This window comes from Lissotriton helveticus, chromosome 10, assembly GCF_964261635.1.
Source record: "Lissotriton helveticus chromosome 10, aLisHel1.1, whole genome shotgun sequence".
Taxonomy (NCBI): Eukaryota; Metazoa; Chordata; class Amphibia; order Caudata; family Salamandridae; genus Lissotriton; species Lissotriton helveticus.
In genome coordinates, this window is record NC_136071.1 from 153,512,996 (window position 1) to 153,585,084 (window position 72,089).

Sequence of the window (72,089 nt, forward strand, 5' to 3'; positions counted from 1 at the left end):
CACGCCACATAATTACACTGCGCTCAATGCAACACACACTCCAAATACCACTCAGTGCCACATAATTACACGCCACATAATTACACTGCGCTCAATGCAGCATACACTCCTAATACCACTCATTGCCACATAATTACACTCCACATAATTACACAACACTCAATACAACATACACTCCAAATACTACTCAGTGCCAAATAATTACACGCCACATAATTACACTGCACTCAATGCAACACACTCCAAATACAACTCAGTGCCACATAATTACATGCCACATAATTACACGCCACATAATTACACTGCCCTCAATGCAACATACAGTCCAAATACCACTCAGTGCCACATAATTACCTGCCACATAATTACAATGACCGCAATACAACATACACTCCAAACACCAGTCATTGCCACATAATTACACTCCACATATTTACACTGCACTCAATACAACGTACACTCCAAATACCACTCAGTGCCACATAATTACATGCCACATATTTACACTGCACTCAATGCAACATACACTCCAAATACCACTCAGTGCCACATAATTACACGCCACATAATTATACTGCATTCGATGCAACATACACTCCCAATACCACTCAGTGCCTCATAATTAGCCGCCACATAATTACACGGCACTCAATGCAACATACACTCCAAACACCACTCATTGCCACATAATTAAACCCCACATAATTACACTGCACTCAATACAACATGCACTCCAAATACCACTCAGTGCCATATAACTACACACCACATAATTACACTGTGCTCAACGCAACATACACTCCAATTACCACTCATTGCCACATAATTACACGCCACATAATTACACGCCACATAATTACAATGCGCTCAATGCAACATACACTCCAAATACCACCAATTGCCACATAATTACACTCCACTTTATTACACTGCACTCAATACAACATACACTCCAAATACCACTCAGTGCCATATAACTACACACCACATAATTACACTGTGCTCAACGCAACATACACTCCAATTACCACTCAGTGCCACATAATTACACGCCACATAATTACACTGCAGTCAATGCAACATACACTCCAAATACCACTCAGAGCCACATAATTAAACACCACATAATTACACTGCACTCGATGCAACATACACTCCAAATACCACTCAGTGTCACATAATTACATGCCACATAATTACACTGCACTCAATGCAACATCCACTCCAAATACCAATCAGTGCAACATAATTACACGCCACATAATCACATGCCACATAAGTACACTGCACTCAATGCAACATACACTCCAAATACCACTCAGTGCCACATAATTACCTGCCACATAATTACACTGCACACAATGCAACATACACTCCAAATACCACTTAGTGCCACATAATTAGACGTCACATAATTACAATGCGCTCAATGCAACATACACTCCAAATACCACCAATTGCCACATAATTACACTCCACATTATTACACTGCACTCAATACAACATACACTCCAAATACCACTCAGTGCCATATAACTACACGCCACATAATTACACTGCGCTCAATGCAACATACACTCCAATTACCACTCACTGCCACATAATTACACGCCACATAATTACACTGCAGTCAATGCAACATACACTCCAAATACCACTCAGAGCCACATAATTAAACACCACATAATTATACTGCACTCAATGCAACGTACACTCCAAATACCACTGCCACATAATTACATGCCACATAATTACACTGCACTCAATGCAACATACACTTCAAATACCACTCAGTGCCACATAATTACCCTTCACATAATTACACTGCACTCAATGCAACATAGACTCCAAATATCACTCAGTGGCACATAATTACATGCCACATATTTACACTGCACTCAATGCAACATACACTCCAAATACCACTCAGTGCCACATAGATACACGCCATATAATTACACTGCACTCAATGCAACATACACTCCAAATACCACTCAGTGCCACATAATTACACGCCACATAATTATACTGCATTCAATGCAACATACACTTCCAATACCACTCATTGCCACGTAATTACATTGCACTCAATGCAACACACACTCCAAATACTACTCAGTGCCGCAAAATTAGACGCCACATAATTACACTGCACTCAATGCAACATACACTTCAAATAGCACTCAGTGTCACATAATTACACGCCACATAATTGCACTGCGCTCAATGCAACACACACTCCAAATACCACTCAGTGCCACATAATTACACGCCACATAATTACACTGCACTCAATGCAACATACACTTCAAATACCACTCAGTGTCACATAATTACACACCACATAATTACACTGCGCTCAATGCAACACACACTCAAAATACCACTCAGTGCCAGATAATTACACACCACATAATTACACTGCGCTCAATGCAACATACACTCCAAATACCACTCATTGCCACATAATTACACTCCACATAATTACACAGCACTCAATACAACATACTCTCCAAATACTACTCAGTGCCACATAATTACATGCCACATAATTACACTGCACGCAATGCAACATACACTTCAAATACCACTCAGTGCCACATAAGTATATGCTACATATTTACACTGCGCTCAACACAACATACACTCCAAATACCACTCAGAGCGACATAATTACATGCCACATAATTACACTGCACTCAATGCAACATACACTCCAAAATCCACTCAGTGCCACATAGTTACACGCCACATAATTACCCTCTATCTATATATCACATCACCACAGCATCACTCAGGGGCACCACAACATCACTATGCGCTACCACAGCATCACTGAACGCCCACAGGATCACTCGTCGCCACCACAACATTACTCAGCACCACCACAGCATCAATCTGTGCAACCATTCAACATCAACTGGTTCAAATATGTTCTCTCAATGTTTCAAGCTTTATTACAAATGTCACAAAAAGATGTTAATATTTCACTTCTGTTCTTGGATTTTCGTCACAATTATATACACCGAACATAATCTTGACAAAGGTTATTTACAACAGTTTAAGCTATTGCCATTATAAATTACAATACCTTTTATTAATTATTAAAAAAATTAAAATCAATTGTTATTTGTATTATCAATACATCTAAGTCACTTAAATATAACACATATTGCATTACAAATGCTATAGGTGTCACATTTGCGAAAGCTAAAAGTATTGTCTTTGTAAATGACAAAGCTATTAATTTCGCTATTTTCAAAACCAACACATAAATAAAAAAATTGTTATTTACAATACCAATAGCTCAAACTTTCCTAATGCGAGACCTATTGCATTGCAAATGCTTGTTACATTAATAGTGTAGATGTTTTTCTTTTTTCTTTTAAAAGTATCCCACTTGTGGACACTTTCCAAATTAAAAATGAAATGCACCTACAAAACAAAGCGAAACATTAACAAGGGGCTGGAACAATGGAGAGAAATCAAGGCTTATATAGGGCCCACTTTAATCTGTGTTCCTGATGGGATCTGAGCCAGAGGTTGCAAGGTTAGTGCCAAGGACCCTAAAGGAGAAGCCAGGAATCACACAGAAGAAGCCAGGGATCGCACAGGAGAAGCCAGGTGTCACAAGTGTGACCTCTGGCGACCACTAAATGACGTCCATGTCAACCACTCACCTCCCCACACCAAAGCAGAAATTACCACCTTTTCATGCTGTATTATCTATTTCAGCATTTAAAACTTTAAAACCATTTAGATTTATCTCATTCTCTCTCTTTCTTTTTCCTGTTACCCCCTCTCTCTCTCATTCACCCTTTTCTACCCTCCTTTCTTTTATCGCCCTTTCCCTCCTCCTCTCTGTCACTCTTTCTTTCAGCTCTCTCTTGCTCGACCAGCTGTAAGCTCTTCTCCAACCAAATTTGTTCCCAATCAGCTCAATGCCTTCAAGACAGATTTAAATCAATTCGACAAAACATAAAAAAGATTGTCCATCACCATTTCAGACTAATAGCCTGGCCCGCCGACCCAATATTTCACATTAGTGCCCCTCTAAACCTAGCAATAAATCTACAAACAATTTTGCAATTTTTACTATAAAAAGTTATCCAAAATGTTGTCCAAGTATAGAAATCTCTCCAATCTTCGGTCTAAGCACGAAGACGTGATGTTACGTTCAACCAAACTAGACCCAAGGCATTATAGAAAAGTGCCTGTCTTTTGAAGAGTTTGAAAACACTGTATTTATCTCCCACACCGAAGCAGCCGGGTGGCTCTGTGAGATGAACAACAATTTGGCCACGTCATTATGAAGCATTCATCTTCTCTGGACATGGTCTGAATATTCATATGTACCTTTTATTTATAATGGAGGGAAAAAAGATGTTCGGTATGTTGCTGGTGGGGGTAGGAGTTCTTTTGCAGGATCTTGATGCCTCTGCCTCCAAAATACTAGTTTCCATTCCATAAGAAAGTTATGCAAATTCATTCACTAATGTGTCACGTGGCGAGGAAGCCCAAAGACAATTGGTTAACCCAGAAACTTGGGAAAGCCTAAAGAAGAGTTCTAGACTATGTCACCTAAAATCAATTGCAAACAGCGGCCTCATTTTGAGTGTCATGTCTGAAATGGCCAGTTAAAGGGTCATTTAATGTATACATGTGCGTTTATGACCCATTTCTGAGTTCTCCCGATCGAACGGGGAATAACCAGCAGGAATTGTCTTTGCCCCATAATGAAACCACACAGCATTCCAATTTTCTTGACAATTTTTCTAGGCCAGTTTCTTGCATGTAATTCCTTGGGGATGTGGTTACCCAAATCCGCTGGTTAACCTGCAGTTTGCTCCTGGCTAGTCATCTGAATTTTCGTGCAAAATGCAACTGCACCCATTTCTCTGTATACATGTTTCATATGATATAATCTTTGCAAATGTAGTTTGTGTTTGTGTCTTTCCCTAATAATATGTAACATGTATATCAAACCTCTGATATGAAAGCTGGCAAGTACAAAAGTAAAGATACATCGATATGCAGAAACTGTATCTAAGGTGTCATCTGTGGAAAATATCCATATTCTATGATCCTACCTCATAAGAATCCAGCAAAGAATTGCTAAACATTTACAAATGTTAAATCCTCAGAAGAGCAAATTTATTCTGTTATATCCTAAACAACATGCCAATTTCCATCTATCACTACTGGCTGAAATGAAACCTAATGGCTTCATTCTAATAGTATAGCCTGAAGTGAGCTCATTATGCTTTATCCTAGATACCAGCGTATCCCTCTCCACTTCTATAAAAAGCATAAATTACCAAGTAACCAAACTAGTTCCTTCACTTATTCTGGAAAATAAAGAAGTACCTTACAAACAACAACTGAAATCAGCAGCCCATGCACTAGTTCTCTCATAACTGGATTGCAAGTTCACTTAAAACAACCATCACCATATTAAAAGCAGGATTTCACTCTGAGGCTAGGTTGGTTGCCCCAAAGAAAAACAGTCGACCACGCAAGTCCTAAAAGACCTTCATTGGTTACCATTGGAAGAAAACCTGAGCATTCAAAGCCATTCAATGCCACTCACCTGAGGACCCCCGCGCCCCCCCACTCCCGACCCGTACCCATCACATTTGTTTATTGCTTCTGAAGGATTAAAAGGTACAAGGAGCAGGGAACCTTTCCTTATTGAATCACTAATTTGAACAAGCTTACTCATAAACAAATCTTTCTCAGGTATGACCTCCACGCGTCCGAACCCTCTACTCAAAAATTTGAGGACTATGACAAACCTTTTCCCTTTTAGAAAAGTCCTAATACTTGTTTCACCAGGACCTCAAATAAATTCCACATAGTGTTAGGATGAATGGACATATGAATTACTGAGTTAGTAAATGCCTGAATCGCTCTGTATCCCTTCCCCTCTTCATTATTTATGTCTTTAGAGTTTAAGTTCATCTAATATATGTAACTACTCTTGTTCTTTGTAAAGTGTGCTAATACCACTCGGGGGGCGTGGCTAGCAGCCGAACATGGAGGACGTGAGCTAGATTAGCTCCACTGAAAAACCCCATAAATCCTGTCAAATATCCTGTCCAAGTGAACTCCACAACCCTACCCTGTATTGCATACCTGCGGAACCGATGTGGCCTGAGTCCGGTTGAGTTTGCGGGACACTGAGACTCTCCGTTGCGAGATACATGCTGGCGCACTGTCATAGCGGGAGGAGGCCTAGTTACACACAGTAAACCGCGGCCCACAGTGAACTTGGAATCGGACCGGAAGTGCTGCCGACGCGGAGCCCGCGACGCGGCTGCGGCCGGAGTCGGCCCCGATCCCACGGTGTGTGTTACCTTAACCAAGTGGCGACCTGGGAGCACACGCCACGCAGAGGGGTGTAGTGACCAGGGCACCTGGAGGTGGATTTCTGGACGGGGAACCCGGCGGCCGATCGGGAGGAGAGCTCCGGGGCTGCAGACGCCGACTGCCTGCTTCGACGGGGCTTTGTGCTCTGACGTACCCGGCTGGGCGCACAGGTACCGGGGAAGACCGGCTCTTGTGTGGAGACTACATGTGCGATGCAGCTGGAGCTGTAGAGGCTGAACTTGGGCGCCCGACTCTACCCTGAGGTGCGGCCTAACACACGCTTGCATCCCCGACCCACAGTGACGGGACTGTCAACTCGGGGGCGCGGGGCGGCGACTGGGAGGTGGAGTGCACATTCTGCTGTGCCCGCAGCGCTGATACCGGTTCGTATACGGGCTCGGAACTATTCAATATCACGATCCACGGTGAGGAGCGTTGGGTGTCCTCGCTTTCTGGAGTTGGGGGGAGTGGCCTGAGGGCGCGGCAGACCATCGACACCCTGACGGGGACCGGCCGCGCCCGGGGGCCTCGCGCTGCCGGTGGGCACTCTTGCCTCCCCCCCCGGGGACTGGAGGGTCCCAGCCTGGTAGGACCTGCACATAATTCTGTAGTGCCGACCCGAGATTGGACGGTTCCAATCTGCCTCCCCTGCGCCGACCCGTCCTTGTAGCGACTAAGGACTGACCGAAGGGCCACTGAACACTGCGCACTGCTGACCCACGGTGTACATTGGCTGGCGCCGAAGATGGGGAGGAATAGGATCCCCCGACAGGGAGCGCATACGACGGGCTCCGAGGATCCGCTGACCTCCTCTGGTGAAGACATGATCCCCCCCACAGGAGTCGCAATACAGGACGCCAAACTGGACTTAATCCTGACAGAAATTAGGGCCTCTAGGGAAGCACTCGAGACACGGATTGACTCTATAGCGACGGGGCTATCCCTACTGAAGGACGATCACAAGAAACTGGTGGAGAAGGTCTCTGAGCACAAGCTAGCCATCGCAGACCTCATACCTCAACAGACGGAGCACTCTACGTGGCTGGAAGTCTTGGAAAAGCAGATGCGGCACCTTAGGGACAGGGTGGATGATGCAGAAGGGCGCTCGCGCCGCAACAACATACGCATTTTGGGGGTGCCGGAACGGAGAGAGGGGATGAACCCAACTCGCTTCGTGGAAGAATGGCTGAAGACCGTGGTGGATCCGGCAGAGCTCACACAGATGTATAGAGTCGAAAGGGCGCACTGGGTGCCCCCAAGACCACCGAAACCGGGAGCCCCGCCGCAGCCGCTGATAGCGCGCCTTCTCCACTTCAAAGACAGAGTCACAATCCTCAGGGTCGCAAGAGAAAACGGGCCGATAAAATACGACAATGGAACGGTCTCCATATACCCGGACTTCACACAAGCGGTGCAGAGAGCCAGGGCGTCATTCTGGGGCGTGAAGCGTGCCCTCAGGGATCATAACGTGAAATACGCTCTCTTCTTCCCGGCGCGCCTCAGAGTCATCCATGACCGTAAGACTTATTTCTTTGATAACCCAGAGGAGGACTCGGAATGGATGGAGGTGACACTCACGCCACCTCAGACTTCGCGAAATATGGACACGGTACCGGAAACGCAGGGCTCTGCGGATCATGACCTGTTACTGAACCGTGCACAGACGCCAGTGGACTCAGACCCACAACATGAACAAACCGAGGAGAGGACAGAGGGCGACGCAGCGACGGGCCGTGACTCGCTGGCGGCGGCACTACTGACAACGGACGCTCTTGCGGAACATGATGCAGCTAATGGGTCACTGTCCGCCAGCCCGACCAGCTCTCGTACGACGGTGTCGGAGGCGGAAGGCAGCATCCAATTGTTTCCACGCATCACGGCACAGATGGCAGCGGACATGTAACCATTGGACTAATGATGGTCGGATTGGTAATGTAGAAACTGTGATACCTGGATGTGACGGGGATGGGAATAGTTTCTAGGACGCTTGTTATTGAAGGGGGACACACGAACGAGACTCTTAGTTGCTATCTGAAAAGAGTGTCCGGCTGGACACACGCCCCTCAGGCGCAGGCAAGATAGAGTATTATTTTTACCCATGTTGGGTGTTTTGGTTTGGCCCTCTCTGTTTTGGGGGGAGGGACCGTGAAGTTGGGGTAGTTTTATCATATGAAGCACTGACGATATATACCATGGAGGCAGTTTCTATGGGGGCGGAGGTATGGTCTCGGGTCCAGAATACTTGGGGTAATGACATCTCCTAATCATTACAAGATCTGCACTTGGAATGTGAGGGGCATGGGCTCGATACACAAGAGGCACAGGGTGCTGGCGCAGCTGAACAGGAGACAGGTACATGTGGCATATCTGCAAGAAACGCAGCTAAATGAGGCGGAGGGCGCTAAGCTTTTAAAGAAGTGGAAAGGACAGCTCTTCGCCACGACATTCTCAGCTTTTTCCCGCAGCCATTTGGGTTAGAAGCTCAGTTCCGTTCAAACCATTAGACACAAGGGTGGACAAGGAGGGCAGGTATGTGTTCACGAGGGGATTACTCAATGGCACCTGCGTAGTGTTAGGCAGTGTATACGCCCCCAACATCGACCAAGAAAAGTTTTTCACAGACATAGGCAGGGTGTTAGCAGATTGGGTGGGATATGAGTGGATACTTGGGGGAGACTGTAATGCAGTATTGGACTTAGCGATGGATAGGTCGCACCCACCACTACACAGTACGGAGAGCAGAAAACAGGCACTAGCACTGGCACGCTGGGTGACTGGCTGGGACCTGGTTGACGCCTGGAGAGTACTTCCCACTTCCCACAGGGAATACACTTTCTATTCTCCACCCCACAAGCTGCACACCAGAATAGATAGACATCTATGTTCCAAGACTCTGCTGGTGTCGATTATCTCGGTACAACACAAGGGTAAGACGCTATCGGATCACAATCCGGTGGAACTGACACTACACTGGGGAAGCTGTCCACCCCGATCCCGACGTGGAGACTATCTCCGGGACTATTAGAGGACCCAGTTTTTAGGGCAACATTGCTGGACGCAAGCTCCAACTACTTCACTGACAACGAGGGCACGGCCAGCTCCAGACAGGTCGAATGGGACGCCTTCAAGGTGACCATCCGTGGAGTGGCGATGGGTATAAAGGTGGGAATCAAACACACTATACTGGGCAAACTGAAGGCTGTGGAAGACAGCCTGGCGCTGCTCGAAAACGAGGCGGCAGGCATGGACGGCGCTCTCACGCAACTCCAGGAGGCCTACATACAGCATGCGGAACTTTTGGAGGACTTGAGAGTGGTTGACTACGGGGAATATACCGCCAGGCAACACTCACAAGCAGATAGAGCGGGTGCGCTGTTGGCGCGCCTAACGCGTAACGATCCGACGAGCACCCCTATAATGGAAGTACGAGATGTTGCAGGGGTTTTAACACAAGATCAGCTAGGGATCAACGCAGCAATTCAACATTATTACACTGGACTGTATGGCCCGCACGAACCGCTTTCGGACCAGGACTTAGAGTCCTTCTTCTCTGACATATGCATTCCCCAATTGAGTGTGCCGCAAAGAACGGCGCTTTCAAAGCCCATCACCTTACTGGAAGTGAGACAGGCAATTAAGGCACTTCCTAAGAACAAGGCACCCGGTACGGATGGCTTACCGGCAGAATTCTGCCTGACGTACATAGACCTGCTGGCCCCCCGCCTGCACACACTGTATAGGGAGGCACTAGAGGGGGGCGCGCTGCCGGGCACGGCCTCACAAGCCATGATAGTGTCTCTCCTCAAACCCGGAAGGGACACCCTACAATTGGAGAACTATAGACCCCTGTCGCTGCTCAATATGGATTTTAAAATCCTTAGCAAACTACTAGCCACAAGACTCTCCCAGTTCATTACTGATATGATACACCCTGATCAGTGTGGCTTTGTGCCGGGCAGAAGCACCGCCCTGAACCTGAGGAGGTTATTTATTTTTATTTTATTTATTTAGTTTGTATAGCGCAAACAGCTACCCAACAAAGGGTTTCCCGGCGCTTGTGATTCAGTAAAGTGAGTTTGGACAGCTGACTTAGATGTTAAACAGCCAGGTTTTTATGGCTTTCCTAAAACTGGTGTAGTTAGCCTCTGAACGCAGAACTTGTGGCATGGAGTTCCACAGGGAGGGGCCAAGATAGGCAAAGGATCTGCCTCCCATGCGTGACAATCTTATTTTAGGCACAGCAAATTTATTCGCTGTTGCAGATCTCAGCGTTCTGGGTGGATGGTAACGTTGCACCAGATTTAGCAGATATTTAGGAGCTTTGTTTGCTGAGATTTTATGCATGAAGCATAATGATTTGAACTTAATTCTGCTCTCAATTTTTAACCAGTGTAATTCTCGTATGAGTTTGGTGGTGGGTGCATGAATAGGTATTTTACCTAGCAGTCTTGCAGCAGCATTCTGCACAGTCTGTAGTTTACGGACTGTGGCTTTGTTGGCCCCTAAATATAATACATTGGCATAATCCAATCGAGATGTTATAAGGGGGTTGATGACAGTTCTTTTAGTGTGAGCTGGTAGCATCCAGCATATTTTCTTTAGCCACTTCAAGACGACAAAACAGGTGGCTGATGTTTTTATGGCCTGCTGGTGCATACTAAGAGTGTCATCAACCACAAAGCCAAGGTTACGAGCCTGGTTAGTTGGAATAGGAGGAGAGCCCATTTCTGGGGGCCAATGTTGGGGTCCCCATAGTTCTTTATTTTTTCCTAGGATTATGAGTTCAGTTTTTTCACTGTTTAATTTTAAGAGGTTATTTTTCATCCATCCAGCAATTTTTGTAAGCCCTGTTCTCAAAATAGAAGGATCTTTATTGTCTGTTGGTGGAAGGGAAAAGAGAAGCTGAGAATCATCAGCATATGAAAACATTATCAATCCAGAGTCTTTAGCAATTTGTGCAAGAGAGCTCATGTATAAATTAAAAAGTAATGGGCTTAAAATTGAGCCCTGAGGGACGCCATGTTTAAAAGTATAGGTATCAGAGTACGAAGAGTTTGAAAAAATTTGAAAAGTTCTATTTTCAAGTAGGGATGTGATCCAATTTAAAGCAGGGCCACAGATACCCATTAGACGAAGGGTTTTTATTAGTACCGCATGTGATACAGTGTCAAATGCGGCACTAAGGTCTAAAAGCACCAGTGCCACTGTTTCACCCTTGTCTATCATTTGACGAATATTTTCAGTGACACCTAAGAGAGTGGTTTCTGTAGAAAAACCTGCTCGAAAGCCAGATTGATGGGGAGGTAACAGGTCATGTGTCGTTATATAATGTGAGAGACAGCGGTGGACGTGTTTCTCTAGAATTTTGGCAAAAATAGGCAGGAGAGATATTGGTCGGAAGTTTGCGGGTACCTTCGGGTCAGCATTCTGGTTAAGCCAACTCATGGTGACCAATGCCGAGGGAAAGGACACAGAGGGATGCATATCCCTGGACCTTAGACAGGGCTTCGATTCCCTCAGATGGGACTATATGTTTGCGGCGATGACCAGGTTTGGGATCCCACCGGAATTTATAGCCTGGGTGTCCCTACTGTATCGGGGTCCTACAGCACGGGTCCGCACCAATAAATGTATCTCAGGCTCATTCAAGATAGAAAAGGGCACGAGACGGGGTGCCCGCTATCGCCCCTACTATTTATAATTGCACTGGAACCCCTAATGATAAAAGTGCGAGCCCTTGCGGCCACTACTGGTATCACCAGACTTGCAAACCACCATGTCATCTCGGCGTATGCGGATGACATATTACTGTTCTTAAATGATATCACCGGTCCAATACACCCATTGTCGGAGATCTTCTCTGCTTTCCACTGGCTCTCGGGCCTCATGATCAATGAAGTCAAATCGTATGGGTTCGGATTCCACAGACAACTAGATGAGACACATATCCCGTTTGGCCCCTACCGCTTCCAAATAGCACCCGTGACCTTTAAATACTTAGGCATCCAGATATATCGCCAACCGCAGGATATGCTGGAGGGCAATTTGGGAAAAGCAATACGAGACCTGAAATCCCAGGTACGCTTCTGGACCTCCCTGCCTTTATCTGTGGCGGGCAGAGTCGCTATCTCCAAAATGGTGGTACTACCAAGACTACTCTACTTCTTCACTAATCTGCCTGTCCTTGTGCCAGCCCCCTTTTTCAAGTCACTCAACACGATGCTGACGGAACTGGTGTGGGGTGCGGGCAGAAGACGAATAAGCTTAGCAAAATTACAACTCCCTACGGCTGGGGGCGGCTTGGGGGTGCCAGATCTGGTGGCATACGGATATGCATGTCAACTGCAATGGCTGGAATACTGGCTGGCGGGCCGGAACCTCCAAGAACTCAATATGACGGAATCCGACAGACAACGGGGGACATACACCGATTGTTACTTCCAAAAGCTAGGATACCCGAATCAGCACCACCACTGCTTAGGCTGGCGCTCACACAATGGAAAAGGGCCGTACGCTACACGAACAGACTTACATCATATGCACCCTCAATTCAATTGCTGGGCATCCAATTGGGTACGGGTTTGCTGTCGGAGCGGAAACTACGTCCTTGGCTTGACACTGGAGTCACACAGGTCGGGGACTTCTCCGATGGCAGACTCATGACAAACGCAGACTTCCTCAGGCTACACCAAGCGCCCGCGGCACTGTTTCTGACGCATGTGCAAGTCACACATTATATAACCACGCAATGGGCGGGAGGCGGTATGGAACCAGACACTAACACACTGACCGTTATGCTATATCTGATGGGAACAGGCAGCCACCTAACAAAATGGCTGACTCATGGCATCAGAGCCGGCAGAACTAATCCACTGCAACCCCTTAGAATGCGTTGGGAGGAGGATGCGGGGAGGGCTCTGCATGACAAGGAATGGGAGAGGGTGCTACGGTTACCAAAGAAGATATCCCGCAATCCTAAATTCAAGTTTATACAGCTCATGTTAGTCCATAGGTCATACCTGACCCCCCACAGGCTGCGGACGATGTTCCCTGATGCAACCGGAACATGCCCCAGATGTCAACACGAAGATGCGGGACTCCTACATATGTTTTGGTCCTGTCCTAAACTGTATGCTTACTGGGGCGAGATTCAACACATACTGAGTGACTTAGCACCGGGCAGGCCCTACACATCCGCATTATTTGGCTTACTGGGAATAGGCCACAAAGAGAAGAAAAGAAGTGTGGCTACTAGGTATGTGGATTTAGCGTTGTTACTGGCGAAAAGGGCAAGAGCCATGAATTGGAAATCAGCTAGGCCACCAGGCGTGGAACATTGGGGAAGGGAAGTGATACGCTGGGGTAAAGCAGAGGGACAGGAATTACATAGAGAAGAGCGTAGGGGACTCCGTAAACACCCCATTTCACTAGACTGGAACCCGTTGATGACGGAATTTGAGCAAGGTCTTAAGGAGCACGATGACTAGGGATACGTCTACCAGTAACAACGGTGGGTGGTTATGGACATACGTTGGAATGAATTGTTTGTTGGGAGGCCTGCACACATGCACGATATGTTAATAGCTTCCAGCCCTGTCCAAGGAGCAGACCTTGCTGGAATCAAATGATGACATATACTGTTTATTTACATATAACAGGAAAATTTGGAAGAACCCATTACTAGGTTAACCTGTTTGTTACAGCCGAACCATTGCCTACGCGGGCCTGATAAGCTGGATCTTTCAGTGCGGGTGGGGGAGGGTATAGTTGTGGGGTTGGGGTGTTTTTCTGAAAATGGAAAAATGTGATTGATGATTACATACTGTATTATTCACTGTAGAACTGTTTTGCTACTAAGCGATGCTATATCATGCCAGCTTTGGTGAACTGATGTGCCTAATAAAGAAATTTTCACAAAAGAAAAGTGTGCTAATACCACTCAGGAGTCAATGATATATAGAACTGCTTAATAAATAAATATTGAATTATGTGACAACGAAGTGCCACATCAAGTGTAAGGGTGAGTGAATAAGGTAGTAAGAAATGGCACATTGTGCATCATAGTGCAGTAGAGTCTGTGGCAGTATTATTATGTTATTTTGTAATTTTACCACATAGTAATATGGTGTGGGCAAACGTTCCACCACATTAGTACTGGTTGAACACCTCAGTATAGCATTCTGCAACTGACACATGGCCTTTGCAAAGGGTCTTGCATTGCGCAGCGCCAAGCGTGGCGTGTTTGTAAAGTAACATTTGATCTGTTTGAGCTAAATACAGTTTTCTGGTTGAAATCAGCAAATTATGCAGCAGATGGTGGATTATATAGCTAGTGTGGTAAATGAGTAATTATGGAAAGACACTGTGCCTTCTGAACCACATGATTCAAGTTTTCTTAACTGCTATAATTAGGAAGCTAAAATGGAGTTCGGAAATTATTTTCAAACCGTGGACTATTTGAATGGTTGAACCAGCTCCTGACTTAGATTTACTAAGGCTTTGCATCTGGTGTGCATTACTTTTTTAACGCAACCCGACACAAAAGTGTTGGGTTGACATTTACAATGCATCGCAAATCGAAATTTGCATTGGATTGTACACAAGCAGCTGCCTTGCATTACTTTTTATCATGGGAAATCCATGGGTGCTGCACGGGTGTTCTGATGCACACACTTGTGAGTTCTGAAGCAAATCCCTATGTACAAAGAATTGCAGACATGTGTTTTCACCAAAATCAGGCATAAGGTGAAGCAATGTTTTAATTTCTCCTCGTTGTTCACTCTGCATGTGTATAATGCATCCAACAGCACACATTTAACAAGGGACACATATATAGAGAGATATGCCAAAAAACACATATTTTTTTAGCAGAAAAGTACCCCTTCCTGTATAGAACTATGCTTATCATAGACAACCTTGCACTATGGCAAAAGGTTGTCTGCGTTGGTGCATGGCAGCATAAAGTGCGCCGGCACAGTGAGAAAGCTGAACAGCGGTGATTCCATTAAAAAAATACACAACACTTTCTGATAGTTAAAAGGATGCTCAGAAACAATTTTAGCAATCTTAATTGTGGTGAAAAATAGTCACTAATATAGCTTTTGCGGAGACAAAAAGCACACAATGTGCTTTATTCGCATAGTCCTTTGTGAAAATAGTTCTGCTACTGTGCGGTACTGCTTAATCCAACATTTGGAGTACATTTTAGGCATTCACAATGAATCTCAGGAATGGTCAACAAAATGTGTGTATGACAATTGTAAATTTCAAGACCAGTGTGTTTGTATGCAGCATTTATATAACTCAACACTAGTTAGAAACAGTTCACTGTACAGGATCAAAGTCAAAACGGTTTCGGGGAGCATTTCCAGTGAGGAAACTGATTATGATTTTGAGCAGGCCCGGGAAAATTTTTCTTCAGTTAGGCATAATCTCGCATTCATTTATGGCATTTAGCATTACCCTTGTTACACGAAATGCCTGAAGTTACTCCATTATGTACCCTCACATAATTTTAGGTCAGTTTGGAGAAAACTATCGTTGGAGCACACAATGTGAACGAAAACGGCTGCATCTGTAATTTAGCAATATTTTCTTGTGCAAATTGCACCCTTGCATCCAAAATATACTTGAGGCCACATTTCACGTTACAAAATAGCACTAAGGGGCAGATGTATCCAGATAGTGTTTTGCGATTCTGTAACTGCGATATTTTGCGATTCACAATTGCAGATTCGCAAAACGGGATGTATGTACTTTTTTGCGATTAAATCGCTAAAAATTCTCAGAATCCATTGCGATTTCTTAAATTGCGAAATTCGCAAATTAAGAAATCGCAAAAAACGGGAATCTGCAATGCAGGAGCAGGTTGATGACATCACAGTCAGGAAGTGGGAGTGAGTACCTGCACCTGCTTGCTTGAGCCACACCCAGTGGCAGTTGGAAGACTGTTTGGAGGCTGAACAGACCTGCTTGCACTGAAATGGAGTCCCAAAACACACAGGAGGGAATGGCTGGAGAGAAAAGAAAGAGAAAACATACGTTTTTTGAAAAGGAGCAAGAAATTCTAATTGAAGAGATGGTGTGCAGCCATGAGCTGCTTTTTGGCAAAAAAGCATTGAAAGTGACTGAATCAAGAAAAAGAAAGATCTGGCTGAATATACAGCAAAAAGTGAATGCAGTGAGAGTGACCAACCGTAATATTGAAGAACTTAGGAAAAGATGGTACGACATGCGCCAGAGATCAAAAGAAAGGGCTGCAGAAAGAATAAAGGAGGCAAACAAGACTGGAGGTGGAACTTCCACAGCAGAGCAACCTACACCACACGAGGAACTTGTGGAGGCCACTCTCCTGCCTGAGAGTGTGAGTGGAGTGGCTTATATGGACAGCTCTGACCCTACACAAAGTGCCCAAGGTAAGATGCGTGGGTATACACCCGTTACGACGCAACTTTTACTCCGCACTACCATTACAACGCGGGCATTACAACGCATGACATTACAACGCATTGCGCTGGGGGGCGCTCTAGGATAAGAGGTAAGTTTAATTTACTATCCAACACCTTCCCTAGGGTCCACGGGGACTGGAGTTAGAATAGTAAATTATACTTACCACTATCCAGCACCCCAAAGCGCTATGCGTTGTAACGGTATTCGTTGTAAATACCGCGTTGTAATGGTACGCGGAGTAAAAGTATGCGTTGTAACGTCATACATCCGATGCGTGTAATGAAGTCCAAAAATAGTGGTTAATGCATGTTCATTGGTCTAGTAGAAGTGCTCAGTAATAGGAATTTATAAGTCCTGGTACACAGCTTAACATACAGCAAGCAATGCATCATGGGTCTTGTAGTGTACCTTTAACATTTTGAATTTGCCATAAAATAAACACAGACCCACATTGTGCTTTTCTTAGGAAGACAGAAATGTAGTTCAAATAATGCTAGATTTTCAATTAGAAAAAACTTCATTTGTCTCAAAATGCACATCAAAACACAAACTCATATATCTCACTCTACATCCACAGCACAATCAAGGGATTCAAGGGATCAAACTGAGGGCGATGAATCACCTCTCTATGTTGTCTCTGGTGCATTGATCAGACTGCTTCTACTCCACCAGGCTTCACCAGGCTCCACCTTCTACCAGGCTGAATACACAAGACATCTACTCAGAAAAGCTGTGCGATTCTATAGCAGACTTTTTCATACATAAAATTGATAAAATTCACGCTACCTTTCCAAAGAATGTAACTCAACCGTCGAACCAGGCAGAAGGCAGCAACACCTCTACAGAAATTCCCTGTCTCTCTTCTTTTGTCTTACCTGAAAAACATGATCTAGTAAGCATTGCTAACAACATTCAATCTGGCTCACCCAGCGATGTCTGTCCTCCTGCTCGCTTTAAAGGACTACTGGAGACTACAATAATAGATCAGATCAGTCTCATGGTGTCACTCTCCTTTCAGGAATGCCAGGTACTAGACGTATGGAAGACTGCCCAGGTTATCCCTCTAAAAAAAAAAAACCAACATTCATATCACCCAGTTTCAAAATCTCCGCCCCATCTCGCTTCTCCCTTTCTGTACTAAAATCGTGGAGAAGGTGGTGAATAAACAGCTTATGAGCTACTTGGAACAACACTCTCTCCTGCATTCCACTCAATCAGGTTTTAGAGCGGGTCATTCCACAGAATCAGCCCTTCTTTTTTCCACCGAAGGCTTAAGGAGAATAGTGGATGAGGGAGAGACAGCAGCGTTGGTTTTATTAGACCTTAGTGCAGCGTTTGACACCGTGCTGCACTCAACGCTGCTGTCTCGGCTGGTGGACATTGGAGTGAAGGGACGAGCTCTGGCTTGGGTGGAGTCTTTCCTGACTAACAGGAGCTTTCAAATGCACTGCCCCCCCTTTAAATCCTCGCGCAGAAATGTAGGCCATGGGGTTCCTCAGGGCTCGAGCTTGAGCCCTACTTTATTTAACATTTATATGGCACCCCTGGCCCGCATAGTCGAGAGTTTTGGGGTAGGCATTGTTAGCTATGCCGACGACACCCAGCTGTTGCTGAAACTTACTCCAGAGTGCAGAGAAGAGGCCAGTAATTTCTCGAGTTGCCTTACATCGGTAGCAGCTTGGATGGACCATAACTGCCTTCGCCTTAATGGCGACAAAACTGAGCTGCTGGTAGTGGGGAAATCAGTATCTGCTTGGTCACACTTGTGTTGGCCCAAAGAACTGGGTAGTCCCCCCAGTCCGGTGGAATCGGTGCGCAATCTGGGCATCACTATGGACTCTGATCTCTCCTACAAAACTCACGTGAATAAAGTTACAACCAAGTGTTTCGGCATATTGAAGGTCCTTCGCAAAATTCTGGACCTCTTACCTATAAACTCGAGAAAGACCATTGTCCACGCATTGGTAACCCCCCACCTTGATTTTGGAAATGTTCTGTTGCTATTGTTGAGCCAAAAAGGATTACATCAACTACAATGTGCACAGAATGCCGCAGCTCGCCTAGTACTCAAACTTCCCCGCAAAGCATCGGGTAAATCTGCCTTAGTCAAACTCCACTAGCTCCCGATAAGAGAGCGTATCAAATTTAAATCTCTTTGCTACGCTCATCGCATAGCTCTAGGCAAAGGCCCAGCCTATCTGCAAAATTTACTGACGATACACCGCCCCACTAGAGATCTTAGATCGGCTGGCAGAATGATTTTTAAACTTCCGAAAATCACTAAAGCCAGAATGGGCGGACGCTCATATAGATTTTTAGCGGCTAAACACTGGAACGAGCTCCCGCTTGGTCTCCGGATGGAGCCCTCTGAGAGTATGTTTCGAAGAAAGCTCAAAACTCTTCTCTTCCCTCAGGCCTAATCTTGTTCCTCTTTTGGCTCTGTTGCCCTCCCCAGCTCTGTCCTCTTTGCTTTCTGTGTAGTGTCTAGCGCGGGGACACCCTGTTTTTGGGTAACCAAGCGCTTAATAAATGGTTTTAATAATAATAATAATAATACTCCAATTGTGCGCAGAAAGCACAGACATGTGGACCCTCTGCCTCCTTTGGAAGATGACCTTAATAATGAAGGGGGTACAAGAGTCAGTGGCCTTGACACAGTGGTCCCTCGTGATAATCAAGACCAATCCCAAACGCAAAGAGGGCCACGTACATATAGCTTGGATAGATCCAGGAGCAGCAGTGGTCATCTGGAAACACCAACAGTCTTTGCGGGTTTGGAGCAGGATATGCTTCATGTGCAGCGCCTGCAACATAAGGCCCTTCGTTCTATTAATAGGCAGCTTTCAAAATTAAACCATAACCAACAAAGCATGGGTGAAGCCATGAAGTGTATGGCAGCATCAATAGACAGACTGTGCTTGACACTTGAACGCACAGAAACATCTCCCAACAGGGCTGCTCACCGTGCACATGGCAGAATGCATGGGTATACTAAAGCCATTAACCAGCTATGTACAGTGACATGTAACTTCACTAGGCGCAGCATAAACATGCAGAGAGAGATGAGTGAATGCACTCAAAACATTGCCAAAGGCCTGGACAAGGTCACATCTGCTGTTGAGATATTACAAACAGCAAACTCTGGCGCCAGCGCACTAATGGCTTCAGCAGACAGCGAGGACACCTCCAGCAGGAGTAGCAACAACCCCACTCCAACTTCTCAACTGACGCAGCGCAGAAGTGGAAGACATGCTGGTACTACATCTGTTTTGGAGAGCATGGAATGTGAACATCGCCCTGCACCAAGCCACCAGCGTAAAAAGTGACAATTTACATTGCAATAGTTTCTCCTTACAGCATTGGCACATATGGCTTTCTTACACATTTAGGGTACATTAGCGTGACTGTGCAGTAACATGTCATGTTTAAAAACAGTAGTAAAGATTTTGTTTTGAGAATAAAAACAATCATTTGCAAAAATAAGACATGTTGTGAGAGTACTTGTCTTACCTAAAAGTAATTTCGTGTTATCTCAGACCGTCTTTGGCGGCCAGCCGTTGCTCCTACTTCTGCTGTAGCCCTTCTAGGTGGAGGTATGTCATCATCATCAGATGTGTCTGAGTCACTCACTTCAATGTCTATTCCTTTTCTCATAGCCATGTTATGTAGCATTGCACAGCTAGTTACAATCTTACAACATGTTTCAGGACTGTACTGTAATGCACCTCCACTTTTGTGTATGCACCGAAAACGGCCTTTTAAAATTCCAAATGTGCATTCAATGGTGCCACGTGTTGACCGGTGTGCCCTGTTATATCTTCTCTCACTTACATTTAATGGATTCAAATATGGCGTTAGGATAAAATCTCGCACTGCGTAGGCACTGTCACCTGCATGAAATAAAGGAAAGAGTGAGTGTGTGTTCCACTAATAAGTAACTAATGTGTGAATGGCTGTATGTATGAGGTTCATTTACCTAGCAGGTATCCCTCTCCAAACTGTCCAGCACTCAGACGTCTATGAATTCCACTATGTCGGAAAATAAAGGAGTCATGTGTGCTGCCTGGGTACTTTGCCACAATATCATTGATGATGTATTTTGCATTCAACACAATCTGAATGTTGAGGGAATGGTAGCTTTTCCTATTTCTAAACACATATTCTGTGGCTGTTGGTAGAGTGATGGCAATATGGGTGCCATCAATGCAACCAATCACATGTGGAAAACGTGCAATTTGGTCAAAATCCAGTTTTGTTTCTTGCATGGCTTGTTGGGTGTTTGATAAGTAGATGTAATGTTGAAGCCTGTTCAGCATTGCATCCAGAAAGGCATGGAAAAAGTGTGAAAGAGCACTCTGAGGCACCCCACCAACCTCTGCAATGACGCTTTGAAGAGACCCTGAAGCCAAAAGGTGCAGTGAGCACAATACCTGCACATGAGTAGGAATTGATTGTGTCCTGCCTATTGGATGCTCCAAAAAAGGTTTCAATTCAGTAATGAGATCCAAAATAGTGTATGGGTGAAGTCTGTATTTGTCATAGATGTCCTCTTCAGTTGGCTGGAACAGCGTGATGCGCAGTCTAAATATTCTCTCCTGTCTCTGTCTCCTCTGTGCATGGGCTTGGATACGCAGCCTCCTGGCTATCAGGTAAAGTCCAGCCATTTTGAAAGTTTACATTGCATTCTGGGTTCCTTTTTATACTTTCAACCTGGTTACCACCTGCATGTAGTTGGTGTTAATTGCGGTTTCTTAAAATGCGATTTTCAAGTATTCGCAATTTGCGAATTTTTCATACATCTCTTTGCGATTTCTTATTTTGCGATTTCAAGGTTGCGATTTTCGCAAGTAAAGAACCACGCAAAATAAGGAATCGCAAAAAAATCGCAGAAAATCTGTTCTCGCAAATTAAGTAATCGCAAATATAACGATTACTTATTTTGCGATGCGAATTTTTACATACATACCGTCTTCCTATTTTTTAGTCGCAAACGCAGTTTTTTTGCGATTCGCAGCGTTTGCAACCCAAAAAATACATTGATACATCTGCTCCAAATGGCTAATAGCACTAAATGCTGGATATGTGGTTCATGCAGTTTTGTGTAATAATTCCAAAATTTCACATCATTAGGCTATAAGAAAATGAAGTAAATTTCCCTCAGCTGTAGTGTGGTTTGAAAAGATGCTATCATTTGACTTAACCCATGGTTAAGACTTCGCTGTTAATATACAGATGTCATTCCAGAGCCTGTGTGCATAAATTTAGAAGGCCTGTTTGGCATAGTTCCTGTTTCCCCGTTTTACTTTTCTGCAATTTTGTCTACAATCTGACAGTGCAGCCATGCAGGTGTGTCGAGAGTCACCAAGGATGGCGAGCTTTTGAGCAAGAAATTCAGGGCACCAATCATGATGACTTTATAGACAAATTCTTTAGTCTGAAGTTGACTTCAGGGTGGTGGTGATGTGGCTGGGTTTCTTTAAGTTCTTGACGAGGTGTGTGGAGGCATTTAGGATACTTTTCAGGAGCATTAGCATGGTGTCTAGCAGGTTGCGCTGCTACTGGATGGTTGCAACCATCCAGATTAAAGAGCACGGAACATGTATTTCTTTATGGAGTAATACTTTATGGGGGCATCAGCAATAGGTAATGTATTGGGGTAGAAAATAGTTTTTAGGCCTCAGCAATGGGTAATGAGTTGGGGAGGCAGGTTTTTTAGAGTTCAGGGATGGATAGTGTATAGGAATAGTAAGGAGTCTTTAGGCATCAGGTACTGGAAGTGTAAATGGCAGTAAGGAGTTTTCGGTTTCATTGATGGTTAGTGCATGGAGAGATTAAGGATTTTAAGGGTGCAGGCATGGTTATTGTTTTTGTGGTAATAAGATGGCTAGGGTTCAGAGATGGATAGTAAATAGCTGTAGATCAGATTTGTTAGGGTTTGGAGATGGGCAGCAAGCCCCAGTGATGGGTTGTGTTTAGGGGTAGTAAGGAGTTTAAGGGATGGGTAGTGTATAGGACTAGTAAGGTGCTCGGTTTTTAAAATGGTGGCACTAAACCTCCAAAAGCTATTTGAACTATGTAAAGCTCTGGCTGTCCTATCAGGGGAACTAGATTAACCTGTTTATCGTGGCCGTTATTTTGGCGCAGTGCGGACGTTCTAAGGAGTGGGTGGGGCCGCGTCGGCCGTTGGCAGCACCAGCCAGGTAGGGCTCGCGACGGCCAACGGCCGACGGGAGCACAGAAGGGTTTAATACATTCATTTTGCTACCTCAGGTTTGGGCCAAGCTAGAGCAAGAGTTCAATGCTAATTTAAATGTTCATTTAAAATCGAATTCAATGGTGCAGGTAGATTTTTTTAATTTTTAAAACCTTTATTAAAAGATTGTACGGTACATCAGTGTAATAAAACATCCGCAATCCATATGTCAATATGTCACATTGTTGCACTTATGTATAACACCTTCCCGTATCAGTTTGATGTAACATTAACTCCCCCCCCCAATTAACTTCAACATAGGACCAGAAAACACTGCTAGCAGTCCATCTTTGTCATCACAGTACAGCTGCATGCGATGCAGGCCACAACTTACAACAGTGTACACTAGGTCTAAACAACACAAATTACACGGCTATCACAGACACAGTATAATTGCGAACTCAGTGCCCCACTCCCAGGATCCGCAAGAAGAACGAGGGGAGGTCATCCCATCCATACCATGTCCTCAGTGTCTCAGCATCGACCTTAGACAGAGTTACACTCCAGATATACCCTGCTGCTGGGATGTGGATCGAGTCTCAGACCCAGTCTCACGTTCTGATTCCAGAGTGGGCTTGCCCTTGCTCCTCTCACCCTCGCCCTCCTGCGCCATCAGATAGGAGGTTAGTGGGCTTCAGATATCTCTTGGGCGTGACTTAGTGGGTAAAAGGTCTGCATAGTTGTGCATGTGCTCTTGCCAAGTAGACATCAAATGAATCCAGTCTTTAAACTTGGGAGCGCGGCCTCTTCCCCAGCGACATGCTACTTGCCATTTCGCCAGTAACAACCCCATTGCTAAAACCTTTGTATGAACTGTATTAACGGTTTGAGTCAGACCCAAGAGAGCCAGGAGCGGGGATGTATGACGTTACAACGCATGCTTTTACCACGCATGCTGTTACAATGCAGTTTTTACAACGCAAACCTTTACAACGCATAGCGCTTTGGGGTGCTGGATAGTGAATAGTTTAATTTACTATTCCAACTCCAGTCACCGTGGACACTAGGGAAGGTGTTGGATAGTAAATTAAATCTATTCCCTATCCTAGAGCGGCCCCCAGCGCAATGTGTTGTAATGGTTTTCGTTGTAAAACCTGCGTTGTAAAAGCACTGCGTTGTAAAAGTTTTGTTGTAAAGGATGTTTCCCCAGGAGCGGACATGGTGACATTCGGTCGCCCAGCATGTTTGACATCCCATCGCCTTTGCTGAAGGAAGCACCGTCCTTAATTGCTGCCTGATTCTGTTTCCACGCCTCGCGGCCCCCGCTCCGCGGGTGCCGCTCGTAGGCGAATCTCACCTGTGGGGTAATATCCCTCCAAAGCCACTGCTTGTGCTCTGTGCACCAACGCGCCTGTGGACCCATACAGCCAGCTGACCGGGTAGAGGCGGGACTGCGAGGACCAGCGTTCCGAGCGGCGGAGATCGGCCGCAGCTGGTCCTCTTCCCGCCCCCTCCTCCTCTCTTCAAAATCTGTGGGGAGTGAGTTCTGCCTTGGGAGCCTTTGCTGAAGGAAGCACCGTCCTTAATTGCTGCCTGATTCTGTTTCCACGCCTCGCGGCCCCCGCTCCGCGGGTGCCGCTCGTAGGCGAATCTCACCTGTGGGGTAATATCCCTCCAAAGCCACTGCTTGTGCTCTGTGCACCAACGCGCCTGTGGACCCATACAGCCAGCTGACCGGGTAGAGGCGGGACTGCGAGGACCAGCGTTCCGAGCGGCGGAGATCGGCCGCAGCTGGTCCTCTTCCCGCCCCCTCCCCCTGCCTAGTCCTTATCCCCGGTGTGGGTAACGCGCACGCGGGACGCGCGCGGGGCGACTACCGGGGTGAAGACCGGGCAAAGAGCGGGCCGTTTAAGGCCGTTCAAGGACGGCAGAGGACGGCCCCGGCCCAGAACCTTTGTGTTTTCACTCCTGTAACCAATACCCGAGATGTCAACCATACGCAACAGAACTCGAAGTTGCGTGAAGAAAGCTACGCCGCTAGCTCAGGTGACTGGTCCTATTGATCTCTTTATTTCACGAGTACATGAGACTATTGACCAAAGTATCGTGATACTGGAAAAAAGAGTCTCTATGGACCTTGCTAATGCCAGGCGTTCATCTCTGGGCCCTTTGGGAAAGGTCAAATCTCCTGTCCCACAGACTGAGCATAATTGTTCTTTATCTATAACTTTGCCCTCTAACTATGTTCCGACTGTACCGAACACTGTAGATCTATCGATTGCCCCATCAGACTCGGACCCGTCTGTCGAAGATCTGGAGGTTACACCAGACCTCGAAATTTGTCAGTCACCTGACAAAGTGGAGTCGAGTCTGAGTGGGCATAAGGATGCAGAAACAGTTTCTGTACCCACTGCTCCACGGGGGAGGGCTCCTAAGGTTATATCGAAGGGCAAAAGTAAAGCTAAAGCCCCAGTTAGGAATCATAATTTGATCTCCCCTACCCCACAATTGACACCAGGTATCCCGTGCTGGGTGCAAAATATGGTAACAGACTTAAAACTAGATCTAGAAGCCACCTTAGCAGCACAAATTAAGCCTTTAATTTCTAAAGTGGATAGGCTTACTTCTTTAATACATTCCAAATGGCCCCAAAAAAAGCAGGCACAAGTGTCTGTCCAGTCACAAGGGACCATAGAATCAATTCCTGAATGTCCAATGAGCACCAAGGGCTCCGATGGTATATCAAATAAGGCTCAAGGGAACCCAGTTATACCCCCTAAACCGCAAACTGGGAATATTTCGGCTCAATCAATATCTGTTCAGATTTTAAAGGGGAATACTCCTGTCCAGGCGAACCAACAGTTTGTAGCTGATAATAATACTGTGGCCCCCACTGTTCAAGCCAAAGAAGTAACAGGGAAACCTAACTCAACTTCTGTACCCCCTATTATAAATAAACCTGAAGGGCCCAAACCAAAGCAGACACGTTTTAGGTCCATAAACCTACCACCAGAGGTTTCTCCTTTTGTAGTCGTGTTGACGGCGGTTCCCCCATTGAAGGAGGGAGTAAAGGAATCGTATACTGAGCTCAGAAACAAATGTGCTCAATGGCTTCATTTACATAAACCCCTACCTAATAACGTGAACGGTGAAATCCTTACCGTGCGCAGAGGGGATTGGGTGGGTAGAAGCAAGAAATCAATAGCAGGGGATGTAATAACTGTTAATTTTAGGGATGTAGGGGCAGCAAGCTATGTGTGTAACGCACCCAATTGTGGTCCTGTGACCCAAATTAATCCACTTCCCTTGTCTTATTTCTTATCAAAGTCTGTACGACCTAACACTCCCTGCCCCAATTTTCAAAGCAACAGTGGACCAGGATTTTTTCCACAGCAACCTGGTAATTCTTGGTTGCAACCACCTTATCCGCCCCCTTTTTTTCCACATCATGTTAATTTACAGAGGCAGCCCCCAATTGCCCAACCCTTTCCTATGCATCAAGTAAAAGCACACTGGCAACATCCTTTTCATTTTCCGCCACCTACACCTCAGTCAGTTTATCAATGGCCGCAATCCTTTCAGCCACCACAATTGGATAAATATTCCTGGCAACAATCGTGGCAGGGCCCGCCCCACTCTCAAAACCCCATGTCCTCACAATTCGCCCACCCAAATAGATATGCCGTGCTAGATGAGGTAGACTGACTCAGCCCATTAGAAATATCGGACCTAAACAACCCTAATCCTGAGATAGAGCATTCTTCTGTTTTCTCTGCCAAGCCCCCAGTCGTACCCCACGAACCTAGTGATTTGTCATTATTAAGACCTTTTCAGCGTATAGTCAACCATGGTAGCCTGGATATATGTACAATTACTGCTAGCCCCAGACCAAGTCCGGTTACCATCTTTCAGGAAGAGGGTCCTGCTTTAATATCACCTGTAAACCAGCAGGAGCTATTTGTTGCTGATAAAGCTGGTAAACCAGCAGGAATCTCTTTCATTTCCTGGAATATTGCTGGTCTTACTAGCAAATTGGGTACACCCTTTTGGACCAGTTTTTTGAATGAGGGTTTTGATTTAATTTTATTACAGGAAACCTGGTGTCCAGACCCTGTTAATATTGAAGGGTATGCATCCTTTTGTCTCAGAGCAACTAAATCCAGCTCGGGCAGGGCTAAGGGAGGCCTTTTATTGTTAGTGTCAACCAAGCTGTGTGATTGTACGGTTAAGTATAGTACAACTGTGGGATCACACAGCCAAGTTATAAGGGTTGAATGTAGAAAGAATATCGATTTAGTTGTTGTTAACTTTTATAATAACATTTTTGACGCCACCAGGGGGGATATTTTGCTGCCCTTAGAAAAGGAAATCAGTAAAGCTTTAAATGTCTCGAAAAGAAAGGCCGAGGTGGTATGGGCGGGGGATTTCAACCTGCAGCCTTGCCATTTATCCAATGGGAATATTTGTGGCTTTGCTGGCCATGGGAGAGACCAGGGGGGGAAGGAGGATTCCCCTCATTTCCAACACTGTAGCTATGGTTCTACTCTAAATAATATGCTAGCCATGTTAGATATGACTCTGTTAAATTGTAATGTTAACAAACGGGCAATGACATGCCCTACATTCACGGGTAGAGATGCTTGTTCATTTATTGATCATATCTTGTTATCTAGCAGCGGAGACTACATTGATCTATATGTGAATGAAGAAAGTCTCAGTGACCATAATAGTCTACGTGTTACTCTTTTGGGGCATGGCACCTCAACAGTTTTAGGTGGTAAATGTACAACCGATATAGTGCCCACTAGACCAAAGGGCCTTAGGGTTAAATGGACTGGTGCAAATTCCAAAATTAAGCAGAAGGAGGTTGTCACCCAATGCATGAATCAAATTCGTTATTGCTTGGATGATGACAGCGATTCTGGCTGTTTGATAGAATGTTTTGTATCTTTGAACATCATTATTGAGGGTATCTTTACTAAAACCCCGTCAGCCAATAATGGTCAAAAGCATGGATGGTTTGATAAGACATGTACCGTCGCCCTCCGTAACCTAAAGAATGCGCTAGGCACTAAACCTCGTGTTAAGACTGTGATACAACATTTCAGGGCTAGTTATAAATCAGCCATCAATAAAAGGAAAAGTGTATTACAGTCAGAGGCGTGGGACAAGCTGAGGGAGGCTGCTGAGACCAAAAATAGTAAACTCTACTGGGAAACGATTAACAGTTCATTTCTCAGTAGAGAAAATGTCCCAGAACTGACTTCATACGTGGCGTGTAGCGACTGGGTTAATCATTTTTCCAAAATATTTAACCCTGAAGGGTCAACTTCTGAGTTATCACCACCAGATATAAACCCATGGTTGCCCCTTCCGTTGGCTATAACACTGGAAGAATGTCAGGAAGCAATTTCTTTGAGTAAAGGTGGCAAGGCTCCTGGTCCCGATGGGGTTCCACTGGACTTATATAAAGATGAGATAGCGTTATGGGCCCCTATTTTGACAAGGATTTTTAATTGTGCGGCTGAAAATGAATTTCCTTCTACCTGGGGTCAATCGATCATCATCCCTTTACATAAGAAGGGCGATAAGTCAGAGGCTTCTAACTATCGCCCAATTTCATTATTGGATGCCTCTGTAAAGGTGATGAGTAGGATTTTACTGAGGAGGCTAGAAGACTGGGCAAATGATTTTAATATTATAACTAAAGTCCAATATGGTTTCCGCAAAGGTCTGGGTACACTGGACCAATGCGTAAATCTGGACCTTTTAATCAGTAAATATACTGTGGCTAAAAGTGGCAACCTTTTTTTATGCTTTGCTGATTTGAGCAGCGCTTTTGATTTGGTTAACCATAGTATTCTTTGGGAGGTTCTGCTCGAAGCAGGGGCACCAAGGGAAATAGTGTATTTTTTAGCTAGACTATACGAAAAACTTTCATGTAAAGTCCGTTATGGTACCCTTGGCGAATGTACCCCATTTTTTAAAGTGTCTCGGGGCATCCGTCAGGGTTGCGTTTTAGCCCCGCTTTTATTTTCCCTTTTTATTAATGGTGTAGACCGATCCCTGACCAATATTTTAGCAGATGCCCCCCTGATCGGTGGCAAACCTGTTCCGCTGTTATTATATGCGGATGACGCTGTTCTTTTATCTCGAACACAGTTGGGCCTACAGCGCCTTATTGATAACTTCGCGCAGTTTATACAAGCTAGGCGGCTTCGTGTGAATAAAGCTAAGACATACGTGATGTCATGTGGACAAGCAGCCAAGCAGGTAAAACATACTTTCTTCCTAGATAAGGAAAAGCTGACCCCCGTTAAATCTTTTTGTTATTTGGGAATAACATATAGTAACAGTGGGTCTTGGCAGGCGGAATTTGATGCTGTAAAAACAAAAATGTTACGGTCCACTAGTAGCATTTTTCGTTTTGCTTCTAAACTCGGCTCACGAAGTATCTATGATATGATGAACATATATAATGTATGCTGTGTTTCCTCTGCTCTATATGGGGCAGGGGTGTGGGGTCACTGTGGGGGTACTCTTCTGCAGAAGGAGGAAAACAAATTCTTAAGGAGGTTATTATGTGTTCCCCCTTCCGCCTCCATACAGTTGATCCATGACGAAGTCGGGATTGAGTACATCTCTGACCTAGCAGCAGTTCGGCCACTTTTATTGTGGCGATCTATTTGGGTAAAACCGGAGACACGCTTTACTCAGGATATTATCCTTGACTGTATAGGTTTGGACCATTCCTCACGGGTATCATGGTTAAGATACATTCATCACTGGTATCTACTTTTGTTCAACATCAATGTATTTCGTGAGCCGGAAAAGGCTATATCTATTCCAAAAAAAGAGATTAAGATAACATTTCTCAATTTTCGTAAAGCCGAGCGAGACAAAGTTGTTGGAAATCTTGCTACTTTGAAATTTTACAAAGATTTAAATTTAGTCTCTGGTCTACAATCTTATCTTGTATTTGTGACCCGCTCTTCCCACCAGTATGTTTTAACACGGGTCAGATTGGGTATTGTTCATCACTTGGTTGCTTTTCCAAGCACAAAGACTAGTTCAAACACACCTTGTCCGTGTGACGGTATTTCTCGTCAGAATAGTTGTCATTTTTTACTATTTTGTAAATTTTATAAGTATTTTAGGCTCAAATACCTTAAACCAATTTTTCTTAAATATAACATCAGTACTGCGCAATCAGCACTGATATTTTTATCCTTATTAGCGAACGAGGAGATTTGTTTCTTCCTGGCTACTTTTATCTTAAAATGTACAGCTGCCAGGAAAAGTATTATTCTTTAATGTTGTTTACTGACCTGTCTGTACTTGCGCTATACAGCTGCCAGGGTCTATTTATGATGAAATTAATGTTATTATCCCTGTCTGTATACATATGACTATTCTTCTTTGAATTTTATATTATTGTTTGTATTAAGGTATTTACGTAGTGCCCCACAGTATTTAATGATTATTTAATAATTTTAACGTACAATCCCCGGAAAATGCTTAGTAAGTAATTTCTATTTGATCCCCAGTTAGTCCATGTAAGAACGTCGTATAATTTATAAAAAGATGTGTTGACCTTTAGAGGCATGTAAACCTTCTACTTGCTGCACTTTAACTTTTTCCCTACTTTAGGAAAGATTATTTTTTTGTGATTTTAATATTTCAACTGTGTCTATGCTTGTATGATTTGTATGTACAAATCGAATAAAAGCTTTTGAACTTGAACTTGACATCCCATCGAAAGTATGCACCGAGAACTCCGCCACCGGGGGCAGCTCCACGCCAGATGTAGGAAGTCTGCACCCTGCCGACCACATCTCATGCAGCTATCAGTTCCCCTGAGTCGAAATCTATGGAGCTTAGCCGGGGTATGGTATAACCGGTGCAAGAACTTATAATGAATTAGGCGCAGCCTACTGTTACTTGTGATGGCCTCCGTCTGTATGCAGCTAAGCTCCCATTGGTCATTCGTTAGTGGGGCATCTAAATCCTTACCCCATTAATATCTGGCTCAGACAGGGCAGGGCAGGGCAGGTGCAGGTAGATTTTTCATAAATATTTAGGAAAAATAATTTTTACAAATGTACCCTCTCCTTGCCTGCAACTCTAGGAGGATAATATGCATTAGCCTGCGAGCACTTAAACTTAATGAGGTGTGAAAATTGCTTCCAGAGTAAAACAAGAAGCTTATCCCTGGTGAAAGGATGGGCTGGGTGTGGGTCTTAAGAGCACTATCAGCTCAGCAATGGCAGCTGGGGGGATTCCTGGAACTTTAGTGCCTTGAAAGTAGCAGAAGTGAGGCCTTTCTATTCAAAGTTAAGTGTAAGGAGAGACCTGGCATGTATAAACTACGAGTGAGCAGAACTTATGGAATTTCACTCAGCAGAATTCCGGGGAGTTACATAAAAACTCCACAAGATTCTGCAGAGTTTGGCTAAAGGGTGGATATATGCATGTTTCGCTGCTCATTCTACAATTTAGCAACAGTATCATTCGAACAGCACCATGTGGTGTGCAAGAGTACATGGCCATTCAAGTTGATTTTGCTACCATTCTAGTAGAAAATCTACTTGAGAGGCAAAAAACCTACTCGAGAAACGGCCCTCTCACTGTGACCACTTGAGACTGCCTGTATTATAAAATGGCATGAGGAGACACCACGCTGGAGCCTACCACACAGTGCGTGGCGGAATTAGGCTGGAACTCCCTATTGCTCTTGATGCCATATTTCGCCATTGATTTGACCAACGATTTTGGCGATGCTGTGCAGCACAGGCAAAGAGCAAAATGCTTTTTCCAATGATGTACAACATTGGCAAAGAGAAAACTGAGAGTAAAAAAAAGAATAAAAGGCGCAATGGTGCTTCTATGGTCAATGCCAATCTGTAGGCACATGCATTCCTCACAATGCAAGTGCCATTTTCTTTTTTTTAATTTACTGACCCATAATTTCAGCACCACTTGGAATGGTAAATGAAACAATGATTTTTTTTATTTGCACAAAAAACACTTTTTGGAATGTGGTGCAACCTAGCAGAAAATAGCAGGGTTCGGGCCCTGCATTAGAAAATAAAGAGCTTTTGTTGAGAAAGGTCACAAGAGGTATGGGGGCAATGAAGGAGGGTGTAGGAAGCAAGTGGGAGCAAATGTGGGAATCAACAGGTAGTGCGTACTGTGTCAAGGGGGCCAATAGAGGCATACAAAAGCACTTTCTGGAATGCAGAGTGGTTTGGTACCAAATAGCGTCAGAAGACCCATCCCAAAAATATAATTAAAAGATTTTAATTCAAGGACTGTCTGGGGCAGGAGAGTGGGTGGGGAACATGTGAAGGAGGAGCAACAAGAAGCAGTTATTTTTTGCGGGACAGAGCAGCAGCAGGAGAGAGAGAGAGAGCAAGAAAATAAATGCACTTTCATCAAGTGATAAACAAAGGAGGAAAAAGTAGTTCCCTAAACGTGAGCAGTCGAAGGATACAGGTCAGTCAGTCAAAATATTGTAAAGAGGCTTTTCTCCTGAGGAGGGACAAACACAAAGAAGGAGCAAAAACATTGAATAAGAAGCAAGCAAATGAGAGAGACAATAAAGTAGATTGGGGAGAAGATATAGCCTTACGGCTAGAGCGGGCGACTTCATAGCTGGGGAACCGGGTTCAAGTCTCGGCAACGACGCTCAACATCCTGTGATTCTTGGCAAATCACTTAATCTCCCTGTGCCTAACAAAAATTAATGTGTCCTTCTGTAAAGAAACTGGTGCTCATGTAAAGTGCTCTGATACCCGATGTCTTCGGTCCAGTTTGCGCTATATAAAACTCTAAAAAAAAGTCAACCAATGGTAATCATTTGGCAGGCTTTAAGTAGACCTGTGCAGAGTTCACAGAATCGCACTACACAGAACTCTGCGAAGTGGCCGAAGAACTCTGCTGCGTTATGCTGAGTTGGGCGAAAAGGTAGAGTTTCCTGGTGCGCACATTCTTGTTGTCTTTTCACATCCAACACAATAGGGAGTGCGTTTTGGCATTCGAAATGGCACACGAACAGTGCCACGTGTTTCACGTGGGCACCGCCATCTTGTTTTCTCTGTTGTGTTCATGGTGCTAGGCCTATTTTCGAATCTCCTGTTAAACCTTTCGATCTTCCACCCTCCTAATTAAACTACCCCTAATATTTTATTTATTATATTACTTTTAGTTTTTGTGTCTTAGTATTTTGTGTTTTTTTAGTTTTTTTGTCCCGTTTTGTACTTTTTTATTTTTTATTTACTTCCTTTGTATTATATTTACTACCTTCCTTCCTTCCCCTGTTCCCCCCCCCCACTAAGTGCCGTATCAGAACAGGGGAGCGGCAGCAACAGGCTCCCGACCAGCCACCTACCCTCCAGACGGAGCACTGCCCAGGTGTGCAGCCCTAGGCTATCTTCTGTGGGATGGAGGTGGTAGCACTTTTTGTTGCGCAATGCCACCTACACTCCATGCTGGCAGCAGGAGGCAGGGCTGGCAGTGGGTACCTCCATGCAGAGGCATCAGCTTCGCTAGGGGTGGGTACGCCGATTTGTGCTGTGAACCAGCCAGGTTTGGGCACCATCCAGAAGCTGGTACACTGCTGGGTCGATATCCTTGACTGGACGCAGGACCTGCTTGACTTGCTTGGTGTCAAGAGAGTATTAATTATTTGTTGTGTTTGTGTTCTACAATGCTGAAAAAATAATTCCAAATAGCATGTTGCTCACACTTAGAGGTAAGTTTTGTTTAGTTTACATTAGAATATGATTATGTGATCCTGTTTCACCTAGGCAGGTGCTCAGCGCTACCTTATCGTACTCGTCAGCACTCGCTTTGGCTGATTAATTAAGATTGCAATTGCAGACTCTTCTTTACTCCTTTCACCATAGTGAATCAGTGATATCAGTGATTTAGCATCCTCTGTGACTTTCTTTATGCAGCTCGTACGTACAGTACTAAGCTAGTTCAGTGATGTGTACTATGCATCTATGAATTGCAAAAAAGGGAGACTGAGTTGATCCATCAAGGGGGTTGGGAAATGAGAATTGAATCAAAGATCATTCATTGCAATACATTTGTTCCAAATGTAGGTTTTGTTAACAAACTTCGGAAATTAGATTTTAAAATTAGTATGCCAACTCAATGACAGTTGATAGACTCAAATCTAGTACTATAGGCAATCTGTTTTAGATGATTACAATGTCACCTTGTTTGCCTTTCATAATAATTTTGTGGAGATTAACTCTATCACTTATCAATTTTTTTCTCTTCTTCATTTCTTACATCCACACCCAAGGGCACGAAGAGGGACAGTGGATAGGAGGGTCTGTGAAGAGCTAGGGAGGAGGCGCCGAGCATCAGCGCCCCTGCTAAGGGCTTCGCTTAGCCCAGTAAATCCTATTATTTGTTATTATTATTTCCCTAATTTTGTGTTTTATGCCTGCTGTGACTTTATGGTAGAATCTCAGGGTATTGGAATGTTGGTGCTTGGTTCCAGGACAGGAGTTGCTGCCTGGAGCCTGGTGTTGCTGGTGAGAAATAAAGTTGCTCTAACACCCTTACCTTATCTCTTCCCTTTACTAGGCAACAAGGACAGGATACATATGAACCCAAGCGTGCAAAGTACAATGGATTCCGTTTTTTTCCTCTGCCCACTATGCTACTTTAAAGTGTTGCCTTGTTAATTTTTTTATACTGTCTACTTTGTTTTCAGCTCCCCTATCCAATTTTTGTTTCATTCTTGTTATACCTTCATTATCTTTTTTTTCCTCATTTCATGTTTTTTTTTTGGTAGCTTACTTTTTCTGATCTGTCCTAGTCTCTGGGTCAGTTATCTCCTGCTTTGTTGGTAATCTTTCTCCCTCTCCTATATATTTTGTGGTACTGTAAGACTAAGAACAAGTCATTGGTACTCTGCTGTCTACTGTGAAGACTGCAACCAAGTAAGCTACTATTTAAAAACATATTCACCATCTATGTTTGTTGAGAAGGCTTTCTTTTTCTTGCTCATGCTCTAACAGTTAAGTTAGTTAGGAAGGGAGTGGCCATTGTCATTGACCACCTCCCCCCCAATGTTGCGCTGTGTAATTCATTGATGCAGTATACCAGCTGTTTCCATGACAGTGCAGCATGGTTGGAAAGTATGAGGTCCTATTGCATTTGCCAACCAACACCATATGTTTTTCATCAACCATTATTCCATCCTTTCTTTGTTTCTCATGATCATCATTGGCTATAGCTATGACCCTCTATTACTAAATGTTTTTGGTTGGCTTCACTGCCTGGCTTTGGGCAGAATTATATTTTTGTCAGAAGACACTACGGTGCTAACCGAACTGTAATGATGTATTGTGGCTGTATTATTTTGTTTAAAAGAATTTAAGGGGAGGCATATCTGGCATCTAAAAATGTATAATGTTTTTTCTAGCCAGATGGACCACCAGTGCCGTGAGCTCAAGTGCCGCTGCAGGAGGAGAAGCAGTAGCAGGGACCGCGGTGGTAAGTCACATTGGGCCCGATTCACACAATTAACTTTCAACAATTAACGCCTCTGAGCCGCAAGCTCCATCTCCGGGCCGCAAGCTCCGCCTCTGGGCCGGAATCTCGGGCCTGAGTGCGGACGTAAAGTTAGTAGTCGTAAATCCATTCTGTGAATACCAAAAGTAGTAAGTGCATTCTGTGAATACCTAAAGTAGTAAGTGCATTCTGTGAATACCAAAAGTAGTAAGTTTAGGATTTTGTCTTACGTTAATTCTGTGAATCGGGCCCATGGCTTGTTTATTGACAATTACTATTATTCTAACTAGCTACAAGGGCATCGTTGTAACTGATGTTCGTGACCCCCCCCCCCCACCTTACCAGCTGCAGCGGTGGTAGAGTTATTGTTTCTTTCATCTGCCAATCAGCAAAATCTCACATAAAGAATGTTAAAAATAATGGCTTGAGGAAAAGGTGGTGGACGGAAGGTTAAAAGAAAGGATGGGTGAAATGGTAAATGACTGAAAGGATGTGTGGGTGGGTGAAAATGTATGTGGGCGGGATTTGGGTAAAGGAAAGGATGGGTGAAATGATGGTTGAAAGAGAGGGTGGATACTGAATGGATAGATAATGGATTGGAATATTTGGTGAAAGACTGAATGAGAGAAAGTACAATTTAAATCATGGTGGCTATGGGTGAATATGGAAGAATAAAAATAATTAATGAATAATTGGAGTGCTTGGATGAATGAGCAAGGGAGCTATTCTGGAGAGGGGCATCCTGCCCACCTACTTTGCTTACTTTCTTTTATGGTTATCACAGCTATGGTTCACAATAGGGGGGAATTTTTAAAAACGACTGTTGTCCTCCCTTGAATCACTATATCTGTTAAGGAAGGCAGATGTGTATCTCATCCAGCAACATTCTTCACCCTCTTCCTGCCCATTGCATTTCGCCACCCATGACCGAAGTGCAGTATGGTTCAATTTTCATGACTGGTCTTTTGGCTATGCAATGTGCATTTGCTTCAGTTAATGCAGCATTTACAAAGTTATCAAGGCACTGCAAACCGAACACACAAGATGTGTTTTCCTTCGCCCATTCAGTGACCTCTTAGTGCTTCACTCCTTTATTCTTTCCTAAGTTCTTCTGCCCCAGCGTACCAAAAAACTAAAATTCCATTCTTGGTATGTGCCACATTTTATGGCCATGTTAAGTGATTCCAAAATATGTTTCATGCTTTCCTATAACAGATTTATGTTATGCCTGTTCAGAGTTTTCCCTTTCGACTTTCATCAGCTACAGTGACTGAATAAGCCAAAGCTTAATAGTCACATGACAAATCGATTATCAGTGACACCCCTTTAATCTATTTCAAGAGCTCTACCTCCCCGCTTAATTCCTTTACCTTACCCTGCAGTACAGTAAGTCAAGTTTCCTTTCCTTACTGCCCAGCAAATTAATTTGTTGGAAATAATTTGTGGTGCAGGATAAGGCCAGTGAGTAAAGTGGGACTAAGTGCCTGATTTGATTTCAAGTTTGGCATATGGGTTACTCTGTGACGTATATGCCAATTACAATCTATATAGCCTTCCGTCCTACCTGTAGCACAGTGCATCATTTTCCCCAATGTTTACTTACGGCAGACAAGTTCATATCTGATTTTTAAACATGATGTGTGTGATGTAGTATCTTATTTATTATTGAGCTACCTCTTTGGAGTCAGGCTAGAAAATGAAAGGAATTTGGAGAAGAACGGGCCAATTGGAATTAAAGATGGATAATTGTCAACTACAGCTATCCCAGCTGCAGACAGTAGCAAAGTACCCAATGGGCTGGCTAGCATGCCTACATTAAGTAATTAACAAAACGTGTACTCCATAGTTCATAATGTCTTACTCAATGAAAGGTAATTTATTTTTCTATTTCCACTCAAAGTGTCTGTTTAGTTACTAGAAAAGCATTTAAAAGAAACATTATTCTGGTATTATTCTGCCTTAATACTTTTCTGCCAGATAGTCAGTGCGCTTTTTGTGAGCCATGTGTAGGTAAAATATAAAATTGGCCTTGGGACTCTCCAAATCATAATCACATCAAATTCCAATGGCATTTGGGGGGCCAGCAATATACTGCAACTGTGCCAACCACACATTTTAAACAATTGTTTATGCAGAGAATTATTTGCAATTTGTCTTTTTCTTTTTGTTTTTTTATATAGCTACTCCAGCTGGTTCACCCATAGCACCCAACAGGCAGGAGATAGTGGCCCGGCTGTGGCAGCAGAAGCTGGACACTATCCAGCTGGAATATCAGTGACTGGTGGCCCAGGTGGATGAAGAAGAAGAGGCTGAACTAGCTGCCTCTCAGCTGGGCCGCAGTGCAGCCAGTCAGCCACAGTCTCCAGCCTCCCAGCAATTCCATTGCCGGCACCGACGCCAGCTGTCAGGGGCCCTAAATGGAACTGCTGCCGCCCCCTAACGCTATGGCAGGACATTGTTACGGTCCATTCTACAGAGTTTGGACCGCATGGAGAGGTGTACGGAGAGCCACTGGACTGGATAGAGCATAGCCCGGACCAGCTCCAAGCCCCAAATGGACAATACCCTCTTTTAGCCCTTTTAAAAATAAATTGTTTTGGTGGGAGGGAGTTGTGGGTGGAGAGAGTGGGAAGGGAGTTGGGTCAGGGTTTAGTTATTTGTTGGACATTTGGACATTGGTTGTGGAATGGGGATGGGTCAATTTGCTTGGGGGCAGGGGTGGTCCTGTTGTGGGTAGAGAGAGTGGGTTCTTCATGATTTATGCCTGAAGTAGTTTATTTGTGTTTTACTTTTACTTTGCATTGCTGCCTTTTTAGTTATGCAGCCTGTTTTTTTCTAATCTGCTTAGAAAAGTTGATCTCATTAGTTTTACTAGTTATATACCTCTGTGACTATCATGACCTTTAAAGAGGATGCTATCATGACCTATTTTGCCTACAACAACCTAGATAAAAGGTTTCTTATTCAGTAGCAGTAACTTGCTTACTTGCTAGCTTAACTAGTTAATTTCACTCCATAGTTCTTCTACCTGTATTTAGATGAAACAATAACAGGGAAGGTATCACAACTCCACAAGTGAGGTCCCACTCTCACCCAGGTGAGCTCGAACTGTAGGATTAATCGGAAGGATTATCCATTGCAGGCAACTAAATGGAAATAAAAACACTGAGTTTGTGGATAATACATTATATCATAGCTTCACAAAGAATTGAGACCAGACTACCTCATGACACAACAAAGAATAACTGATAATGATAAAATAACAAAAAATAGCAAGAGTAACTTCTTCTTAGTATTGGGGACCTAGTATTTAATGAAAACTAAATATACAAAATCTTTGAGTCATAAAAAGTAGACTCAAAGTCTGGAGAGGACAAGAACAAGCTTTTATGCAGTACACGGTCTGAATGATTACGCTGACAATTCATGTTCTTCTATATCAAATATATGGATCCCTTTTATGTGAGGGTGGGTAAATAGAACCAGCGTGGGCTATTACGTAGGCAATAGAAAATCCTGCAGTGAGTTGGTGTCGGTTTCACCACATCAGTCACACCAAGTGTGCGCTCCATTTATGGTGTAAATGAAGTCACACCTCAAAAACTTCACACAGCCCAGTGAAAGAAGGTTAGGGGTTTGGTGAATGGATGGGAATGGGGATTTGGGGAAAGGTTTGACAAAGACAATCACTACACAAGGTCAATATTCATCTGAGCCAAACACAGGACCCTGAAATAGCAACAATCTGCCATGTCCTTGACCATGTTACGGCCTGTGTCCATGGCAACAAATTCAATCTAAGATCTCTGGGTCGCAGCCGTTCAGACACCTTGCTGTTAAATTAGCCCAAGATATTATTTTAATAACACTTGTATATCGCACAAAAAAAACAGGTCTCTTGGCGCTTATCTAAGGGTTATGAAAACATGTTGCAACAGATATTATTAAAATGAGAGAGTCAATCTCTTCCAAAAGCTTGTTCAAATAAAAAAGTTTTCAGTCTCTTCTGAAAGGGGATGAAAGCTGTTTCTCATTTCAAACTTTCCGGTAATCCATTCCAGATCTGTGGCAACAGGACTAAAAATAGCCAACAACCCAAGGTAGTTTTATTAAAATGTGGGCAGGTCACTAAGATCGTCTCAGAGGAGCAAAGACAGCATTGAGACATGTAGTGCCTCAGCCATTCCTCAATATAGGCTGGTACCTTGCCATACAACGGATTGTGCACAATGCACAGGCCTCAGAACCTGGGCCTCTGTTTGACTGGCTGCCAATGCAATTGTTGCAGCAGTGGTGTGTCATGTGACCGTCTTGGTAGCCTGATGTTTGCAGCTGTATGTGATTTCTCCATGGCGAACTTGGCCGCTGTTGCATGCCACTGAATGCTCCTAAAACTTTCTTCGGGGCCAAGATTTGTAGATATTTTTTGCTTTACTACTGCAAAAGTAATTGTACTGTGATTATGCCCATTATTGTGCCCGTATTGCTCTAACCCCACCACTGTTATTTTTACTTTTATTTTCCTTCACCCTTCGCCGCTGCTGCCCCTGCAGCCCCTCCTCCCGGAAATCCCCGCTCCCGCTGTCTCCTACCTCCCCTACTTAATGGCTCACGCAGTGGGCACGCCAAAGGCACACTACAGGCAAGCCCATTTGCCCCCATCCTCGACTGGACCATGGCCAGAGCCAGGATTCCTTAACCTGTGAACTTCCTCCGCTATGACTCCACCGCTCTCCATGCACTCAATTCCTGACCCCACAGAGACTGACAACAGGCCTCACCGAACACCACCAATGGCCAGTTCTCCTGCCTCGACTGCCGCAGAACCTTCACCACCAACCCAGCCTCCAATAACATCGATGCAATGACCGACAACACCTCAGATGCATCCTCATCAATGTGCGCTCCGTACACAAACACACCATGGAACTCTGGAACCTTCTCAACTCTCTTTCGCCCGACATCGCCTTCCTCACAGAGACCTGGACCAATGCCACCTTCAAACCTGACATCAACACCACCATCCCAGACAGATACAGGATCCAAAGGAAGGACCGCCCCAACTGCCCAGCAGGGGGCCTCGCCATTGCCCACAAGAGCAGCCTCCGCCTCACCACCTCCAGCGAAACTTCCTCCCGCCCAACACATGCCCTTCCAGATCCAGACGAGCTTGAACACCACACTCCAAGGAACCCTCATCTACAGATACCCCGGCCCCGTACACCCTTCGCCACCTCCATCACCGACTTCATCGCAACCCACGCCATTGCATTGATGAACTACATACTCATTGGAGACCTTAACTTCCACCTAAACAACCCCAGCGACCCCAACTCCACAATCCTCCATAACAACCTCGCCAACATTGGACTCAACCAACTCGTCACCATTCCAACTCACAGAGCAGGACGCACCCTAAACCCCATCGTAGCTGCAGGTAACAGCATCTACTTAAGCCACACAATGCAACCACCATGGACTGACCACCACTGCGTCCACTTCACCGTCAACAAACCCAAACATCGCAGCCAGAGGACTGCGTAGACAAACTCACCCCACTACACAATCTCTGCAAACAGTGCCCCAGGAAAGCCGCCAGGTTCACCACCGATCTCCAAGAAGCCAGGCACACCTGCAGACGCCTAAAGAAGAACTGGAGGAACACAAAGACAACAACACCTACTCCACCTACAGTGACGCCATGACAGACTACCACAACTATGAGAGTTAGTGTAATTTTTTTTTTATGTATTATGTCATTTTATGCAAGATTTTTAGCTGTTAGTGTTAAATCGTTTTATTTTTTTTAATTTTTTTTAAATAACTAACTGCTTCTGAATCATCCGACTGTTTTTAACTGTATAGATTGTTGTGTATTGGGGCCTTGTCTTTGAGAACCACTAGCCTGTACCTGTGTGCTACCCCACTATTGATGTAGCAGTGATGTCTGATTTTTTTCATCTGTATTGATTTTATGCTGTATCTTTTATGGCAAAATTGGTGAAATAAAGATTAACGAACGAACGAACAACCAAATCAGAACAACAAAAAGGAACTTCATCCACAACAAAATCCTCGCCAGCTCCACCAACTCCATTGAACTCTTCAGTGTCATTCAGGCATTCACCAACCCACGCAGTGAAGCCACAGACGTCGCCCCATTCCAAGACCTCTGCGACAAGCTTGAAACCTACTTCTGTTTTGTATCGATTTAGATTCCTTATGCATTTCCCGATTCATGCCCTTATATGGCTACAATCCACATTGCCCTTATATAGGCATAGAAATCCAGTCCTTATTTAGGTATAGACCATGCTACCCGAATATAGGCATGGCTACTTCCATCCGTTCATCTACGTCACAACGAGTTTTAAGAAAACCAGACTCTTGAGCCGTTCGGGACTTCCCTTGCTTGGATATTGATTTCTCAAAGAACTCATTTATTATGCATGAACATCTGTTCCTTAGGGGCTCATTCATGACGTTCATATGCCAGACTTTAAGTCAATACTGGCATTCCTAAACACCTTCAAGGTATAAATATACCTTCACTTGCTATGGCAAAGCACGGTGTGGTTCGGTACAGTTCGACTACCTACTTGCACGACACAGCTCGCCATTGCAAGTCCAAAAGGAAGCCAACTCTCCAGCTGACGCACTGACTAGAAGCTGTCATCCTCCTGCCGAGAATCCAGCTCCAGTGTTTCTGACTCCCCTTGCGGGGTGTTGGGAAATAGAGTCCCGGGAAAGAGATACCAACCTCTCTCATTCTAAGGTATGATTAGAACCTAGAGAAACCTTTGGCAGATTCTTGGCAAAACTAAACTTAGCTAGAACAGCTCCTACTTCTTCCCTCGTACTAGACCTAGGTTAGGTACACTGGGGTAGGCGTATTTTAGAAGCACCAGTTGAGTATTTTAGCCTGTGTTATTTATGTATGTGTTTTTATATATGTCATAGCAACAGACAATGCTATTACAGTATTATTTTATATTACTGTTTGCGCTGTACGCATTATATTTCGTATTCTGTCCAACGGTTGTAGCAGTTCATATCTCTTACATGAGAAATAAGACTGTTCAATAAACCATTTTTATTGAATTACCTGTCTCTCTATTTCTATGCAACTCTGTAGAAACGAAGCACGCACGATTGACTGAATGAAATAGTTATCTATTGTTTCCACAACTCTGAAGATATTGTTTCGATTCTAGGGGTAACAAAGTTGTCATGTTTATGCGGTTGTCAGAGTCTAATCCCTGCTTGTTTATTCAAGAACGTTTCTAGTGACCTCTGAGTTAGCTGGCACACACAATTAAGTTTAATATACTCGATAGAGACATACTGACCTCAGTCCTATGTCAAATCTATAGTGTATGTTATTCCAATGCGCAGAGCCTATTAGGGATATGGGAACTACACTACACTTCCACCTCAAGAACAGAACACACTAGGACAAGTTTGTCAACCCCCCAAAAGACGCCATAGCCACCCACCGCCCCCTCAGAGACACCAGCAGCCCACCATCTGTAACTGGACACCAATCACAACTGAAGACACTGCCGAGACCTTGAAAGGCATCCATTTAGGAACCCTCACCAACCCCTGCATATCTACTACAGAGCCACGGACACCATCGCACCCAAACTGAAACGCACCATCAATGCCACCTTCACAATAGGCACCTTCCCAGATGACTGGAAGCTCACAAAAGTCAGGCACCTGCTCAAGAAGCCCACGGCCGACCCCGCCACCCTCAAGAACTACGTGCCCACCTCACTCCTCTCCTTTGCAGCCAAAGGGGCAAAAAAAGCAGTCAACAGGAAACTGAGATGATTCATCGAAGAGAACGCCATCCTCGACCCGTCCTAATCCAGATTCCGAAGCAACCACAGCACCGAGACCACCCTACTCGCCGCCACAGATGACAGCCACACCCTCCTAGACCATGGCCACTCCGCAGCCCTTATCCTCCTTGACCTGTCTGCAGCCTTCGACACCGTCTCTGACTGCACACTAGTCACCAGACTGCATGATGCCGGTATACATGGAACTGCCCTGGAATGGATCTGATCATTTCACACCGGAAGAAGCCAAAGGATCAGACCGCCCTTCCTCTCTACCCCCATGGAAATCACCTGCGGAGTCCAGCAGAGTCACCCCTGAGCCCGACCCTCTTCAACATCTACATGGCCTCTCGCAGTCATCGTCCGACAACACAGTCTCAACATTGTATCCTATGACGATGACACCCAGCTCATCCTCTCCCTCACCAGAGACCCATCCACAGCAAAACTCAACTTCCAGAGAGGAATGCAAGAAGTTGCAGACTGGATGATCAACAGCTGCCTTAAACTCAGCGCCGAGAAGACAGAAGCCTTCATCCTTGAAACCACTTCCTCAGCTTGGGACAACACCTGAAGGCCTGGAGAACCTGACCTTATGGGCCAGGCGGCGCAGGGTATGCCGAAAATCTCCGAGTTCACCTGCCTTGACCGACAGAGACACGAGACACTCTGTTAGGCGTAGAAAAGTAGTTTTATTAGCTGCAGCTAAGCACAGTTATCTAAGAAGTACCACATAGGTAGGTTCTCAAGAGACTGCCACTTCAATCCGTGGCGCACAGCCTATTATACAACACAAGTTTACAATGACAACTCCCAATATACACAGAACTGACAAATAGGAATAGTTCGAAAACAAGCTATCGAATGTCTAAAACACACCCTCCTTTCAGACCCCGTGTGCTCTCCTCCCCTTAGGTTAATCAACACTAGTGCCCGTAATTCAATTTGCAGGTGGCAAAACATGTGTAGAATGCTTCAAAAGAAGGGCTATGTAACAAGAGAACACACGAAGAGAATAGTGAAGGCCAGTCAAATAAGATAAGGTAGAGAAGAATGGTGGGACCCAAACAGTGGAGTAAGACATGGATTAATCAGTCTTGACACAGCTTTGCGAACTCTGCCAGACCCTGACATCAGTATTGCACACAAGGACAAAGGTTGTTCTTTAACGGGAAAAACATGGAGCAGCTGAAAAAGGCAGAAAGACCATTTTACCGCGTTAGCCGTGCTGCCTGAGTGAGGCAACATAAAATGGCGACTAAACACAAAATGGCAGCTGTAGTGAAGCGAGGCCGAAAACTACGTAACCTCAGACCCTCCTTTTGCCATACTCAGGCAATGCACAAAGGAACCCATGTTAGTCTGAGTCGATATCAATGGTCATGAGGTCATTGAGATGTTGTTGCACCATCATCTTAATGTGTTCTGTCTGCTGTGCTACTGGTTTGGAGACACAGATCGTGGCACAGAGTCCACAAATGGCTGGACCGCACTGTAGACAAAGACAACAAGAAAAGACGAGTGCTAAAATCATTCCAAGGAAAGTTAGCACTTTCCATCCCCAAGTGGACAGTAGTCCCCAAAACCATCCCATCACAGACCAATCGCCAGTATCTTGGTGAATAGACTCAGAGATGACATGTAGCTTAGAGATGGCTTGGTATACTGTAGGGGCATTGTCAGGAATATAAATGCAACAACTGGATCCAATCAGTTTACAGACTCCACCTTTATCTGCAAGAATTATATCTAAAACCATTCTATTCTGTAAAGTCATAAGTCGATCCGCCTGAAGCTCAGCAGTCAAATTCTTTAATGCTCCAGAAGTCACATTGATGGTAGCATCAACCACGCGGACCAACTGTCTGATATTCTTGCTATTGGCCATCGGACCCCAAAAGGGAAGAAATCCTTTCAGAAAATCCCCTCCTTCTTGACCTGTTGTATCTTCCAAATCTACAACTCCTCTAGCAACTCTCTTTTTATGATAATCAGCAGGGGCAGTATATGTGGGCGAAGGAGAAAAGCTATATAACACGTTCCCGAGAAGTGTGTGGAAAGCCATGTATAAGCTTTGTCATGACAGATAAAATATGTACCTTGCGATGCCACTAATGGTGCAGGGGTAGAAGGAGTATAGACATAAGTATGGGAGCAATTACTCCTCTCTTGCTTAGTTTTGGTATTCTGGCCATTTATTTGCAAGCACAAACGACCTCTTTGGGGTAGTACCCAAATCGGTGTAGAACTCTGTTGCTTAAGCTTGTCAGTGAGGCTGAGAGTATAACGAGTTATATTCCACTCATCATATGCTCTCTTCTCGTCTTTGGGAATCTTGATAATGTCAGCAATCTTTGCCATCGTCACAATACCCTTTATCAAGGAACTGTGACTGACATCCACTCCACCATTATAGCATCCACCAGAAGGATATCGAAGTAAGTTCTGGTATGCATTAGAAAACATAGCCAGATAGGCCCAAGCAGAACCTTCGTATGAAAAGGGGAGGACTCGATACGGCATTCCTCTTTGTGTATTATGTGGTATGAGACCACAGACCCAACAATCAGTAACATTTACTATCAATTGATGCTGGTGTAACAGTTGAATGAACGAATTGTTAAGATATTCCATTCTTCTCATTTGCTCGTGATCTGGGAGTGAGTAAAATTTATGCGGAGAAACAGTAGTAGAGGGAGTTAGAGGGACAGGAACGGGAACAGGTGCTAACTGCAGGACGTGAATAAGCCATCCTATGCATGCTAATAAACTACATTAACACACTAAAATACATAGTGCTACGCCACAACGACCAAATAATAATTTCTTATAATGAGCTCTCTTCATCATTTTAATATCACTTCCTTTCCCTGTACTATCCATTACTCTAAAGGCGTTGCTCACGATAATCTTCCTTAGTCACTTGGCTGTGATTGTTAGCCGTCCTATGACACTGCAAGTCCTGTTGACCTAGTCACTATTCAGGTCACAGCTCAAGACTCCTACCGTGACCCTGCAACTTGATGGATAAAGGGAAAAAAACTTTCTTTATAAACAGAATTAAAGGAAACCAAAATTAATTGTCTTTAGGCAATCTCTTTCTCAGATTGAATCGTCTCTTTCCAGGCGCTGTTTGGTCTTTGAACAAATGTTCGGGATCTGTGGTATTAAGTCTCAGATGCACAGGTACAGCTTCCTGTAAGACGTCATCATCCTCCTTCTCTGAACTTGTCCAATCCAGGTGTGCACTGCTGAACAGTACGAAACTGGGTACCTTCTCACATTCACTATCACCAACACCTTCTCGGACCCACTGGTCATAAGGTAAAGGCAATGGTACCCTTTTGCAATGCACACCGTGGATCCAGTTCTTCTTTCCCAGGACATTGACAGCTGTACGAGTTGTGAGCAATACTTGTCTTGGCAGCCCCCAGCGAGGTTCCAAGTTCTTTTTCCTCTGGAAGTTTTTCAGACACACCCAGTCCCCAGGCTGGATGGAGTGTCCGGGATCTGAGGAGGCCTCCGGTAAAGCGTTTTGGACCTGTTGACGAATAACATGCAATTTAGTGGTGAGATCATGCAAATAGTCAACCAACAGTGGGTACGGAATATCTGAGTACTTTTTGGGTCTGGGGACTCCCCAGACGTTAGCTGGGCGTCCAAACACAATCTCGAATGGGCTAAGCCCCAAACGAGAATGAACAGTCGTTCTAGTTGAAAGGAGTGCCAAAGGCAAGGCATCAGGCCAGGAAAGGCCTGTGCTGGCCTGAATCTTTGCTAACTTAAGTTTGAGAGTGCCATTATAGCACTCTACCAGACCCGCTGACTGAGGATGGTTCGCCACATGGAATTTCTGCCTAATGCCTAGACCTAGACACACCTTTTGCATAATTTGACCTACAAATTCACTTCCATTGTCACTCCAGACAATGCACGGCAAACCAAATTTCGGGAAGAATTCTTTCAAAAGTATTTTTGCAGTGGACAAGGCAGTGTTGTCCATTAGGGGGTAGGCCTCTATCCATCTGGAAAAGGCACAAACCACCACCAGGACGTACTTAAGATTGTTAAAGCGTTCCATATGGATATAGTCTATTTGCAGTACCTCGAATGGGTACGTAGGGGGTGCAAAGTGACCTGATGGAGTTGGTGTTCCCTTTCCTGGATTGTGCATCAAACAAACAATGCAATGTTTCACCACATTTTCCGCACATTTAGGAATACCCTCATTCTGCCATACTGGAGCTAAAAGCTTACATATACCCCTTGCATTAATATGGGCTGGTCCATGAGCCATAGTAACTACAGGCAGTACATATGTGTTGGACAGGCCACGTGTAAGGCTTGCTCCCTCCCCGCACGACCAGCCCCGAGCCCCGCTCCTCAGGCGTTACACGCAACAACAACCCGTTTCCCGTCTCCTATAGGGCCCCTGCCCCTGAACATCTCCACATCGTGGGCCCGATTCCCTACCGGCCCTCTCGCCCGGCCTGGGCGCCATCTTGGACACGGCACCACGAGGCCGCGTGGCCTCCGATCAACCCTAACCCTGGGCCTGGCCAGGCCCCGACATCCCGGCACCACCATCCACCCAGGAGGTGAGCGGACTACTTGGCAGGTCAATGGGAGAAAGAGGTGTCGATGGCTCTCCCTCGCCAGGTGCCGATCGCCCCCAGCTCCCCCAGGCGCTGGCTCCACCCCCCTGCTGGGTGTCTGGACTCCCTCATCCCGGACCTCCCGACCTCCCAGTGCGAGGGTCCGGACATCAAAGGGCGCCAGACCTATAACTGGCGCAGCTCCAGAGCAGGAAGGCAGTTGTATCCTGGAGTCGAGAGACGCAGTGAAGAACTCATCCTTGACGGACTACTGGCGCTGCCGTAGCCCTGCCTTGCGAACTACCGATCTGCCTGCTGGCGCTGCCGCGGCTCTCTGCACCCATCTTCATCGGGACCTGCTGGCTCCGCCGCGGACCGTCACTACCTTCAACCATCCCGGGACCTGCTGGCTCCGCCGTGGCCCGATCATCTAGAACGCCGAGCTCGAGGATTGTGAGCTAATTCATCTACCACCACATCCCCCAGAGTGGTAACGAGACTGTCCCGCTACCCCCCTTACCCAACCAAGAGACTAGAATAGAGGGGACCCCGGAGTCCAGACCTCCTTGTACCACCTCACCGTACTTAAAGAATTGCTTATAAAGTAACGTTGAACCTTATCCTTGTGTGGTGTACGTCAGTGGGGGGGAAGTTATTTGTCTGTACGATTGCTGGAGACGGATCTCCCTGGAGACCTCTCCCCTTATCCTCGGCCGACCCTCCCGGTCCGTCTAACATTGGTGGCCAGCGGCGGGATCCGAATCAACGCGTAATCGTACAGAGAGTAGCTCACCCCACGACAAAACCACAATGTCAACCAAAGAAAGCGGATCCACCGAAAAATTCCAGATGGAGAAATTGGAAGAATACAGCCATCGTGAGTTGAAACAATTCTGCATTGAACTAGGTATCGCTACCACCGGTCTGAATACTAAAGACGATTTCAAGCACGCCATTGAGTCATGGGCAGAAACTGGGGCCGTCAGACCCCCGGACCAAAATCTCGCAACAGCAGAGAAAGACACCACGGCTCCCGAGGAGCGAAGAACGGGTCTCTCGCAAGATGAGATCCAAGAACGAGAAAGAAACCGACTACATGAGCTAGAAATGGCCCGGCTCAAAATGGATGGCGAACTCAAATTAGCCGAACAAAAACTAAATCTGGAACATCTGCGGCTCCGAGAAGAACGGGAAGAGAAACAGAGACAAAGAGAGCTTGAAGAGAAGAGACTGGCGTACGAACACGAACGCAAACTAGCTGAGATAGACTTACGCAAGCAGAACAAAGAATTAGGAGTGCCCGAGCAACCGCGCCCCCCGGGGGTGACAGAAAGGAAGGTACACATCCCCAAGGATGTCGTTCGAGAATATTTCCGAGAGGACGACATACAGCAATGGTTCAAGGCCTACGAGATCGCTATGACCTCCCACCGGATCGATCGAAGCGACTGGGGAGCCGGTCTATGGGGGAGGTTCGTCAATGAGGGCCGCGATGCCCTGCTACAGCTCCCAGACCATCTGATGACCTCCTATGACCACATGAAAGCTACCCTCCTCACCCGCTATGGGCTCACACCCGAAATGTACCGCCAGAGGTTCCGAAACTGCACTCGGATCCCGGGCACAACTTGGGTGGAATACGTGAACTATTTCAGCCGGGCCTTCGAGGGGTGGATCAAGGGAAGCAACGTAACGACTTACGAGCAACTCTTCAATCTCATGGTATGGGAGCATCTATCGAACAACTGCTTCGTCGAGCTCAGGCAGCACCTCCTCGACAGTAAATTAACTGATCCACGACAGCTTGCCGCCGAGGCTGACCGGTGGGAAATTACCCGAGTGGGCCGAACTGGGCCCCATGAACAGAACCGGAACAACCACGGTCAGCACCGTCCCCGAGGAGGAGGAGGGGGCCAGGGACGAGGGAGAGACAACGCCCCGGCCGCTCCCGCTACCAGCACCCCACCCCCGGCCAACCGGGGCAACACCCCGGCACGGCCGGGATACAGAGCCAATGTCACGTGTCACCGATGCCAGCGAGTCGGCCACTACGCCAACGACCCGAATTGTCCACAGAGCCAGACTCCGAGACCCCGCCAGATGGCTGCCGCCGCCCTGGGGGAAGAACAAACCTACGAAGAACATGAGGAATGTGAGCAAGAACGCCAGGAATGGGAACCAGCCGCCATGGTTCTAGCGTGCCTAGGGGGAAGAGACATGGTCCCGCGGGTCCCCCTACCCGCCAACACCCGGAAGTACAGTCAATGGGTGAACATTAATGGACGCCGGGCCGAAGCCCTACGTGACACCGGGGCCAGTGTAACGGCCGTCCGATGTCACCTGGTGACCCCAGAACAGATTCTGCCGAACGTCCTCTGCCCTGTCCGTTCAGCCGACAATTCGGAGAGTCTATGTCGGATGGCTTGCGTCCCCTTCGAGTGGGGAGGAGTCTCCGGCATGTTGGAAGTGACGGTCCGAGATGATGCCCCCGTAGACTGTCTCCTGGGAAATGATCTTGAGAGTTCCCCGTGGGCCGCCGTAGAGAGGAGAGAGCACCTAGGGATGTTGGGCATCCCGGATTGGGCGTGCGTAACCACCCGGTCCATGGCTGCCCGTGCCATCCCCCGACCCGAAGAACCTGAATGGCCGGCACCTCCTCCCCCGGTCGCTCCAGACACCGACCGTGCCGTCACCCCAGAACAAACTCCCGAGGGGCTCGTTCAGCCTCAGGACCTTCCCGGCCTGGATCAGTGGCGTCAGGAGGGGGGGCCCACCCAAGAACAGTTTCGCCACGAGCAGAAGACCTGTCCCTCCCTCGAGGGACTCCGCCAACAAGCCCTCGCCCAGAGTGCAGGGGATACCTCCGGAACCCATTGGGTCTATTGGGACAATGACCTGTTGTACAGCGAACAGAGAATCGCAGAGTTAGGGGCCAGTCGAGTACTAGTGGTGCCCCTCCGCTTTAGAGACTTCTTGCTAAACCTGGCCCACGATGTCCCCCTGGCTGGCCACCTGGGTCAGGATAAAACCTACAGTCGCCTGGTGACCCACTTTTTCTGGCCCAAGATGAGGAACGACGTACTCCAACACTGCCGATCTTGCCCCACGTGCCAGGCCAGCGGGAAGAGCGGCCGCAAGCTTAAAGCACCTCTGCAACCTTTTCCAGTGGTCACCACCCCGTTCGAGAGGGTGGGGATAGACATTGTGGGACCCCTGGACCCCCGTACAGCACAAGGACATCGGTTCATCCTAGTACTGGTGGACCACGCCACCCGCTACCCCGAGGCTGTTCCCCTGCGAACTGTGACAGCCCCGGTAGTCGGCCGGGCCTTGATGGGGATCTTCTCCCGGGTGGGCTTCCCCCGAGAAGTCGTCAGCGACCGGGGCACAAACTTTATTTCAAAATACATGAAGTCCCTCTGGCAACAGTGTGGGGTCACCTACCGATTCACGACCCCCTATCACCCTCAAGGAAACGGACTGGTTGAGCGGTTCAACCGCACGCTCAAAGGGATGATTGGGGGGTTGGAAGAGCCCCTCCGTCGCCAGTGGGATGTGCTACTACCGTGCCTTCTCTTTGCCTACCGAGAAGTCCCCCAGAAGTCCCTCGGCTTCAGCCCGTTCGAACTCTTGTATGGGCACCCGGTGCGGGGGCCGCTCAGCCTAGTCAAAGAGGGCTGGCAAATGCCCCCTCTAAAGAACCCTCCAGATGTTTTCAAGTACCTCCTAACCCTCCGCAACCAGACCAGACGGTTCAGAGGGATGGCAAAAGCAAACCTGGAGGCCAGTCAGGAGGACATGAAAAGGTGGTACGATCAGAATGCATCCTCCATCGAATTTGAACCCGGCCAACAAGTGTGGGTAATGTCTCCCACCGAACCATGCGCCCTGCAAGACAAATGGACGGGGCCCTTCAAAGTAATCGAGCGCAAGAGCCCTGTCACCTATCTCATCGATATGGAATCTTCACGAAACCCTCTCCGGGTCCTCCACGCTAATAGACTTAAACCCCACTTTGTACGCTCAGAGCTCAGCCTCTTGATGGCAACCGACAATGGAACCGAGGAGGACTCCGAACCCCTCCCTGACCTCCTACGGTCTCGGGAGAAGGACGGCTCCGTGGACGGGGTCCGACTCTCGGAGGCCCTCACCCTGGAACAGCGCCCAGGCTGCCGAGACCTCCTGCTGCAGTTCGCCACCCTGTTCTCCCTCACCCCAGGGGTCACCCCCTGGTGCTTACACGACGTGGACACTGGAGACAGTCCCCCTGTCCGCCATCGGGCCTACCGCGTACCAGATCGGGTACGGGCCTGCATCCAAGAGGAGGTGGCCAAGATGCTCACGTTCGGGGTCATCGAGCCCTCAGACAGCCCCTGGGCCAGCCCAGTGGTACTGGTCCCCAAAGCGGCCGCCCCCGGCGCCACGCCGGAGCTTCGGTTCTGCGTCGACTACCGGGGCTTGAATGCGGTCACCAGAACAGACGCACACCCCATCCCCCGAGCAGATGAACTAATCGACCGCATGGGAGCTGCCCGCTACCTCAGCATCTTCGACCTGACAGCGGGCTACTGGCAGATCGGTCTCACACCCCGGGCCCAAGAACGATCTGCATTCTCCACTCCTGATGGCCACTATCACTTCAAGGTCATGCCATTCGGCATGAAGAATGCCCCAGCAACATTTCAGCGGCTAGTGAACCAGGTCCTGGCAGGACTCGAAGAATTCAGCGCCGCCTACCTGGACGATATCGCTGTGTACAGCCGCCACTGGTCCGACCACCTCCACCACCTCCGAGAGGTGCTACAGGCCCTCCAACGAGCTGGCCTCACGATCAAGGCCAGCAAATGCCAAATTGGCCAGGGGTCTGTGACCTATCTCGGGCACCAGGTGGGAAGCGGTCTGGTGGCCCCTTTGCAACTCAAGATCGCTGCCATCCAGTCGTGGCAGCCCCCCATCACCCAGACCGAGGTCCGCGCCTTCTTGGGACTCACAGGCTACTACCGGCGGTTCGTGAGGGACTATGGCAGCATTGTAGGGCCCCTCACATCCAAAAACCAACCCAAGAAGGTCAACTGGACCCCAGACTGTCAAGCGGCCTTCGAGAAGCTGAAGGCCGCCATGTGCTCCGCCCCGGTGCTCCAGGCCCCCGACTACAGTCGGGAATTTATCGTCCAAACAGATGCCTCCGACCATGGCGTTGGGGCAGTCCTTTCCCAGCTGAACCCCGAAGGACTTGACCAGCCAGTGGCTTTCATCAGCAGACGGCTCCTGGCCCGAGAACAACGCTGGAGCACCATCGAGAGGGAGGCCTTCGCCGTGGTGTGGGCCCTCAAAAAGCTCCGGCCTTATCTCTTCGGCACCCACTTCCGGGTCCAGACCGATCATCGACCCCTGCAATGGCTAATGCAGATGCGGGGGGAAAACCCGAAACTACTACGTTGGTCCATCTCCCTGCAGGGGATGGACTTCACTGTGGAACATCGACCCGGGCAAGACCACGCCAACGCAGATGGCCTGTCACGCTTTTTCCGCCTCGACGAGGAGAGTCCCCAAGAGGATGGGTGACTCTCCCCGCCTTCAGCTGGGGGGGACGCATGTTGGACAGGCCACGTGTAAGGCTTGCTCCCTCCCCGCACGACCAGGCCCGAGCCCCGCTCCTCAGGCGTTACACGCAACAACAACCCGTTTCCCGTCTCCTATAGGGCCCCTGCCCCTGAACATCTCCACATCGTGGGCCCGATTCCCTACCGGCCCTCTCGCCCGGCCTGGGCGCCATCTTGGACACGGCACCACGAGGCCGCGTGGCCTCCGATCAACCCTAACCCTGGGCCTGGCCAGGCCCCGACATCCCGGCACCACCATCCACCCAGGAGGTGAGCGGACTACTTGGCAGGTCAATGGGAGAAAGAGGTGTCGATGGCTCTCCCTCGCCAGGTGCCGATCGCACCCAGCTCCCCCAGGCGCTGGCTCCACCCCCCTGCTGGGTGTCTGGACTCCCTCATCCCGGACCTCCCGACCTCCCAGTGCGAGGGTCCGGACATCAAAGGGCGCCAGACCTATAACTGGCGCAGCTCCAGAGCAGGAAGGCAGTTGTATCCTGGAGTCGAGAGACGCAGTGAAGAACTCATCCTTGACGGACTACTGGCGCTGCCGTAGCCCTGCCTTGCGAACTACCGATCTGCCTGCTGGCGCTGCCGCGGCTCTCTGCACCCATCTTCATCGGGACCTGCTGGCTCCGCCGCGGACCGTCACTACCTTCAACCATCCCGGGACCTGCTGGCTCCGCCGCGGCCCGATCATCTAGAACGCCGAGCTCGAGGATTGTGAGCTAATTCATCTACCACCACATCCCCCAGAGTCGTAACGAGACTGTCCCGCTACCCCCCTTACCCAACCAAGAGACTAGAATAGAGGGGACCCCGGAGTCCAGACCTCCTTGTACCACCTCACCGTACTTAAAGAATTGCTTATAAAGTAACGTTGAACCTTATCCTTGTGTGGTGTACGTCAGTGGGGGGGAAGTTATTTGTCTGTACGATTGCTGGAGACGGATCTCCCCGGAGACCTCTCCCCTTATCCTCGGCCGACCCTCCCGGTCCGTCTAACAATATGCATCTGGTAACAACCATCGTTGATGCTCTGACAATTCTGTCCAACATCCCATACTATCCAACATTCCCGTACTTTCTCTCCACGTACTCAATTCTTTCTCGGTGGCCTCCTTCTGAATCGCTTTCACACTTTCCACTGTGTCTTCACACATACCACCTTCTGCGACCCATCTTGCAGGGCCCGCAACATACAAGCGCTTTCAATATTCCTTGCTGTTTCCCTCGCTATCTCATCTGCAAATGCATTTCCTCGACCCACGTAGTCAGTAATCTTTTTGTGTGCACTGCACTTCACAATCGCTATTTTAGTAGGCAAAGCAAGTGATTCAAGAAGGTCAGTTACCAACTGACCATGCTGTATCTTGGTGCCGTGGGAGGTAAAGAATCCTCTTTCCCTCCACAAGCGACACCAAAACTATGGGCAACGCCAAACGCATACTGACTGTCAGTATAAACAGTCACTCTTTTACCTTTCGCCAACACACATGCTCTTGTCAATGCGATCAATTCTGCAGCTTGCGCTGAATTGTGCGAAATACGTGCAGTTTCTACCACTGTGCGCAAAGTTGTTACTGCATAAGCAGCTGTGGTTTCGCCATTAGGAAGTTTGAAACAAGACCCATCTACCCAAAGGATCCCATCCGGATCCACAAGTGGTGTATCTTTTAGATCTATTCGGCCCTTCGTTTCTTCTTCAGTGCGAAGAAAACAATCATGCTGATCTTGTACATGGCTTGCATCTAAAATAGGCAACAATGTTGCTGGATTCAGAACATTACATCTTTTTATGTGTTTATGACTAGCTAGAAGTGTCAACTCATATCCAGACAAGCGAGCACTCGTTAAGTGCTGAGTTTTCGTCCTGTTAAGAAGAGTATCTACTGCATGTGGCACCATAACATTAAGAGTATGATCTAGCACTAGTCCAGCGGATTGACGAATAGAAATTGCCGCTGCTGCTGTTGCTCTGAGGCAACTAGGTAATGCCTTAGCTACTGGATCTAATGTTGCAGAAAAATAGGCACATGGCCTTTGTTTGTCGCCGAATTGTTGCGTCGGGACTGATAATGCGCAACCTTCCCTTTCATGGACATAGAGCGTGAAAGGTTTACTGTAATTTGGAGTACCCAACACAGGAGCAGAACACAAGGCAGTACGTAAATCTGAAAAACTCTTTTGACATTCATCAGTCCAAGGAAGAGGCTGGGGCGTATCTTTAAGTGTAAGTGCCAACAGAGGTTTAGCAAGTAGGGAAAAATTTGGAATCCACTGTCTACAATAAGAGGTAATGCCTAAGAAAGCACGCACTTCTCTTTGTGTGGACGGTACAGGCATCCGTGCAATTGCATGAATACGTTCTGGGGTCAATCGCCTTCCCTCCTTCGACAAGAGATGACCTAAATAGGTAACTTCTTGTCGGCAATATTGTAACTTGGAAGATGATACTTTATGATGTAAATCAGACAAATGTCGCAAGAGCGACACAGTTGCAGTTTTACAGATATTTTCCAAATCAGCAGCCACTAACAAATCATCCACGTATTGGATAAGAGTAGCACCTGAGGGCAAAGAAAAGGTGTCAAGCTGAGATTTCAAAGCTTGACTGTATATTGAAGGACTTTCACAATAGCCTTGAGGTGCGCGTTTGAAGCGGAAGCTTCGGCCTCCGAGAGAGAAGCCGAAAAGATCCCTGCTTTCCTCAGCAATAGGAATGCTAAAGAAAGCATTCTTAAGATCAATAACCGAAAACCAAACCGCCGAAGCAGGAATCATAATAAGCAAGGCTGCTATATCTGGCACAACAGGAAACTGAGGGACAACAATTTTGTTGACCTCTCGAAGATCAATCACAAAACGGTACACAGGTGGCTGAGAGGGATCAGTATGTTTAAGAAAAGGCAAAACAGGGCTATTGCAAACATTCCCTCTAGTCTCTTCAACCACACCCTTCTGAACCAAATCATGAACAATAGCCAACAAAGCTCTCTCACCATCACTAGATATTTTATATTGAGGAACACGTGGCATCTTAACATTGTCTTTAACAGTAATCACATATGGTGGAATTTGCAATAAGCCAACATCATTCGGACCCGTAGCCCAAAGTGTAGCAGGAAGTGAACGCAACTCGGGTGGTAGCTGTTCTTTAGATACATACATCGGAGAAGTCAATTTATCACCCAAAGTGAGATGCACACCAGAGGGTGAACAATACAGTGTAGCATGTAGACGTTTCAGTAAGTCCAACCCCAATAAATTCTCTCCGCATCCCGTTGTTAAAAGGAGTGGAGCTTCCAAATCGTATGGACCAATGGAAATGGGCAAAGGGCAAGAAATAGGATTTGAAACTGGGGAGCCAGAGAATCCCACAGAAACATTCGTTAAGCCAGACAAAGGTGCCCCAGGGAGTTTAGAATGCATTATAGAACTTCTCATAGCACCAGTATCCAAGAGAAATGGTTCTGTAACACCTAATGCCACAACATTAACATAAGGACCTTCCTGATCTACTGGAACTGATACAACTCCCTTACTTTGCCTATGGCTGTCCTAGCTAGTATGAAAATCAACATTCTCATTATCGATACAATAGTCATCATTGTAGTATTGTGCAGATTGAGAATTCTGCTGATCAAAGTAATTTGTAGAATCCTGAGGGGGAGAGGGACGTCGTTCCTGAGTCGACGCACCACGACCCCTACCTCTGGACATGGACCGAGATTCACCACGACCCCGTGGTGCTAATGGCCCACCATACCGCTGTAATAAAATCGGACAAGTATTCTTAAAATGACCATCTTCCTTACAGTAAGCGCACTGATTAGGGCCCAATGGAACTCGTGGAACTGAGGGTACCGGCTTCTGCAACAACCTCTGAAACTGCGGGGGCTGTTGATATTGGGGCTGAGCAGAACGAGGGGGATAAGCCTGTTGCAGAAGAACCTTCGTTTTCAAGTCTTTAGTCTTTTTCCCCGCTTTCTCCTTATCCTCCTTATCCCTATTCTCATAATATTGAGCAGTAGCCAATATCTGAGCAGTGGAAGAGACAGCCCAAGAACTCTCCGATTGTTTTAATTTATGCGATAATTCCGGAAGTAAATTAAAAACAAATTTGTCTACGAATAATCGCTGTCCACCTTCAGTACTCATGTCTTGACCACTATGGTCAATGAAAGTCTCCTCGAAACGAGTAAAGAAATCGGAGACACTTTCATCCGTCTTTTGCTTACACGCCGCTAACTTATCCCAATTAACACGCACCGCAGGCATCATAGTTTTCATCAAATCTATTATTCTTCCAGGCAATTCCGTAATCAAGTCATCTGGTTTGGCACCACCTACTTGTCCTGCATCCGCAGCTGTAATGGCAGCCCAATCACCACCTAAAGCTGCAGCATGATCCTGCCTACGAATCTTGGTCCATATTGCTTGTGGGACTACATTTCCCATAAGTAAGTCAATATCGGCCAAATTCATAATACAAGCGTCAACAGTCTGGGACAGCTCTTTATAGTACCCAGCAGGATTCTTACGAGGGTCCGGTAAAGACTGTTTAAGTGCCAGTACTTCCGACCTTTTCCAAGGGTCATGTACCCATATACGCTGGAAATGAGCTGGAATGGCTGGATTAGCACCTGCCTGAGGAACCTCATCTCTCCATATCGGAGGAACTTCTCGCATAGGATATTGTGCCGTCTTACGACGAACCGCGGGATCAGGTTCAAGAGAATTTTGAGTGAAAAGGGCGGATCGAAAAGTAACAAGCTTCTGAACAGCATGCTCTACAGCAGGACCCACAATAAGTCCTTTATCAAATTGATCCTGTACTTTGAATAAATCCTGAGGAGGTGAATCTAGATCCTCATCTCCCCATCCTTTAATCAGAGTATTGCACATAACATTAAATACGTATCTCTGTGTGGGCGCGTTCCATTGCAGGAAAGTATCTAAAATATCACATACACTATACTGTACACTACTCATAATCCAATTCCTAGCAAGAGAATCTAACTTAGTCCGTTCTTCCAAATCTGGAAACTGACTACGGGATTGTCTCCTAGACGACGCAGGAGAAAAGAAAAGAGGTCCCAGAAAAGGCGACAAAAGACCTGAAACAGTGTCGACTAAACGCCGTCGAGCTGCAGGGGAATCTGACACTAAAACAGGGGACAACGTATTCTGTAAAACAGAAGAAGAATCTGTAGCAAAAGAAACAACAGATGGAGAAGGCTGAGGAACAGGAGATTGGGGTACAGATGTCGCTGGCAAAGGGGGCGGAGCTGGAATCACAGGAATAGGCAATTGTGCAGGAACCAAAACAGCTGGATTAACTGCAGGTTGCAATGGCGATGCATTAGCACCTAACACATATGGTGGAGGTAATGTCAACAAATGGGACATAAAAGAATCGTCATCAGGAGGTTTACTCTTTGATACAGTAGGTAACACAGGATAGCATCTATCTATTGCCATACGGTGTTGTCTTTCCGACAAATGTAAATGTAAATGTACAGGAATTTATATAGCGCAAATCACCAAGCGGTTTCTAAGCGCTTGCTTAGGGAACCCGTCCTGGTATTCCCCTGTGAGATAACCCCAGCAGGGTATCCGCAAGGTGAAAGCCAGGCATCCCGCCGCGAGGGGCCGTTGTGGAGATTAAGCAAGCTATTGCCCAGAGTCGCAGAGTGTGAACTCGTGAATCAAGTAGGCACCGGAGCGAGAATTGTCGAGTCCATGGACATTTTAGGACTCAAGACCCTGCCGAGCCGGGAATTGAACCCTGGTCCCGGGCTGACCTCTGCTTCCAGGTCTGCCTCCTCTAACCAGTGAGCCACACTTCTCCACACCTCAATTACTTGATCAGCTTCGTCATTTTTAAATTGTTGGGCAGCCTGTAGAATTGACATACTCTGCTCTTTCTTATCTTTCTTCATTTGCTTAATTTCTTTCTGTTTGGCTTCCTTTCGCCATAGGCGAAAAGAGTCAAACATTGCCGGCCGGGCTTTCCTCTTGAATAGAATTGTTTCCAAATTATCTAATACATCTGGCTCAAAGGACCCATTTTGTGGCCACTGTAAAACACCGTCCTTCTTAGTGTATCGGATCCATGTTTCATTAAAAACAATAGGACCCAGACCATGTTTTGAGTACAGCTCGTAAGTAGGAGTTCCAACTGGAGGAATCGGACAAGAATCCTCTAGCCGGGAATCCCTAGAGCAACTAAAACAAAAAAATTTCTTAAACTTACTAAATCCAGGCATTTCGTAACAAACTGGACTTCCTTACAAACGTCAAGGGATTTTCAGACAATAGAGTCACAGCACAAACGTACTTACCCCTTGGCTTCGGTTAGCGCGCTAATCGAATAACAAATACAAAAAAACAAAAAGAGTGGGCGCTATCCACAAATACTTAACTAAATGCTTTTCTCACGCCAATAGATGTCCGTCTAACGTCTCGTGATACCAATCATCACCAAAGGGCCAAGGCAGGGCGACAGTCAGGGCAGCAGTCGTCAGCAGCCGTCGGAAAGGAGTAGCCACGCTTCAAAAGACCTTCGGTCCACTTCGACATGCAGGGGTCGCTTACGTGGTTCGCAAAATCCTCCGGAATTTTCTTGCGAAGCTCCTCACGACTCTCGGGCAAAACTACTACCACTGAAGTCGCCCACACGTTGGGCCGCCAATTGGAGAACCTGACCTTATGGGCCAGGCGGCAAAGGGTACGCCTAAAATCTCCGAGTTCACCTGCCTTGACCGACAGAGACACGAGACACTCTGTTAGGCGTAGAAAAGTAGTTTTATTAGCTGCAGCTAAGCACAGTTATCTAAGAAGTACCACATAGGTAGGTTCTCAAGAGACTGCCACTTCAATCCGTGGCGCACAGCCTATTATACAACACAAGTTTACAATGACAACTCCCAATATACACAGAACTGACAAATAGGAATAGTTCGAAAACAAGCTATCGAATGTCTAAAACACACCCTCCTTTCAGACCCCGTGTGCTCTCCTCCCCTTAGGTTAATCAACACTAGTGCCCGTAATTCAATTTGCAGGTGGCAAAACATGTGTAGAATGCTTCAAAAAAAGGGCTATGTAACAAGAGAACACACGAAGAGAATAGTGAAGGCCAGTCAAATAAGATAAGGTAGAGAAGAATGGTGGGACCCAAACAGTGGAGTAAGACATGGATTAATCAGTCTTGACACAGCTTTGCGAACTCTGCCAGACCCTGACATCAGTATTGCACACAAGGACAAAGGTTGTTCTTTAACGGGAAAAACATGGAGCAGCTGAAAAAGGCAGAAAGACCATTTTACCGCGTTAGCCGTGCTGCCTGAGTGAGGCAACATAAAATGGCGACTAAACACAAAATGGCAGCTGTAGTGAAGCGAGGCCGAAAACTACGTAACCTCAGGCCTACCGCCCTCGGAAGCCCGCCCACCCCCTCAGACCACGCCAAACCCTCGGCATTGGACTCGATTCATCACTCGCCATGAACCGACAGGTCAACGCCGTCACCTCCAGCTGCTTTAACACCCTCCGCATCCTTCGCAATACCTTCAAATGCATCCCGCCTGAGTCAAGGAAGACAGTCACCCACGCACTCATCACCAGCAGACTAGACTATGGAAATGCTCTCTAAGCCGGCATCAACAAGTCCCTACTCCGCAACCTCCATATAATACCGAACACCGCGGCCAGACTCGTCCTCGGCATCCTCGGCACAAACACATCAGCCAACAACTGCGGAGGCTCCACTGGATCCCCGTCAAGAAGAGAGCCACCTTCAAAGTCCTCACTCGCCCCTACAAATGCCTACACAACAACTGACCCAAGTACCTCAACAACAGGATAAATTTCCACGTAACCCAAAAGAAACCTCTGATCTGCCAACCTCGCACTGGCAGAAACTCGGCGCATCCACAGAACTAGAGCAGGTGGAAGATCATCCTCCCACATTGCAGCCAAGACCTGGAACGAGCTACCGGCAGACATGAGACGCGCCCCCTCCCTGAACACCTTCAGGAAGAGTCTCAAGACCTTGCTCTTCGGCTGAACGGACCGGTGCACCCCCATCTCAGCACCATGAGACCCTCATGGGTGAGTAGCGCGCTTACAATTCCACAATTGATTGATTGGTTGAAAAGAGATCCAGTGTGCAGTGATGCACTTGTAATCAGTCACCTGACAACTGGTCCACATGTCTGTTGTCAGGTGCATAGTCTGAACAACACTTTGCTACAAAGCTTGTCCAACCAATTGCAGTACACTCGTGATGCAGCACTGAAACAGCAACTCTGGCAAAATAGGTCCAACTTGGAACCTTCTGTTTCGGGCAGATGGCTGCCACAAATTCAAGTAAGTCCACACCTTCCACAAAAGAGATGCAGCACTAAAATTTTTGTCAGCTTCTCATTGTACAAGTGTGTCGTTGGGTGGTTGCGGTCGTAAGGCTCCTCCTGCCTAAACGTGCCCAAAACAGTAGCCTGTATTTTTTTCTTCTTTTCTGAGACCACTGAGGCAGGCGACTTTTGAGACGTAGGTGGTGATAGACTCGTCGCGCGTAATGGTGGGGCATAACTGTATGCCATGTTGTCTCCATATGACGCTGAGTCTTGTGCCATTGTGAAGTTGCTGAGGCAGGTGATTCTGCTGATGTACTGCTTGGGACAGGGCTGCTTTGCGCAAGGATGTCACCTACTGATTGGACATGTAGCTGATGTTCCCCGGCTCACCTCACTTTCACCACCACAACCATATTCAGCAATATTTTTAAGGTGCTAATCCCATCGAATTGCATGATGATTTTACATATGGGTCTTTGGCCTCTTGTACCATAATGAGAACCAGGTTTACCTTGACACTTGTGTGGCAAATGGTGCATTTTGCAATGTTCTCCTCATATTTGCTAATCATAAAAAAAATCCCAAACTGAGGAGTAGTACTTTTTAACTGGGCCACTGCCAAAGCCTTAAGAAGACCTGGAGGTAGGTGGGTGTGACCTCAATTGCCTCTATGCAGTGGATAATTCTAATGAAGTAGTGGTTAGTGCAGGTCTCAGCTGGAGCTTTGCAAATATGGGAGCTTGTGGTGCCACCTGTGCTACATCCATCGGAGCAGGTTGAATAGCAATGTCCTCTATGTCACCTTACACAATGGCTAGTCGTCTTCGTCATCCTCCTCATCATCACCTTCCATAATTCTAAGGCTTTTTGGGAATTTTTATTTTACCTTGCGTCTTCTGGACTGGTGGTGTCTGTGTCGCACCCCTATCATCATCATCAGAAGTAGTGCTTGAAGCATGTGGTGGAATAGTACCTGTGCTTTTACTTGCTGGAGGTCTGGGAGCCAATTTTACAACATGAGGAGGTTCTTGCTTGGCAGAATACTCAACTCCCAGTAACTTGTGACGTCACTGTACAGGCCTTCTGTTTAGCAGTACTGCGGGTGATGTCTCTTCTCTTGTGCAACTTAATGCAAACCAGCAAGAAAAGAATTTTGGGAAACGTGGCATTGTTGTAGTTTTAGTACAGACAAAATTAATGTGGCTGGTTACTTAATTAATGTAACCACTATAAAGTCAAACCACACCACCATTCCATAACATTTAAGTCCCCATCAGGATAAAACACAATATGCAGATAGAGCTCTTTCCTTTATGACACGCAGGGAACTGCATGGTTAAATGGGAATAATCGTTTATAAAATGGAGGTTAATTTGCGCCTATGGAAGGTAATGTGGTCCAGGGGTGAATTAAATAAACATTAAAAAAATGAAGGATGCTGATGTGTCTGCAGTGCACCACAGCCAGGGTGTCCAGGAGGAAATGGAATTATACCTAAAAAAACTGAACGCTGGTCCACGACTGTGCACCTATGGTGGCTGGATGGATGGATCGACCAAGGCAAAATAAAAAACAAATTTTAAAATAAAATAGCTATATACATATTTTAAATTAAAAATACAATTAACATTTTTTTAATTGAAAACTAGAATTAAAAGAAAAAATGTAAATTTAAAAATTATAAAGACTTCATCAAAATCATATTCTTAATTTACATATGACAATGATCCTCAAGCATGTTAGGCACACTGTCTGGTTGCACAAAATGGCTGCCAGCCAGTGTCACATGGTCAAACAACACCAGCAAGCAAGGAGGCATGGGAAACAAACAACACATGCAGGCCAATGGAAAAGGCACACTTGCTGGATGTACAAAATGGCTGCCAGCCACATGGTCAAACTACAACAGTAAGTAAGGAGGCTTACGGAACAAAGAGAACACATTCAGACCTATGGACACAGACTCCACAAAATGGCCTCCGACCACATGTCATGAAGAACAAAGATAAATTAATGGTGACCTATGGAAAACACACACACAAACTAACCAGACGAAAGAGGTATGGTAACAGGGGTAGCGTCGCCCCACTGCTCGCAGAGCAGAAAAAAATAAAATAAAATGATGATTACCTTGTTATTATCACTTTATTTTTCTTTACTAAGGGGCTGGGTTAAGACTGCGGGCTGAGGTCACGGGGGGAGTGGTTTGCACACTGCAATTGTACATGACTGCTTGGCTGGCCATCTTGGCTGGCAAAACAGTTATTCGCACTTTGCATCTTTCCAACCAGGCTGTAATGCACAGCCTGGTGAGGAACATGCACAAGCTCCCTATCTAAGCGCCGAACCATGGCGCTCAGACCAATCACAACACTGTATTGCAGCGTTGTGATTGGCTATGGAGAGCCAATCACATTACTGCATTGCAGCTTTGTAATTGGCTAAGGCGAGCCTGGGTGCTTCCTGGTTCGCCAAGAAGAACAGCAATGCTTCGGAGAGATGGGCGCTGTTTAAAAGGTGAGTACTATTTTTTTATTTTTTTTCAAGGCCCCCTGTCGTTCCCGTTCCCTGCTAGCCACCACTGCATAGTAACACTGAAAAAAACACCATCATTAATTCAGCAATGACAAAAATGAGCTATATAATGTTACAACAACACACATCCTCCCAAGGCATCAATTATAACCCCACATATACACTTTTCTGTGCACACAAAATGTGAAATATTAAAATAAATCACATTTTGTATTTAATCCAATGCTATCATGGCCCTGAATGATGTTTTAAAACAACAGATACCACAGAAACAGTTGTTTCATGCACCCGTGACCGGCACTGGCCTGGGCCTACTGGATGGCCCCTTGGCAGATTAGGCCACATAATAATACAAATAAATATTGCACATTAACAAATATGGAGAAAATGTACTGAACATTGTTTCTTCACAAAAAAAAGAAAAATGAAATGAAAAATATAATTAGGGCCCCCACCACAATAACTTTGAAAACTGAATAAAAGTGCAAATAAATAATGGTGCATGCCCTCTGTCAAACATATAACACCCTTATGCAAGAGGTTTCTAACTTACTTGTGAAAATTCAAATGCAAAGTCCTTAAAACCAGTGGTATATGAAGCAGACAAGGCGAGTGATCCTTCCATTTCCAAATCCAAATGAAAAGTGACCAGGGGATGAACAAAGCACTGGGATGAGCCTGCTGGAGAGGAACAGGAAGTTGGAGACTCTGGGGCACTTCCTTCCTATCGGACAAAAAAAAAAGCATCTCACACATAAAAACAACTCTATCGGTTCATTGGATAAGAAAACCCACTCAAAAATCTCTTTAGCTGCTTCTCAAGCACAAAAGCTATTCAAAAGGTGCATCTGGCACTAAATTGGTGCCATTCCGGCCAGAAACCTTGCGAGGAGGCACAAAGTCTTGCCAGTGAATATTATGGCAAAAAACACAGTTGATGGACTGTATGTAGAACAATGTCATACATTGACCCCAGTACAGAGATCTGGGCCTAAATCCATCGTTTTTTTGCACTCCGCACCACCCTGGGTTAGACACTGGCTATATGCAAATCAGCTCTGACCCTCTGCCTCATGGGAACAGTCCAGTCCGAACTACCAAGCCATGTCTTTCCCAGACCGGAATCAAGCATCCAAGGACCGGTTTCTGGCTATCAGCCTTCATCAGCCTGGATAGCTTGACTCCAGTGGTGTGGAGAGCCTGGGACTGACGTCTGAGCATACCCAGCACACTCGGGGTGAAAATTGCAAAAAACACAGTTGATGGACTGAATGTAGAACAATGTCATACATTCACCCCAGTACAGAGATCTGGGCCTAAATCCATCGTTTTTTTGCACTTCGCACCACCCTGGGTTAGACACTGGCTATATGCAAATCAGCTCTGACCCTGTGGCTCATGGGAACAGTCCAGTCCGAACTACCAAGCCATGTCTTTCCCAGACCGGAATCAAGCATCCAAGGACCGGTTTCTGGCTATCAGCCTTCATCAGCCTGGATAGCTTGACTCCAGTGGTGTGGAGAGCCTGGGACTCACGTCTGAGCATACCCAGCACACTCGGGGTGAAAATTGCAAAAAACACAGTTGATGGACTGAATGTAGAACAATGTCATACATTCACCCCAGTACAAGGATCTGGGCATAAATCCATCGTTTTTTTGCAGTCCACACCAGCCTGGGTTAGACACTGGCTATATGCAAATCAGCTCTGACCCTGTGCCTCATGGGAACAGTCCAGTCCGAACTACCAAGCCATGTCTTTCCCAGACCGGAATCAAGCATCCAAGGACCGGTTTCTGGCTATCAGCCTTCATCAGCCTGGATAGCTTGACTCCAGTGGTGTGGAGAGCCTGGGACTCACGTCTGAGCATACCCAGCAAACTCGGGGTGAAACATGCAAAAAACACAGTTGATGGACTGAATGTAGAACAATGTCATATATTCACCCCAGTACAGAGATCTGGGCCTAAATCCATCGTTTTTTTTGCACTCCGCACCACCCTGGGTTAGACACTGGCTATATGCAAATCAGCTCTGACCCTGTGCCTCATGGGAACAGTCCAGTCCGAACTACCAAGCCATGTCTTTCCCAGACCGGAATCAAGCATCCAATGACCGGTTTCTGGCTATCAGCCTTCATCAGCCTGGATAGCTTGACTCCAGTGGTGTGGAGAGCCTGGGACTGACGTCTGAGCATACCCAGCACACTCGGGGTGAAAATTGCAAAAAACACAGTTGATGGACTGAATGTAGAACAATGTCATACATTCACCCCAGTACAAGGATCTGGGCCTAAATCCATCATTTTTTTGCACTCCACACCACCCTGGGTTAGACACTGGCTATATGCAAATCAGCTCTGACCCTGTGCCTCATGGGAACAGTCCAGTCCGAACTACCAAGCCATGTCTTTCCCAGACCGGAATCAAGCATCCAAGGACCGGTTTCTGGCTATCAGCCTTCATCAGCCTGGATAGCTTGACTCCAGTGGTGTGGAGAGCCTGGGACTCACGTCTGAGCATCCCCAGCCCACTCGGGGTGAAATTGCAAAAAACACAGTTGATGGACAGAATGTAGAACAATGTCATACATTCACCCCAGTACAAGGATCTGGGCCTAAATCCATCGTTTTTTTGCACTCCACACCACCCTGGGTTAGACACTGGCTATATGCAAATCAGCTCTGACCCTGTGCCTCATGGGAACAGTCCAGTCCGAACTACCAAGCCATGTCTTTCCCAGACCGGAATCAAGCATCCAAAGGCCGGTTTCTGGCTATCAGCCTTCATCAGCCTGGATAGCTTGACTCCAGTGGTGTGGAGAGCCTGGGACTCAAGTCTGAGCATACCCAGCACACTCGGGGTGAAAATTGCAAAAAACACAGTTGATGGACTGAATGTAGAACAATGTCATACATTCACCCCAGTACAGAGATCTGGGCCTAAATCCATCGTTTTTTTGCACTCCGCACCACCCTGGGTTAGACACTGGCTATATGCAAATCAGCTCTGACCCTGTGCCTCATGGGAACAGTCCAGTCCGAACTACCAAGCCATGTCTTTCCCAGACCGGAATCAAGCATCCAAGGACCGGTTTCTGGCTATCAGCCTTCATCAGCCTAGATAGCTTGACTCCAGTGGTATGGAGAGCCTGGGACTCACGTCTGAGCATACCCAGCACACTCGGGGTGAAAATTGCAAAAAACACAGTTGATGGACTGAATGTAGAACAATGTCATACATTCACCCAAGTACAGAGATCTGGGCCTAAATCCATCGTTTTTTTGCACTCCGCACCACCCTGGGTTAGACACTGGCTATATGCAAATCAGCTCTGACCCTGTGCCTCATGGGAACAGTCCAGTCCGAACTACCAAGCCATGTCTTTCCCAGACCGGAATCAAGCATCCAAGGACCGGTTTCTGGCTATCAGCCTTCATCAGCCTGGATAGCTTGACTCCAGTGGTGTGGAGAGCCTGGGACTCACGTCTGAGCATACCCAGCACACTCGGGGTGAAAATTGCAAAAAACACAGTTGATGGACTGGGGAGTGGGCTGGGGATGCTCAGACGTGAGTCCCAGGCTCTCCACACCACTGGAGTCAAGCTATCCAGGCTGATGAAGGCTGATAGCCAGAAACCGGTCCATGGATGCTTGATTCCGGTCTGGGAAAGACATGGCTTGGTAGTTCGGACTGGACTGTTCCCATGAGGCACAGGGTCAGAGCTGATTTGCATATAGCCAGTGTCTAACCCAGGGTGGTGTGGAGTGCAAAAAAACGATGGATTTAGGCCCAGATCCTTGTACTGGGGTGAATGTATGACATTGTTCTACATTCTGTCCATCAACTTTGTTTTTTGCAATTTCACCCCGAGTGGGCTGGGGATGCTCAGACGTGAGTCCCAGGCTCTCCACACCACTGGAGTCAAGCTATCCAGGCTGATGAAGGCTGATAGCCAGAAACCGGTCCTTGGATGCTTGATTCCGGTCTGGGAAAGACATGGCTTGGTTGTTCTGACTGGACTGTTCCCATGAGGCACAGGGTCAGAGCTGATTTGCATATAGCCAGTGTCTAACCCAGGGTGGTGTGGAGTGCAAAAAAAAGATGGATTTAGGCCCAGATCCTTGTACTGGGGTGAATGTATGACATTGTTCTACATTCTGTCCATCAACTGTGTTTTTTGCAATTTCACCCCGAGTGGGCTGGGGATGCTCAGACGTGAGTCCCAGGCTCTCCACACCACTGGAGTCAAGCTATCCCGGCTGATGAAGGCTGATAGCCAGAAACCGGTCCTTGGATGCTTGATTCCGGTCTGGGAAAGACATGGCTTGGTAGTTCGGACTGGACTGTTCCCATGAGGCACAGGGTCAGAGCTGATTTGCATATAGCCAGTGTCTAACCCAGGGTGGTGTGGAGTGCAAAAAAACGATGGATTTAGGCCCAGATCCTTGTACTGGGGTGAATGTATGACATTGGTCTACATTCTATACATTAACTGTGTTTTTTGCAATTTCACCCCGAGTGGGCTGGGGATGCTCAGACGTGAGTCCCAGGCTCTCCACACCACTGGAGTCAAGCTATCCAGGCTGATGAAGGCTGATAGCCAGAAACCGGTCCTTGGATGCTTGATTCCGGTCTGGGAAAGACATGGCTTGGTAGTTCGGACTGGACTGTTCCCATGAGGCACAGGGTCAGAGCTGATTTGCATATAGCCAGTGTCTAACCCAGGGTGGTGTGGAGTGCAAAAAAACGATGGATTTAGGCCCAGATCCTTGTACTGGGGTGAATGTATGACATTGTTCTACATTCTGTCCATCAACTGTGTTTTTTGCAGTGAATATTATGGAGCACCTAACCAAAACTCGATTGCACAAATGGAAAAAACCTTTCAGGAGTGGCGGATTTCCCGAATTTCGCATAATTCCTGCACAAAATCAATCAAAGTTGTGTGCGTGCTGCAGAATGCAGCACAAGTGGAAAGTTACACCTGCTTTGAGAATGGATTAGTCTTGGTAATGCCCCAGATTTACGCTATGTTGTAAATCTGGGGCAGTGTCAAAAACCATGGGAGTTGCGTAGGAACACCCACAGCAATGCCCACGCATAGTAAGGCATTGCTTTATTCCATATTTACAAGGCTATGAAAAGCCAAGCTGGGTGGCTTTGCATGGCCTTGTGAATATGGGCCGGGGCACACTGTGCCTCTGGAGAGTCACAAAAGTTATGCTTCCGCGACGTATAAATGACGTAGGGGCATTGTAAACATGACCCAAGGGACATATTTACAAGGAGTTAACACCACCAAAACGTCACTTTTTCCGACATTCTTGTGGCATTAACTCCTTCACCTTGTTTACAAGGCCACATTATGTTGTTTAACGTGACTCAATGCCGACTTGTAAATAATGCCCCTTTTCATGCAGCACTGACCAGGAAAGGGGCATGCAATGGGTGTTGCAGTGTGCGTTCTGCTGCAACACCCATTCCTTTTTGATGCTGCCCCATATTTACAAGGTATGGGGCAGCGCCAACATTATTGCCAGGGAACACTTGATCTAAAGCAGGAGAAACAATGAGAAATGTTTAATTTCTCCTCGTTTTTTGCTCTTTTCTTGTCTGCTGCGTTCTGCAGCACACGTAGAAACAGCAAATCACCTCTAAAGATTGTTTATGTGCAGGAAGTTGTCCCTTCCTGCACTTGCATGGTGCAAGAGTGCCTGCGCTGGGATTAGGCAGCTTCTTTAGCGCTAGGGGAAATGCATGGGTGCGCTGCATTCTTGTAAATACGGCACACCACTGCTTTTTTAAACTGACAAAGTGCGGCGTTACCAATTTTGGCATAACGTCAGGTTCCGTAAGTTTCCTGTAAATATGCCCCAAAGTTTTCACAACTTCCCGAAATTCCATAGTTTGTCACCTCTAAACCATTGTCAGTGGGCTGAATTTTCTGCAGCGCCATGCTGCAGGAGATATTTTTTAAAACATTTTTGGTGGGGAATGTCACACAATAAATAGCCAATATGACCATGATCGTAGGTGCATCCCTAAATTGCGACACCCATGTAAACCTACATTTGCACAGGTTTTATAATTACAAGTGGGCTAGAGTTTTACACATCCCTCAGAGTTTTTCCCACTTAAATAGCCTCCAGGGGCCCAGTAAATACTGGAATATGTAGATTTTGGTGAGAAAAGACCACAATCCATATGTTAGTCCCCATTTTATTAAGGGAAACACGTAATAGGTGCTATATTCGCCCATGCTAAATTCTGAACCTTAGGATATTGGTTTTTAATGTTTGCAAAAAATATAACAGCGATAAAAGGGGCAGTCGAAATTGAGTCCTAAGTGTTTTCTTCCTAACAATCGACCTTTGCTGAATTTTTCATTCACTATCATTTTTTTTAAAACACGTTTCTGATGGACTTGTATGAAACCGGGTACAGTGTCTCAGTGTCTTGTATATTTTACAGCAGATTTTCAAATGCACAGTTTCAGTGCTTGAGGTATGAGCCCCATCACTTACCAGGACTTGTAAAAGGTTTTTCGCCTAAAATGAGTTGGTCCATAAGAAAGAAATGCAGCAAAGCCCAGACTGCAGCACTCCGGGAGAGAAGCAGCAAACATGAAAAACAATTTAGTCCAAGGCCCATCTCAGTAGGTCAGGTCAACCTTTTAGTTGCACTCTGGTACTCCTGAAGAACATTTCTGAATGGAATCGAGTGACTCGACTGCGTCGTTATTTCAATTCTGTTTTGTGCATTTGGCCTTTTCTGTTTCAGGTGACATTCCAATTGTTATCGCTGCGGATACTTCTGGATGGGAGCTTAACATTTCTAACCAGTTCCACATAAAAAGCTGTGAACGTTTAATTCCGGAAACAACCATACCTTCTTAAAAATGCTCATCACTTAATTTCACCTGGCTACTCAATCCATGGTTTAATAAATAAGACAAATAAACAGAGACTGAGGGCCTTAATTATGAATGCTTGCAACACTTATAAGCCGCCCTTGCATCACTTTTTGTGACACAGTGGCGGCGTAAATAATTCGCCACGTTCTGCCCAATTTACAAAGTGAAGCATCTAGGCAGATGCGGCACTTTGTGAATGCCTGCGCTACATTATTCCTGCGGCAGGTATAATATATGCAGGTGGGTGTTCCCACGTGAAAAATCTGCATTAAAGTAGCGCAGTAAAATCTATCCGATTTCACTGCGCCACTACTAGGACGCTACTGCATTAAAGCCTTACGCCGGACTTATAGCAGGCGTAAGGGTGACGCAGTGCAATGGGAATAGGCCTATCCCATGGATTGCTTTTGGGCGATAGATACGCCAGGATTCCTGACATATCTGTCATTTCTTGTGACTTGGAGCACCGTACATTAATTACGGCGTATCCATTGTGTCGCAAGGAGGGCTCAGTGAAAGCGGTTGCATCGCTGTTTTATCGCAGCAATGCAACAGTTTTCATAAATGAGGCCCTTAATGCTTTCTAACCATTCTTCACTGTAAAGAAATCCAGCCATTCACAAGTAGATGCTGGCTGAAGATTTTCTTTTGCATTGATTCCCACTAGGTAGCTAGGACAAACCCATAC